Below are 72,089 nucleotides of genomic sequence, written 5' to 3'. Positions count from 1 at the left end.
GCTGCATTCTCCAAATATTGTTCTCTCCTGCACGAGGACCAAAATAATCGATACACTTTTCAGGGTTCATGTCATTTTACACCGAAGTTTGGTTTATATCACAAGAGGGGAGTCCTTCTCAGTAGAGACAGGGACTTACTTCCAAAATGTGACCTCAGATACTAAAATAAATTGTAAAACACCGTGGACACAACTCCTGAGAAAACCACATTGACTGTAATTTCCGTACCCGTCACTCAGTGCGGCTCAGGTCTTTACCAAATACAGCCCCCCCAAGAAATGGGGAATGGCACGGTAGCACAGTGGCTTCATAGCACCAGGGTCCCCGGTTCGATTCCGGGCTTGGGTCACTATCTGTGCAGAGTCTGTACGTTCTCCCCATGTCTGTGTGGGTTTCCACCGGGTGCTCCGGTTTCCTCCCACAAGTCCCGCAAGACGTGCTGTTCGGTGATTTGGACGTGCTGAATTCTCCCTCAGTGTACCCGAACTGTGCCGGAATGTGACGACTAAAGACTTTTCACAGTAACTTAATTGCAATGTTAATGAAAGTCTACTTGTGACAATAATAAAGGTTAGTATTATTGTTATTAAATCAAAGCTGCTGCCCAGTAACCCACAAAACCAAATCACAAACCAGAGGCTGGGTCTCAGGCCGAACAGGGGTCGGGGGCTCAGCCACCAAGGCCTGTCACAGAAGATGAACTCTTGAGCCCACACTAGCCTCAGTCCCTCAGATAATCACTGAGAGAAGCTGCGAAGGGGTGGGGGTTGCGGAGCAGCACACCAAGCCTCAGGGGTAGGTGCACCAGGAATCGGATCAAAATAATCACAAAGGGTGGATCTTCCTCCCGACCATGGGGATGGAGAGGCCTCACCTCCTCTTCAATTGTCGGGTCTCACTCACCCCAAGCGCCCGGCACCAAACTTCCCGGACATCAGCCGACACTCGGACATCTCCACACAAACCAACGGTGAGCTCCGAGCCGCGGACATTTAAGTTTCTGTCTCCACCCCGCTGGCCAACCCGCCATTGCTGACTCACCCTCTCTGCCAGAGCCATCCACATTTTCAAACTTGGCCACTATTTTCAAAGTAAAAGGCAGGTGCTCCTCCCGCGATCAGGACCACCGCAGGAATGGCGATCCCGATCGTTCCTCGACCCTCCCGACCCCCGCCGGCGACCCACCTGCGGGTCACGACCCTGACTTTGAACAAACCATGCCTTATACCATGAGAAGGAAAGTGCAGAAGGAGTTGGAAAGGCTGTAAAGGCTTGGAATCATTGGGTGCGATTTAATGCGCGAAAGACAATGTCCCGTTTTGGGTGCGTATAGCCGGGTCTTTGTCGGCGCCTACAGTGCTGAGAACGACCCAACTACCAAACGGGTGTCTGTCGTTTTTAATTCATGTTTGTTGCCTCGTGGTCATTTAAATCTGGATCTCGGCAGCGAGGGCGCGATCCAAATCATGACGTCTCACTAGATCTCGCGAGGCATATCGAGCATCACAAGTCTCGCGAGAGGTCACTCGGGAGGTTTAACGGCCTCGTCGCGTCACCGAGTCGGACAAGGCCATTCGATCGCGCCCTTTGAATCTATTCAGTCTTCTCATTGGGCAGGTTTTACCTCGGTGGTACTTGAGTAGGAACTCTATTAAAGCTCTAAATTGTCTTCACCCTGAATGGTTGTGTAATCAGCAGATAGCAATTATGGTGCAATGTTATGTGAGTTGACTTTTGCTTACTCACCACACAATCTTACACAACAGTTTGTTTTAATTGCTTAAATTACTCCACATCTCTCCTTATGATTCATAATGGAAAAATGGATAATTTGGTTATTAATTTCATACTTGTTTATGGGATGTTAGGCACGGAATGACTGCTGTGATTGTCAAAACAACATAACTCACGGTTCACTTGTGGACGGCAAGAGATTTTTCAACATGTAAAGCACGAATATAAGATGGAAGTATTATGTCATAATAAAATAAAATAGATTTTTTTACACTGACAGGAAAAAGGAATTGTAATATTTTTCTTTTGGTAATAACAGTGTCATATTTCTCAAATACTGGAAAACAGGCTGGTGAGATTATGGTTGGTATGGCCCAAAAATCATCTTTATGCCAGCATGAATTTACAACAGGATCTTCGGCTGGTGCCCGCCATGGGAAATCGGGAAACCCACTGGACGTCGGCACCAAACCCATTTTCATCCCGCTAATGGGGTGTGGATTAAGGTCTGACCCACCCACACCCAATTCTCCGTGGTGCCAGTGGGAAAACATGACGGTCTGAAACATGACTGGAACAACATGGCCTGCAGATGGCGGCACTCAGCTGAACAATGCCTGGAACGGCCTCCGAAGTACAGGATGGAGGCCACTGGCAACCCTGGACCTCGGAAATCACAGCCGTGGGTGAGGGGGTGCATCTGCAGGGAGCTACATTTAAAAGACCCACTAATGAGCCCGAGCTGGGTGGGCCTCCACCCACTCACCACAGGAATTCGTATTCTATGATGCCCATGGAGAGATCAATCAGCGATCCCCCATGGTCCTCATGAGGGTTATCATGGGCGCCTTTTCGATATGATGCCCAGATAGAATGGCAGACAACTGCCCCTCCACAGGATATGACGCAAAACATCCAGTTGTATAATTAATGAGGTTGTGGCCAAAAGACTTGCCGTGTTTTTCCGCCGGTCTTCACAGTGGGAAACACACTGGGGGGCAATTCTCCGTCCTGCCAGCCCCGTTTTCCGATGCAGCATGTTCCCACCGGATTATTGGCAGTCGGTCAATAGGGTTTCCCATTGTGCCACCCCATGCCATGCGTACACTGCCGGCGAAGCGGAGGAGCCTGCCGACAGAAAATCCCACAGACCATGTTTTCTCCCCTTCCCCAGATAGAAGAATTCTGCCCGGAGAGACTGCAAGGGTCGAAACACCAATAAGAAGGTGTAGAAGAAGTGGTTTTGATATGTTAATGAATAGATGGAACCAGAGGAACTTAAATAAGCACTGACATAAGGCGATAAAAGAAGCAGTTTTGAAGTGGATTATATAATTAAAAGGGAAACATACGCAAGTTGTGAAATTGTAAGTAAGTGAGGCAAAAATTGGGTAAGTTTACTTTTCAAAGCATAGGGGCTATGAAGCAAAAGAAAAGCGTTCAATCAGTTCTGGGAAAAGGAAGCTCCTGAGAGACAGGATAAAACAATAGAGGAGAGACAGATCAAAGGGAAGAAATTTGTCGTATATAAGGGTTATTGTAATTGTGTGCAATGTCTCTTTAAGAAAGGAGTCATGTGGCCTGGGTGACATCATCAGCTACTTCAAGGGCTTTTTCCCTTAGTTTCGTACCAACCCTTGTCCAGTGAAGACCCTTCTAATAAACCTCTGTTGACCTTGCATCCAACCCATGTGCAGCAGCAATCTATTTCTTTTGTACTATTAGTCCAAAGATCCAACAGTTTACAAAAAGGAAACTGGCGACGAGGAATGGATCAGATAAAAAGTATATTTAAAAGAGAAAAAGCCAAAGTTTGACCGTCGATGTAGAAGAGTTGAGCTGCTTTGACAGATCAATCGATCAAGTAGATTAACAGAAGGTCATAAATCGCACCTGTCAACGGAACTGGTAAGGTTTTTGAGGCAAAGTTTCAGAGGAAGGGCCTGTACCGTTTTTAGTCAGAACTCTGAGGAGTTTAGGCTGCAGAACCTGCCACGTGCAGCACAGTAAGACATAGAGGGAGAGCGGGGCAGAGAACCAAAGATTCTTACAGCTTGCAATGCAAGTCAAAGCTGTTACAAGTTGGTAATTCAACTGTATTTCACTAGACTATTAATTTAAGGGAAGTTGGGAGTGCATTCCCATACCGTTAATAACAGCGGGAAATTATAGTACGATGGTCTCATTTGATGAAGACTTTGAGAACTGGAAATCATACTCAGAAAGATTTCATCATTACATTCTAGTCAATAAGATTTTGGAATATATTAAGGTCCCTGCATACTTAAGTACAATTAGAGGCAAAAATTTCAATTTGTTAAGAAGCTTTGTTCAGCCTGAGAAATCCAGAGATAAGATGTATCAAGAATTGGTTAAAATATTAGAAGACCATTATGCACCAAAGCCATTCATTATCGTGGTGAGGTTTTGAATTGGAATCAGTTAGAAGGGGAAAATATTGTGCAGTTTGTCGCAACCCTCAAGTGGCAGGCAGAGCTTTGCGAATTTGGTGACTCATTAGATGACACAATTTGGTGTGTGGTTTGAAAAATTAGGCCATTCAAAGAAGATTATTAACAGAATGAAATCTATGTCTGAAGGCCGCATTAGATATTGCTGTTTCAATGGATCTCGTGGCGAAGGAGATTTCTCAGCTTGAAGCAAGCACGAGGATCTGTAATCTGGCTGCCGCCCAGAAGAAATCTACCCAGCAACAGGTGTGCCATTGCTGTACAAAAACAGACCATTCACAGGTTTATTGCTGGAGCAAGCATAGCCAATATAAAAATTGTGGCAGAATTAGCCACTCAGTAAGGGCTTGCTGGAGTAAAATATCTCCTCCAGAGAAGAACGCTCAAAGGAAGGTGCAGAACTCATTCTAAGGAAGAAACAAAACAAATTCAACAAAAAAATTCACAATGTGGGAAAAAAGAACAACCACTGTGGTCTTCCGGTGACAGCGGGCGGGAGGCAGCCGCGCAATGGAGGGCTCCCGTTCGGAAACGGCATTTTCAGGGCTTTAAGCCCAGTCCCAGGGTCCACGGAGGCGGCAAAAGCAGGGAGAAGGCACAGAGGAGGCACAGTAAAGGAAAATGTCGAGGGTGAGCAAAAAAACAGCCGTAAAAAAAACAGCTGAAGGTCCGTCGGTGAGTGGAAAGGTCACCGTGGGGTCACCAAGGAAAATGGAGGCTGGAGAACCAGAGGAGGCCGTATTGCTTATGGCTGAAGAAATAACTAAGGTAATGGCTGCGGAATTCGAAAGGCAGTTTACAAAATACATGGAGACAATGAGGAAGGAGATGAGGGAGGTTTTGAGTGTGCTGGTGGAGGAAGCGATTTCCCCGGTGACGACGGCGGTGGCGAGCGCAGTGGCTGAGGTGCGGGAGCAAGGGGAGGTGCTGAATGAAGTGGAGGAGACATTATTGCTGCTCGGTGATCAACTCACCTCGATGGGGAAGGAGATGCGGAAGGTGATGGATATTAACAAGGATTTGCGAGGAAAAATGGAAGACCTGGAAAATAGGTCCAGACGACAGAATTTGAGGATTGTGGGGCTGCCCGAAGGAGTTGAAAGGCCGACTGAGTATTTTGCCGCGATGCTGGCGAAATTATTCAGGGAGGGGGAGGATCCCTCCCGATATGAACTGGATCGGGCTCATTGGTCGTGGAGGCCTGTACCAAAGGCGAGTGAGCCGCCAAGGGTAGTGACTCTGTGCTTCCGTAGGTACCGTGTGAAGGAGAAGGTCCTGTGCTGGGCCAAGCAGAAGCGGGTGGTGCAGTGGGCTGGAGTTGGTATACGTGTATACCAGCACTTTACGGTGGAGCTGGCGAGGAAGCGGGCTGCCTTCAACCGGGTGAAGAGGGCACTGTACATTAGCAAGGTGCAGTGCGGCATTGTATATCCAGCGAAGCTGAGGGTGACTTACAAGCTCAAGGACTTTTATTTTGGAACGGCGAAAGCAGCGGAGGAGTTTGCGAAGGCAGAAGGACTGTGGCAGAATTGAGAAATGTCCATATGCCGATGTAACCTCATGACTGTATTTTCTTCTTTTTTGTTTCACTGCGTGCGGGTGTATGGGCTAAAGGAGCCAATGTTGTATATATTTGGACAAGGGAAGTGATGGGACCTTCACTCGGAGTGAGGGCTCTTTGGGGTGTAGGTGGATATGCAGGGTTTGTGTGCTAAAAGCAGATTTCTGTGCTTTCCTAGGGCCGGGCAAGGGGGAAAGGGACCCTGGCGGGGGCCTCCACGCTGGCCGGTTTAAGCCGGCCAGTGAACGGGAGTGAGGTGGGGGAAGGGGCTGCGGCCATCGGAGCCTGGCAAAACAGGACAGGGTCCGAGTGGTCTAGCCGGGGTGGAAAGTTTGGGGGAAGAACCGAGGTTGGGGGGAGGAGTTTTACAAGAGGCAGTGGATGGGAGGAGTTGGAGAAGGGGGGTGGTGTTTACAACTCTTTGGTATCATGTGCGGTACTCTTTCAGAGGTTGGATGGCATTGAGTGTGGGGGGAGTGGACTCTATGGTGACCATGGGCGGTCCTGGACTCCTTTTTTTTCTCTCTCCTTTGTTTTTTGTTTCCACCGTGGGAGGGTTTGTTATATTGGATGCATATATTGACAGGTGGGCCGTTGTTTGGGGTGGTGGGAGGATGGGATCATTGTTATTGTTATGGGGATTGATTTTGGATTTGTTACCGTTTATTGTCTGTGGGTGGGGTGTAAATTTTGAAGGAAAATATGAAAATGGAGAATAAAAACATTTTTTAAAAAACAACCACTATGAAGCTGTAGTACTTCATTCTGATGAATAATTGAATGTATTCTCTGTTCATGGTGGTTCACATTGTTTTTGGGCAGTGCCAAAACTGAATGGACAATTTATCAAAATGGAGGTCGATTCAGGGACTTCCATCTCCCCAATTCCTGAAACCATCTATGAACAGAAACTATCTTTGAAACCAGCAGATGTGATCTTGAGGACCTATACTGAGGAAATAGTGCCTCTGAGAAGTCACCATAGTTAAAGGTGAGCTAAATGGACAAATACCATTCCATGTGGTCTGAGGCCACATTGGCTGGAAAGGATTAAACTGAACTGGAGTGCGTTAATTAGCTTAGCTGATTCAAAGTCAGATGTACAGACCATAATTGAAAAGTACAGCAGTGTATTTGGAGACACACTGAGGTCTATGGAGGGATTACAAGTGTCCCTGAAGATTAAGGATTATAGCCAGCCGAAATGTCTCAAGGCTAGAGCAGTACCCTATGCTATATGTCCATAGGTAAAATCTGAACTACTGAGACTTGTGGAAATAGGAGTCTGTGATGAATGTAGAAATTGTTGTACATTATGTTTTATATTCTGTTGTGTAATGTTATTAAAAATCCTGGTTTAAAATACATACAGTCAGTGTGTCTACTAAAGCTGTAATTAAGTAGTTATAACTGGTAATGTAATTATTCATTCCAACCATTTGGTTAGTTACAGATACAGGGAATCATGTTGTGATTGCTGGAGATTCCCTGGAGAGTAGATAATTTATGAGGGAGTGTATTTAGTCCTAGCTAAGCAGGTCATGGGATTTCGTGGGATACAGATGATGCAATTAATGGGAGGAGCCAGGTATGTCTGTTGTTTTGCATTACAGTCTGTTATAGCATTTTAAGTTGAACATAGTTTTGCCAAATGCTGTTAGGTTCAGCAGACATATATTGGATCTGCTCTTGAAAGGAACTCTCTCCAAAAGTCTCCACACAGCTAAGCCAGTAACCCGTTTTGTTAACTTTATTCATCAGTGGCATTTGAACTGTATTGGGTTGCTTAATTGGAATTAGTGGCAGGTGTAGATAGTAATTCCCCCCCCCCCCCCTTTTGTTTAAGAACCATTTAACTGAGAATTGCAACTCTATTTCTTTGATGTTAATGTGGTCAATTCTGTTGTTAAATTAAAGTTTGTTTTAACATAAAAGGTATCACTCCTGGGATGAAGTATCCTTTCCTTTTACAAATAGAAAGATTGTTTGGGGCCTGGTCCGGAATCCTAACAAGTTTTAGAACCTGTCATTACTAGGGTTAATTAACTACTATGGAAAATTCGTCCAGAATCTGACATCCCCATTGAAACTGTTATATATCTTCTTGTGTGCAAAACAGGCATGGCAGTGGACACCAAAATGTGAAAAAACATGTCAATCTGCAAAAGAAGCACTGAAAAAGTCAGAAGTGTTGGTACATTTCAACCTGAAGTTACCATTACAACTTGACTGTTGCTTCACCGTATGGAGTTGGAGTGGTGATGTCACATATACTACCTTCAGGGGAAGAAGGACCAATAGCTTTTGCATCTCCAACATTAACAAGTGCAGAATCTAACTACATTTAGTTGGAGAAGGAGGCACTAAGCATTATATTTGATGCACAGAAATTTCACTAATACCTGGATGGATGTCACATTTCTGATGGCCCATTGGCCTTTAACAGCTATTTGTGGGCCACACAATGGTATCCCTCCATTAACAGCAAGTAGGTTCCTATGATGGTCTTTAATACTGTCTGCAAATTCCTACAAGATAAAATACCGTAACTTTGAAAATCATGCCAATGCGGATGCACCTGCCTTTACCAGCTGGTCAGATAATATTTTTTATTTTGCACAGATTAAAATTGTTCAAGTTACTCAAGTAGCTCAAGTCCAAAGACATACCAGAAATGATCCTGTGATGGGGAAGGTTCTGGAAATGGTATTAGAGAGGAGATAGCAGGAAACTTTCACTCCTGATCAGTTTATCCAGCATCTGGACTACGCATTCAGTCAGATTCCTGCCCTCGGTGCCCCCCAGCATCCCCACGATACTAAGGTTCTGGCAGCGCAACCTGTTCTCTTGGTCCTCCACCTTTCCCTTGGGCACTCTTTCAGTGCATCATGGAAAACATCTTATAGGGTTTACCAAGGGTGACCATTTACCTCGATGACGTCCTTATCGTCAGCACCTCCGACCAGGAGCATGTGGATAATCTAGCCGAGGTTTGAGCAGGCCGGCATCCGTCTCTGTCAGGAGCAATGCGTATTTTATGCCCCAGAAGCCACTTACTTGAGATAACGGGTAGACAGTTGCGGCCTCCACCCAGGAGAGGAAAAGGTGCGGGTGATCCCACAGGTCCCCATCCCTCACGAGCCAACGGAGTTCCGCTCTTTCCTTGGGCGCGTCAACTATTACTGCAAATTCATACCCAATATGGGCACGTTACTAAACCCACTCCACCAGCTCTAAAAAGAGGCACAAATGGGACTGGGGCCCCTCACACTGGGAGGCATACCAGGTGGACACTGGCCTGCCCATCGACAGCATCCACGCGCCTTTGGTGGCAGCATCTTTACTAGCCGCGCCACTCCCACCTCGACGCTCTACATGGAAACGGCAGTCGCCCAGTGTTGCACGCCTCCTGGGCCGGACTTCCACCGCCAGTCTGCTCCCCAAGCGGACGAGGGATCCTCTACGTCTGTCTGAGGCAATGGAAGTTTCTCCAGGCTTGATCCAGGGGTTTTACGACTCCTCCAGGGGCCAAGCAATATGTTATATCTGATTTCCCTCCTACACTATGGAATATGAACTTCACCGGTGATTGAGGGGGCGGAGCCTACCCCATGACTGGGAGGAACTTCACAGTAAAAAACCTCGGGCTGGGTGCAGGTTGGGGAGGGAGTCCCTTCAGGGCGAGGAGTTGGAGCACTTGTGGTTATAGTGTATAGTCTAAATAAGCCTTGTTCTCACCTAGCCTGCAGTGCGTTTCATGAATTTGCTTCCTTTTCACAGTAACTTCATACTTGTGACAATAATAGGTTATTATTATTATTGTTATTATTACAGGCATCACAAGCGACAGCAGGAGGTCTAGCAGGCCTGCTACTGCATCAAGCACCTCAATGTAAATGTTTATTGGCAGGAATACCCATGTATCTGCTATTCTTGCCCTTCCAGATGGCAGTGGTCTTGGATTTGGAAGGTGGTACCTGAGGATCCTTGGGGGCAGCATTGTGGCATTGTGGTTAGCACTGCTGCCTCACAGCTCCAGGGTCCCAGGTTTAATTCCGGCATTGGGTGACTGTGTGGAGTTTATATTTTCTCCCCGTGTCTGCGTGTGTTTCCTCCGGAGGTGCTCCAGTTCCCTCCCACAGTCCAAAGATGTGCAGGTTAGGTGGATTGGCCATGATAAATTGCCCGTTAGTGAACAAAAAGTTAGGCGGGGTTAGTGGGTTACAGGGATAGGATGGAGATGTGTGCTTAAGTAGAGTGCTCTTTCTAAGGGCCGGTGTGGACTCGATGGGCTGAATGACCTCCTTCTGTAATGTAAGTTCTATTAAAAAAAAATATCTGCAGTACACCTTGTAAATGGTGCACACTGCTGCTAGTGTGTGTCAGTGGTGGAAGGAGTGAATGTTTGTGGAAGGGGTGCCAGTCAAGTGTGCTGCCTTGTCCTGGATGGGGTCAAGCTTCTTGAGTTTGTTGGAGCAGCTCTCATCGAGAGTATTCCATCACACTCCTGATTTGTGCCTCATGGATGGTGGAAAGGCTTTGCGGAATCAGGACATGAGTTGCTTGCCGCAGGAATCCGAGTTTCTGATCTGCTCAGTATTTATATGGCTAGTCCAGTTCAGTTTCTGCTTAATGGCACCAATTTCCTTTCAGTCAATGCATATTGTCTTTAAGATTGCCTCCAAGAGACTTCCGGTGGTGGCCATGGTGTTAATGGTCACACACAGGGCAGCTCCTGCTTAATGCCACAAAAAAGAGCTCTTTTTACCCGATACTGGATGGAATTTTGAGGAAAAGACGTCGGTGAATGTTGGAGGAGTAGTTTCCCCCGGGAGTGGTATGTCTGCTGGTCGGCAGGAAACAGTGAGAGATTTGGCTGAAAAGTTGGAACAGGACTGTGCTGCAACAGTCCTTTAGACATGCAGGTGGGGGAAGGGGTGATGCAAACTGGAAGGCTTCAACTTGAATTGATGGCCTTTATTAAAGCTGAATTCCAGCAGCAGAGGAAAGAAATGCGAGAGGATCGCTCAAAGGCCATCGAAGAAGCGGTGACACCACTGAAGAGCTCTTTGGAATGGGTGGAGAGGTGTCCGGAGGTACAAGGGATTTGGGAGATTGAAGGAGTGATCTCTGACCACAGCAATCGTGTGGTCTGGGGCTGGGGATGTGGTGTTGGAGCCGGGGAAGAGGCGTGCAGGGAGACTTTACAAGGCAGACCCGGGGGGAGAGGAGGGGGACATGGGCTGGTTTCTGAACGAGCTGTAATTCCCCCAGGTGGAGGAAGCAAAGAGGCAGGCATTGGAGGAGTCCTTGGGGCTGAGGGAGGTGCTGGATAGTATCAGCGGTATGAAGTCAGGGAAGGGCCCTGGGCCAGATGGGTACCCAGCAGACTTTTATAAGGAATTTGCGACGGAACTGGCACCACATCTGTTGGGGGCGTTTAATAAAGCACTGGAGAAGAGGAAGTTGCCGAAGACGGTGACTCAGGCAGTAATCACACTAATCCCGAAAAAGGGGAAGGACCTGTTGTCTTCCTTGTGTCTTAATAAAGCTCGTAGCCTCAAAGTTGGAGAAGATGCTTTATTGTGAGTTTGTTCTGTCTTCAGAGCTTAACTTACAGCTACCTCAAATGCTGCTTGTCTGCCTGTGTCTTGCAACCAGTTCTCCCTTCTGTGAAGTGTGCCCTCATTTCCTGTCCCTCTGTATTTATAGCTCTCCCGTGCTCCCTCTAGTGCTTGCTCAGTTGTATTGCATCTACACAGATCTACAATCACCACAGGACCCAGTAGAAAGTGGGTCGTATGGGCCTATATCACTATTGAACACGGATGTGAAAGTATTGGCTAAGTTGTTGGCAGGGAGGATTGAGGACTGTGTCCCGGGGGTGGTTGCAGAAGATCAAACAGGCTTTGTGAAGGGCAGGCAGCTGGGGAATAATATAAGACGGTCGTTAAATGTGGTGATGAATCCATCGGGTATCGGAGGTGGTGGTGTCCATGGATGCGGAGAAGGCATTTGATTGGGTGGAGTGGTGGTGGTTGTTTGAGGTTTTGGGACGGTTTGGGCCAAGATTTATGGCATGAGTGCGGTTGCTGTATGTGGCACCAAGGGCGAGGGTGAGGATGAATTATACGAGCTCACGAAGCTTTGACTTACACAGGGGTACGAGACAGGGGTGCCGTTGTCGCCGCTGCTGTTTGCGCTGGCCAGAGGGCCGTTGGCGATGGCTGTCAGGGGATCGGCGGAGTGGCGGGGGATTATGAGGGGGCAGACGGAGCATTGGTTTTCGCTCTATGCCGATGACCTCTTGCTGCATGTTTCGGATCCGTTGGAGAATCTAGGAAGGATTATGGGCCTGCTGGGAAAGTATGGAGGGTACTCGGGGTACAAACTGAATGTAGGGATAAGCGAACTGTTCCTGGTGAATAAGCTGGGACTGCAGACTAATTTAGGGGGGATGCCATTTACAGTAGCGAGGGATAGGTTTAGGTATTTGGGGATTCAGGTAGTGAGGTAGTGATGGGGCTCCATAAGTGGAACTTAATGAAGCTGGTGGAGGAGGCCAGGGAGGATCTAAAGAGGTGGGATACACTGCACTTAACATTGGCAGGGAGGGTCCAAGTGGTGAAAATGAATATTCTGCCGAGGTTCTTGTTTATCTTTCAGGCTCTCCCGATCTTTATACCAAAGGACTACTTTCGGAAAGTGGACACGTTCATTTCGGACTTTCCATGGACAAGGAAGGTGCCGAGGGTGGGGAGGACCCTCCTACAGAGGCAGAGGCAACAGGGGAGGTTGGTGTCGCCAAACTTGCTTCATTATTATTGGGCGCTGAATGTCGACAAGGGACAGCGATGGTGGGAAGGAGAAGAGGTAGAACGTGTTAGGATTGAGGAGGAATCTTGTAAGGGGTCTAGTTTGGGGGCTATGGTGACGGCAGCATTGCCAATGGCTCCGAGTAGGTATTCAGGGAGCCCGGTGGTGCAGTCCATGGTGAAGATATGGAATCAGCTGAGGAGGCATTTTAGGGTGGAAGGGATGTCGGTGCTAACGCCGCTGTGCGAGAATCATGGGTTTGAGCCGGGGCGGGGGATGGATAGTGTATACAGGAGGTGGAGGGATGTCAGGCTGGTCAAGGTGTGGGATCTGTATTTGGAGGAATGGTTCGCCAGTCTGGAGGAGCTAAGAGAAAGGGTAGAGCTGACGAGGGGGAGTGAGTTCAAGTATCTGCAGGTTAGGGACTTTGCGCGAAAGATCTGGAGGGGGTTCCCTAGGTTGCCGGGATACACTCTGCTGGAGCAACTACTGCTTCCGGATGTGGAAGGGGAGGGAAGAATTTGGGATATATACAAATGGCTGGGGGAGCAGGGAGACGAGCGGGTGGTGAAGATCAAGGAGAAATGGGAAGCGGAGTTGGGAGGGAAGGTCAATTGGGGAGTATGGTGTGAGGCACTGAATAGGGTAAACGGGACCTCCTCTTGTGCAAGGATGAGCCTGATACAGTTTATTATTTTTTTTAAATAATTTTTATTAAGGTTTTCACAAAATATAAACAACAAAACAATATTAACAAAACAACCATGGTAAAAACACAAGAACAACACCCACCCAACTACAAAAGCAACTACTAAAACACACAAAAAAAGCAAGCAACAAAAAGGAAAGAGATAACACCCACCACATCCAACAGACCCATGTACACAATTCTCTCTCCCACCGAACCAAACACCCCCCCCCCCTCCCCCCGGAGCCCAAACTTCCCCTCTAACTCCCCCAGGCTCGCGAACCTCCCCTCCACAAACAGGTCCCTCAACCTCCTAACCCTACCCTGAGCCAGCCCAGAAATCCACTATCCCTGGAACAAATTGGTGGTTCCTCCGTATCGGGGACTCCATCGAGCCCCCCACGTCCCCCCTATGCCGTCTCCATTGCCCCCAAATTCTAAGGGTAGCCGCCACCTCCAGGCTCGTGTCCACACAGGACGCCATCTCCATCCTCTTCCATGCTGCCCTTCCCCGTCCATTACCCACTTACGCACCATCGCTGCGTTGGCAGCCCAATAGTACCCACAGAGGTTGGGCAGCGCCAGCCCCCCCCTATCCCTGCCCCGCTCCAAGAACACCCTTCTCACCCTCGGAGTACCATGCGCCCATACAAGTCCCGTAATACTCCTGTTAACTCTCCTAAAAAAGGCCTTTGTGATAAGGATGGGAAGGCACTGGAACAGGAACAAAAGCTCCTCCCTGCCTGCTTCAGTGGGGGCCTACCAATCCCCTCCTCCTGATCCCCCGGGTGCACCACGAACAGCTCGCTCTTACCCAGGTTGAGCTTATACCCAGAAAAGCCCCGAAATTCGCTGAGAGTCCTCATCACCTCCGGCATTCCCCCCACCGGGCCCGCCACACATAGCAACAGGTTGCCCGCATAAAGCGACACTCGATGCTCCTCCCCACCCCTCCAGCTCCCCGACTCCCTCAACGCTATGGCCAGGGGCCCAACTGCCAAAGCAACGAGCAAGGGGGACAGTCCCCCGGTGCAGCCAAAAGTACTCCAACCTCCTATTCGTGGCTACACTCGCCATCGGGGCCTCATAAAGCAACCTCACCCAACGGACAAACCCCTCCCCAAACCCAAACCTTTCCAACACCTCCCACAGATACCCCCACCTAACCCTATCAAAGGCCCCCTCCCCTCCACCCCCGCATCCAATGCCACCACTATCTCTGCCTCCCCTTCCACAGCCGGCATCATAATGACATTCAGAAGCCTTCGTATGTTGGTATTCAACTGCCTTCCCTTTACAAACCTCGTCTGGTCCTCGTGAATGACCCCCGGCACACAATCCTCCATTCTCGTAGCCAAGATCTTCACCAACAGCTCGCCGTCTACATTTAGCAGCGAGATCGGCCTATATGACCCACACTGCAGAGGGTCCCCACCCCGTCCAAGGACAAAGTAAATCAGCGCCCATGACATAGTTGGGGGCAAAGCCCCCCCCCCTCCCTTACCTCGCTAAAGTCCAAACCAACAGGGGGCCCAGCAGGTCCGCATACATTTTATAGAATTCGGCCGGAACCCCATCCGGCCCCGGCGCCTTCCCCGACTGCATGCTCCCTATCCCTTTAACCAGCTCCTCCAGCTCAATCGGCGCCCCCAGTCCCTCCACCTGCCCCTCCTCCACCTTCGGAAATCGCAGCTTGTCCAAGAAGCGCCCCATTCCCCCCCCCCCCCCCCCCCCCCCCCCTCCACCGGGGGTTCAGACCGGTACAATTCCCCATAAAAGTCCCTAAAGACCCCATTAACGTCTACCCCCCTCCGCACCACCTTCCCATCTCTATCCTTCACTCCCCCAATCTCCCTGGCCGCGTCTCGCTTTCGGAGTTGGCGTGCCAGCATCCTGCTTGCCTTCTCCCCGTATTCATACACCGCTCCCTGTGCTTTCTGATACAGTTTAAGGTGGTGCACAGGGTGCATATGCTCTGGTGAGAATGAGTGGGTTTTTTCAGGGGGTAGCAAATGAGTGTGAGAGGTGTGGGCGGGGGCCAGCGAATCTTGCGCACATGTTTTGGGGTTGTGAAAAATTGGGAAGATTTTGGGCGGGAGTGTTCGTGGTCTTAGCCAGGGTGGTGGAGGAAGAGGTGGACCCGGTTCCTTTGGTGGCGATATTTGGGGTTTCAGAGAAGCCGGAGCCTATGGAGTGAAGGAAGTCCGATGTCATGGCCCTCGTCTCTCTGCAAGGCGGCGAATTTCACTGGAGTGGCAGTCGGCATCACCACCAGGGGTAGCGGCTTGGTTAGGTGACCTGTACAACTCCCTGCGGTTAGAGAATATAAAGTATGAGTTAAGGAGTTCTGCAATGGGGTGTGAGAAAAGGTGGGGGATGTTTGTGACCGTGTTTGAGCAGCTGTTTGTCACAGGGGTGGGGGGAGGGGTGAGGGTGAAAATGGGGAAAGATCTGTACAGACGGTATAGTCGATTGTTGGGAAGTATGTCTCCCGGGGTGTTTATTTGCTGTAACCTTTTTTGATACATGTTTGTAATAAAATGCATTTTAAAAAAAAGACTGCCTCTAAGAGCTGAATGGTATTGTAATATGCCTTAAACGGATTGCAGCATGACATCACAAGGAAGGAAGTATGTCACACAATCCAGTTTTAGTTTCACTTTTGCTTTTAGCAGAGCATACAAATAGCCAGCTCTGCTGCTGATGTGTCATTAAGCTTTATAGCCATGTTCCCATGTGTCTATTTAATAAGCAAACCCACAATATGTTTACACAATCCATTGTGAGGAATTAGTGACTTTTATATCATTAAAAAAACATGGCAAATGGTAGTTGGAGCATAAGCTAGCCACGAACTCTGCTGGCTCCCTGTTAGAGGTGCAGCAAGCCCAGTAGATTGGGTCACGCTGGACTGCATGTTGAAGCCATTCAAATGAGGATGAACACGAATAAGCATGGCGGTCATGATTTGTGTCTCCTGTGCCTGAAAAGGGAACCTAACAAATTTTTAGCCAATTATTACCCCTTTTGTAAACTTTGGGATTCTTCCAACTTTGGCCAAAGGCAATTAGCATGTAATCTTTGCACTTGGGGGAGTGGCATCTGTCTGTATAAGAGTTTCTGGGTTCCATATTAGAGAAAAATATCTCCACCTTTGTGAATTTCTCAGTAGCCTGGTTTAAACAATCTAAAGCATGCCTGGATTTCAAGCACGTTTTGATTAAACAAAATCGGTACAAGCAAATTGATGAATATCCTGTTGGTTTTTGTCCATATGGGAGTATTATGGTCAGTAAATCATTTAGCTGCCTTTCTCTACAGTAAATATTTTCCCTGTCAACATTACTTTTGCTCCATGTGCCAACTGTCAGGTGAAATCGTAGTCAGGAGAACTCGGATATCTGCCAAGTAAACCTGTGCTTACTGCTCCTCTTTGCGCTCTGGTTCCAGTACTTCACTTCGAAAAGTTCCATGTGTTGGAGAACAAAACCAGGTGGGTAGCACGTGTTCTAACCCATGCCTCATGACTGGGACTGCTAAAGCATTTATAAAAGCTCAGGAGGCCTGAGAATGTAAGCTCAACAACATTTTGTTTGCTAACATAAAGGAAAGGCTTCCATACAACTTACAACTCAAAGGTCCCAATCCGGACTACCGGGAGCACCAGTCCCAGACTGGGCCGGTTTTAAAAGGCGAGTTTCTGAGCCCCAGCTACGTCTGTACGTGTCCCACTGGGAGATTGTTTGATCTGTCCCCCTGGGTCTCGTGAAGATTATTACATCCTTCCCCCACCCCCTCCATGTCCGAAGGTTCTCCAGTGTTGGACAATTGAGGGGGTCTCCTTTGCGGTTTCGCCCGTGGCTGTGCTTCCCCCAGCTGTGGGGCCGGGTCAAGGGATGTATATCATGTCAGGCAGTGCCTTTTCCGTGCAGAATGATGAAATGGCAATGTTAGGGGCCTGCCTCCGATTGCACTGTCCTCTGAATGTACTGAGGATTCTGTGTCAATATCCGAGGCCGAGTCATCCGCGTCCTGCTGGTCCAGGCTTAGGCCCCTGCTGGGAAGCACGTCCTGACTAAAGGACAGTAGATAGGGTAAATGAGGCACAGATTCATCCAGTGTGGCTTCCTCTGGGATGGGTTCCCTGCCCTCGAGATGGTCCACATGCTTCTGCACGGTTCGTTCCTGAGCCCTGACCTTGTAGGAAACTGGCAACGTTATCTCGACTATAGTCCCTGGGATCCATTGGGCGCTGTCCCCTGTGGTAAACCACTGTTGCACCTGTATTAGGTGATGTACGGTAGAACCTGTACTACAGGTTCCCCGGTAGTCCCTGCCTGCTGGCTCCGCCCAGAAGGCGGGGTATAAATATGCGTGTCCTTCAGCCAGCAGCCATTTCGCCAGCTGCTGTGGGAGGCCACACATCTTATAGCAATAAAGCCTCAGTTGGATTCAACTATTGTCTTCGTCCAATTGATCGTGCGTCATCCCCGAAATTCTACATGTGAGTAGCATCCCTTGGTTTATAACCTCTTCTGGAGACCCTGCTTCATTTCCACCTTTTGGCAAGATTTGGAAAACTCAGGCATAGACCAGAGGCATCGGCCCATTAATAATTCTGCTGGTACTACCTCGGTTGTGATGTGCGGCATTGTTCGGTAGTTGAATAAACACCATGTCAGCTTTGTTTCCATGGAACCCATGTTCTGTTTCCTCATGCCCTGTTTAAATGTTTGGATTGCCTGCTCAGCCAAACCATTTGAGGACGGAGGGTATTGGGTGGTTCGGACGTGTTTCAACCCACTTGCGTGCATAAATGCCTGGAACTCTTTGCTGGTGAAAGGGGTTCCATTGTCTGTGACAAGAACCTCTGGAATCCCATGGGTGCTAAATGATTGGCGCAATTTTTCCACGGTGATTTGCGACGTGGTGGAAGACATTCAGTGCATATCCACCCACTTTGAGGGCACATCTATAAGGAGCAGAAATATTAATCCCATAAAGGGCCCAATGAAGTCAGCATGTAAGCGCAGCCAGTGGTGTCCTGGCTAATCCCAAGGGTGGAGAGAGCCTGATGGAGGGAGTGACTGGTATTTTTGATAAGCCATACATCGCTGCACCATTCGCTCGATGTCACTGTCGCGTCCTGGCCACCACACATGGCTCCTCGTGAGCATTTTCATCTTGGGAACGTCAAGGTGTGCGCTGTGCAAATCATGTAAGATCGTGCACCGACCTGGCCGCTGCGGCTGAGGACATCCACATGTGTGATCTGTGATCTGGACGGAGGAAACACTTGACAGGAGAGGAGAAAACAGAAGTTCAGGGGAAACAAAAAGTAAAAAAGGGGGAAACAGATGGATAAAGCCAGGGGACGGGGGGAGGGACAGGGAGGGGAGATAATATGGGTAGGGGGGGAGGAGACAGGGAGCAGGTGGAGGGAGAGGAGAGGATGTGAGGGTAGAACGCTGGCTACAATAGGTCGTACATGGTGACAATAAAAAAGAGGAGCCAGGCAGCAGCCCTCTTGAATGGCTCGAGAGCGAGGGCAGGCTCGAGTAAACAGGGCAGGGCCCACAGGGTGAGTATGGCTGACCCACAGATGCGGGGCTGGGATGAGGGGTGGGCAGAGGCCCCCCATCAGGATAGCTACATGGGAACGTGAGAGGCCTCAACAGGCCGGTAAAAAGATCCAGAGTCTTCACCCATCTCAAAAGCCTGAGTGTTTCTGTAGCCTCCCTAGACAAAGAGAGAGGGACTGACTGCAGCTACGTTTGGGAGCGATCTAAATATGAAGAGGAATTAGGGCAGCACGTCCATTTTGATCGCCTGTACCCTTGCCGTGAGCGAGTCCCAACTTTGTAGGTCCCTCCTCCACCAGACTGGAGAGGTTCCACTTGTGGAGTATCAGAGCACCCAGAGCTCTTCACAGGGAAAGGGCCAAAAGCCCTGGACTTCGCCCCTCTGAATGCCCGGCGGAGACTTCTGCTGGGATGGAAGTGGGCCCAGATCCTTGGAGTGGCTCTCAAACCTGGCTGAATTCCTAAAGCTTTAAAAGATAAAATTCTCAATCAGGGGGTCCGAGGAGAGATTCCATGTCACCGTGGAGAAGGTTTACCAATCTCTCTGAGGACCTGTTTATCGCCAGCAACAGGAGGGGAGGGGAGGGAGGGCACAGGAGTAGAGGGAGGCGTGGAGAGATGCTGAGAAAAAGGGGGATACGCACTCGACACAGGGGGGAATGGGGAGGATGGCCCTGGTCGGGTGGGACACAGGCCCTTCTCACATGTAAGAAACTGGCGAAGCAGTAGAGCCAACCCACTCTCGAAAATAAAGTGTTCAACATGACTCTCCCCATCACTATAAATGTAAATACAACATTCTCTCTATGTATAATATTGTAAATAAGGAAACGCAACTGCGGGGCCTAGAGTCTTAGATGTTGTGACAACCTGTAGGTGTTGGCCAAAAACTTCCTACTAGTCACGGGCCACCAATTTTAAAAGAGAAATGTGCGCACTTTCCTGCACTCTGATGATGCATTCTACCTTCCTTTCTCTTCAGCAGCCTGGGGCCTCCAGCGCCCCTGTCTGCATAGGCTCCAGCGCAGTGCAGGAGGAGTGCAGTCCTGCCCCTCAGTATTATGCAGCATGCTTGGGAACGCCCATTGAGACTAAGCATTTAAACATTAGATTTAGATAGAAAATAACAAGTAACTTTTTAAACAAGTGTTTTAAAGGTATGTAGACATTTTTAAAAAGTTTTTTTGCTATTTCTTTTAAACCAGGCATTACTATTGTTTTAATTCTCTTAAAATAAATTTTATTTATGATTAAAGTGATTATTTATAAGTGAACATAGGTTTGGTTATTTGATTTAAATCTGCACTATATTATTATATCATGCTTCAAAATGTTTGTATGTTTTAATTTAGATTATGGTCATCAGATTTTAAAAGTGCCCCAGGGATTTTTGTTGTCACTGTCCTTGTAACATCTGATTATTTTTGATTCATGTTTATAGAATCACTGCAGTGCAGAAGAAACCATTTGGCCCATCAATTCTGCACTGACACTCCGAAAGAATTCCCTATCCAGGCCCACGCTTCGGCCCTATCCCCATTGTAATGATATGTCGACAGACATGTAACTAAAGAGTTAATCACAACACTTAGTTATGGCACTATCACTAGAGGGCACCACCAGATCCACTATATATACTAGCTCCCAGAGGATCTTGGGCTCTTTCCACACAGGAGTAACTAGACAGCAGTAGTGTAGTATAGATAGATCACAGCTTAGATAACACATGCAGTCCGGATACAGTTTATATAGTTATATTTCATTACTTTATTTCTAGAGATATTTCAGTAGAGGGTCAATGTAATTTACTAATGTAATTTATTAGTTTTCTCGTAACTTAATAAATGTGTTTGCTTTGCATCGAAGACTCGTGTATTCTTCAGGATCATCAGCAACCAGTAACGACATATATTACTTCAACCCAGTAATATAGCATGCTACCAGGAATAGTAATATAATATAATACCCACAACCCAACCTAACCTAAAGGCTAATCCAACTAACTTGCACATCTTTGGACTGTGGGAGCAAATCAAAGCATCTGGAGGAAATGGCAGCAGCATGGCAAAATGGTTAGCAGCACTGCGACACAGTGCCAGGGACCCGGGTTCAATTCCGGCCTTGGGTGATTGTGAGGACTTTGTACGTTCTCCCCGTGTGTGCATGGGTTTCCTCTGGGTGCTCTGGTTTCCTCCCAAAGATGTGCAGGTTAGGTGGATAGGCCATGCTAAGTTGCCCCTTATTGGCCAGGGATGTATAGGTTAGGTTCCGGATAAGGCAGGGGAGTGGACCCAGGTAGGGTACTCTTTCAGAGGGTCGGTGCAGATTTGATGGGCTGAATGGCCTCCTTCTGTGCTGTAGGGATTCTATGGTTCTATTCCATGGTTCTAAGAAACACATGCAGACTCCAGGAGAATGTACAAACACTACACAGTCACCCAAGGTCTGAATTGAACATGGATCCCTGGTGTTGTGTGGCAGCAGTGCTACCAGTATGGCACCATGTTACCTGTGTTAATATGTTTCTGCCTTGTTTACTTCAATTATCTTATTCATTTATAATTCACTCAATTAAATGTTGTGTTCTGATGTTTCAGTGAGACATTTGTAGAAACTTGTAAAGTTTAATGTAAAATATTTATTAACAAAAATAATGTTATAAATACAAAACTTTGAAACCAGTTGACATTTAACTTTACGTTTAACTTTATCAGCTGAACAATGACATAAAACTACCTGAATTTTTACAAATTTCTTCCAAAAAAATATATTTTCTCACTTCAACACAACGGTTCCATCTATTTGTAAAGGGGAGGGAGGGAAGAGCAAAGGGAAGAGGGGAGAGAGAGAGAAGGGGAATGGGAGTGAGGGAAGAGGGGAAATGAGAGGGAGGGAAGAGGGGAGGGCAGGAAGAGGGGAGGGAGGGAAGAGGGGAGGGCAGGAAGAGGGGAGGGAGGGGGAGGGTTTTGACAATTGTTAATTGACAAGCTCAACGTCTGAAAAGAGCAGCTGCTGAAGCGCACTGTCCTGGCACACATCTCCTCTGACATCATTTTGGAATGTCCTTTGGCAGTACACTCTTAAGGTTGGATGATTGACTCGCTGCAAACCTGACAGACAGATAGTTCACATTAGCTTACAGGCGGCTTGCATGTATCAACTAAGACATTAAACTTTGTTAAACTATTTGAAATAATCACTGAGGCGTCTAAGAATGAACACTACATCAAGGAGAGTCGTGAACAACTCAGCTTAAAATACATTGCAAAATCCAAATGTACTTTAGCTCTGAATCAGCTAGGAGGACAGGTGTACTAACATTAGTGTCCTTGAGGGAGTCAATAGCATCAGCATCAAGGGCTATAATCATACGAAACCAACTCCGTTGGGCCACCCATATGCTTAGGATGTCACAGCCCCGACTGCCAAAGCAAATCTTCTTCACTCAGCTCAAGGAAGGATCCTGAACAAACGTAGGACAAAAGAAGCTCTTCAAAGATATCTTGTAGGCTTACCTCAAGAAATAGAACGTACATGTCAATGCCGGGGGACCTTTGCTCAGAAAAGACCTACTTTGCACGGTAGCATAGTGATTAGCACAGTTGCTTCACTGCGCCAGGGTCCCAGGTTCGATTCCCTTTTGGGTCACTGTTGTGCGGAGTCTGCATGTTTTTCCCATGTCTGCATGAGTTTCCTCTGGGTGCTCCGGTTTCCTCCCACAACTTCTGAATGACATGCTGTTAGGTGAATTGGACATTCTGAATTCTGTGTACCCAGACAACCTATCCCTTGAAAATCTTGTTTTTCCCTCACTCTCTGCTTCCATGTAGCAACTGGCTAAGGTTGATTGGAAAACTTGTGTGCGGATTGAAAAGAGGGAAATTCCTAGAGCTGCCCCTACTTATTGTTGTGCCAAGTTTTGTCCTGTCTGCGAGTATAGTTTTGTTTTTAAAACTGGCATTTATTTCTCGAATAAAGTAGGCGGGTTACAGCAGCAACAAGAGAAGTGTCTAGTGAACACAGGCACAGGAAACTCAACTGGTTGCCTACTAATTAAAATATCTGCAATACCTACCAATTGCTTGGAGATTTAAAACTGACAACAGCCAAGTCAATATTAAGCATATTGTTAAGGTGCTTTGAAAGTTAAAGTCTCTAAGGAATGATTACATTGCGTAACATTTTGTGTGCGTGCCTCGGTACAGTGTTATGTGTAATTGCGATAAGGATAAAAAGAGAATGTTTTAGGCATTGCTCAACTGATTAATTGCGGATATATTGAGTAAGTATAGAAGGGTCACTTTATATTTGATATAAAATTCTTGAGCTGAATGTGCTTCTGATGCAGAGGTCATGGGGAGATGATTGTATTTCGTAGTGATACCTAGTTCTGCCATATCTCCAACTTACAACACAGTTAAACCTAAAATCCTTATAGTGCAAGGCAAAAAAGTGAATTAGTGATGGGAAAGAGGGTGGAATGAGGGGTGTAGTGATCTGCATATCTGTATGTACACATGTAAAGACTACAACTAAGCAATCACTAGAGGGCAGCACTAGAGATGTATAAATAGACAGACGGAAGCAAGGATCACTCTCTTCACAGGAACAGTAGCTACTGGCCAGACACAGACAGACAGCTCAGCACAGGTGTAGATAATCATAAGTACTTCTTAATCAATTATGTTCATGTGACATCCAGTTTAAGCATTGGAGAGAAAACAAGCTCACAGTTAATTCATCAACGTTACTCAATAAATCATTTGCTCCAGTTGGAAGACTACGAGTGTTATTCAACGTCAAGTTAAGGATCATTCTGGAAGAAACAAGTGAGTAACTGATATTGCAACACATTACTAATAGAAATAGTAATATATATATATTTTAAAATTTAGACCCAATTCATTTTTTCCAATTAAGGGGCAATTTAGCGTGGCCAATCCACCTACTCTGCACATCTTTGGGTTGTGGGGGCGAAACACACGCAGACACGGGGAGAATGTGCAAACTCCACACGGACAGTGACCCAGAGCCGGGATCGAACCTGGGACCTCGGCGCCATGAGGCATCAGGGCTGACCTACTGTGCCACCGTGCTGCCCTAGAAATAGTAATATAATATGATACCAGGCATGACTTCAACAAAGCCTACTAGATAGATTAGATAGAACGAGAAAAAAAAAACAAAGGAAATTTTGTACCGGATATTCGACTTTGGAAGACTTCGCAGCAATCGGAACCCTCGAAGACCAATCGGCTCGATGGACCAAGTTCAAGCTCCACGTCTACTCCAAACTAACGGTAATCTTGGGCGGAATTCTCCGACCCCCCGGGGGTCAGAGAATCGCCCGGAGCCGGCGTTAATCCCACCCCCGCCGTGGCCCGAATTCTCCGCCACCCGGGAATCGGTGGGGGCGGGAATTGCACCGCGCTGGTCGACGGGCCCCCCGCAGCGATTCTCCGGCCCGCGATGGGCCGAAGTCCCACCGCTGACAGGCCGTTCCCGCCGGCGGGAATCAAAGCACGTCTGGTGCCGGCGGGATTGGCGGTGCGGGCCTGGCCCGCGATCGGGGCCCACCGATCGGCGGGCGGGCCTGTGCCGTGGGGCACACTTTTTCATCCGCGGGTCAGCTGTGCATGCGCCGCACGTCATCAGCCGCTGACGCACCGGCGCATGCGCGGACTTCTGCCGGCTGGCAAAGTGCTTTCGGCCCCGCCTGGCAGGGCGCCAAAGGCAGTTCGTGCCGGCCGGCAGAGCGGAAGCCACTCCGGCGCGGGCATAGCCCCTAAAGGTGCGGAGAAATCCGCACCTTTGGTGAGGCCCGACGCCAGAGTGGTTCACGCCACTCCGTCCCGCCGGGACCCCCCACCAGGTACGGGAGAATCCCGGCCCTTAAATCTAATTGGAAACTTTTTAAACAGCAATTCAATATCTTTCTGGAAGCATGTGATTTCAACACCACTTCTTTTTTTTTAATAAATGTTTTTTTATTGGGTTTTTGAACAAGGTATAATTATCATTATGTACACAGAATAAGAAACATATATATATATATATATATATATACACATATCTAGAAGGGAAGGGCACACCCCAACATGAAGTACAATAAAATATGAAATAGAATAACTGGTAGGGTATTGTGTTCACCAGCTCGACAGCAGCAGCTCTGTACACCTGGCAAAATTATTTACACCACGTAAGTAGGCGACTGTTTGCGGGGGGGGGGGGGGGGGGGGGGGGGAGAGGTGGAAGGGGGGGGTGGTGTGTGGAAGGGGGGGGTGCAAATATACATTTGGGTGCCGCAGTGTGCGATACTTGGCTGTGTTTTGTGTTGTTGTCGCCTGCTCTCCCGGACGGATCTCGCTGCCGTCCCGTGCTCGCCTCCGCTTCTGCTGCTCCTCCCGTCCTCCCTCTTTATTTTCCTCGTTCCCAGCTCCTGGAGATGTCATGCACGTTTTGGTATCCCATGCATTCCTTCCGGCTCCCGTTTCCCTGCCCCCCCCATTGGTTCTCCTCTCTTGCCCCCCCCCCCTCCCCCTCCACGGTTCGCCTTTCTTACCTCAGGTTTAGCTGTCTCCACCCCTCCCTCCACCCCCCACCCCGTGGTTCACCTTTCTTTCCTCAAGTTTAGCCGTCCCCCCCCCCCTCCCCCTCCCTCCCTCCCAGTCTATCTCTCCCTTTCATGCCTTGGCTACCTTCCCCTGATTCTTGACTAATTTCCCCTGATTCTTGGCTACCTGGCTATTCTTCCTCTTGTTCGTTGGCCACAAACAGGTCCCGGAACAGTCGCGTGAATGGATCCCACGTTCTGTGGAAGCCGTCATCTGACCCTCGGATGGTGAATTTGATTTTCTCCATTTGGAGAAATTCCGAGAGGTCGGACAGCTAGTCTGCAGTTCTGGGTGGAGCTGCTGACCGCCAGCCAAACAGGATTCTACGGCGGGCGATTAGGGAGGCAAAGGCAAGGGCTCCGCCCTCCTCAACACCACTCCTAAAGCTAGAAAAATAGCTCTGCCGTTATCCTTTGCAGGACAGCAGGCTGTAGAAATATACAACTCTTTCACTTACTCTGAAAGAGAGGACAGAACCAAACTTGATGAAATAATTAGAAAATTTGAAAGCCATTGCAAAATGCAGAAAAATGAAATCTCTGAGACATTCAAGTTCAGCAAACGTTTGCAAAAACATGAAGAATCATTCAACAGCCTTGTCACAGACTTAAAATCACGAGCACAAGCCTGCAACTTTGCCGCTTTAAGGGACTCAATGCTCAGAGACCAAATTGTAAAAGGAATATATGATGAGGGACTCAGAAATGTATTATTAAAATGGAAAGATTTAATGCTGAAAATCGCGATTGAAAAGTGCATATCGCAAGGAGAAAAAAATCAGTACCTTGAGTTTTCACAAAGAAAGAATGCCAAAAAAGTTCTCCACGAGGCTGAGAAAGTTAAAATGGTGCCACACTACATTTTAAACGGCATTCATCCTGTTCGGCGGGGGGGGGGGGGGGGGGGGGGCAGTGTGCACATCCACAAAAAATGCAAACCAGCAAAATTCCATTCTGCGCATGCGCAAGAAGCCAAAGCCACGCATGCACAGTTGAGAAAAGCTACGCTGGTCGAAGATTGCTTTGCGCATGCGCATTTGAAAAAAGATTGCAACCAGTCCGAAGACCGGTTTGCACATGCGCAAGATTACGCGCATGCACAGTTGGAAAAAAAATCACACAACGTCCAATGATTGAAATGCGCATGTGCAATCGACTATTACACATGACGTCATGAGCGTCTTGATGTCAAAAGATTCAGACCACACCCACTTAAAGGGAAAATGCCTGCAAATCACAAACAAGATTCTTAAAGGTACAACCAAATTTTTTTCTCTCAAAAGAAATAACATTGGCTGAACCTGAACTAGCAGTCAAAAACAACTTTTGCAGCACCCTAGAACAGTCTGCAGCATCCAAAGTGAAGAGCACATTAACAAATCCAAAACTAAAGAAGCTGATTTGTTAATTAAAAGTGAAGAGCACAATAACAAATCCGAAACCAAAGAAGATGATTTGTTTATTAAAGAATACTACTCAGACATGGCTGAGTTATTCGGATATGATCATAAAGGCATCAGCAACACGGTTGAAAAGCTCAACATGACTCTACTCATGGTAGATGAATCCAATACCATGATACAATGGCAAATCATTGATACATTGGATGACAGAACCCTGTCAAATAGCCAAGAAGAAAACAACGCCACACGGAGAGTACTGACCGACTCCGTTAAGAGAGCGCTGATTGACTCCACAGAGAAAACACTGCACGACTCCACACAGAGAGCGATGAAAGACTCCACAGAGAGAGAAACGCAAGCCTCCACAGAGAGCTCATTGACAGACTCCAGAATGGAAGCAATTAAAGACCCTAGAGTGACAACCATGCATGAAGAAGACTATGATGGTCTATCCACCTTATTTCAATAACCAGAAGAAAATCTACCCAGCTCATTTAAGCAACAACAATAAGACTATGAAGGCCTATCCACCTTATTTGAGCAACCAGCAGACTATGAAAGTCCACCCAGCTCATTTGAACAACAAAAAGACGACGATGAAGGCCTATCTACCTTATTTGATGAACAACAAGAAGACAATGAATATCTAAACACTGTATGTACGAAAAGTGACACAGTGATCACAATCAGCATACACAATGTGCAAGATCACAGCGAGACTGACAGATCTCAGCTCGTCTGTACAGAAGCACTCAACAATCAAATTAAAACTATTCCTGAGTCCAGTGAGACAGCATCAATTAAAACCTCATCTACTCTAGACAACCTATAAGAAACTGAAATCTTGACGACGTTGACTGTAAAAGAGGAGCACCAAGCGATCAAAAATTAAGCAAATCAAGCTGAAATGGCTCCAGAAGTGGACCACCAAGGAATCAAAGAGGAATCAAATCAACCTCAACTGACTGATGTCACCAAGATCAATGCAACATCAGATCATTCTCATAAACCTCAAGTCGAAACGCTCAATGAACCATCATATACTACAAAGGACACTGGTACCAATAACTAATTACTCAAATTATCCACAAGGAACAGTCATTGAGCACAACAAGAACAACAACAAAAACTACAACAAGAAGCTCAGCAAAAACAACAACAAGCACAACAAAAACAACAACAAGAAGCACAATGAAAACAATAGAACAACAACAAAAACAGCAACAACAACAAGAAGCACAACAAAACCCACAACAAGAACAACATCGAAAACAACAACAAAGACAACAACAGAAACAACAAGCACAACAAAAACAACAAGAACACCAACGAAAACAACAAAGACAGCGACAGAAACACCAAAAACAACAACAATGAAACAACATGGTTCAATTCTGCACATGAAGGACAAAACAATAGCCAGAGTACAACATAATATGGCATGACAACGAATCTCACGAATTCATATTCGCTCCAAAACAAACAAGCACATCAGTTTTCAAGGCAGATGACATAGAGAATCGGTACCGCAAGCACAAAAAAGTCCAGGTCAGACAACAAAGATGATATACAGATTCGATACCGCAAGCACAGGAAAAAGTCCAGGTCAGACACAAAAGTGATTCGACCATTCGAATACCTTATGATGATTTGTTGGTTACTGAAACACAAGAACACAGACGACGTTCACATAGACATTCATGGTGTCTGCACCATGATATATTGGTGTATATTATGGCAATTACTATTAGAAATAGTAATACAATATGGTACCAGGCGTGACTTCAAGAAAGCTTACTAGATAGATTAGATAGAACTAGAAAGAAAAACAAAAAAAAGAGAAAATTCGGACCGGATATCCGACTTTGGAAGACTTCACAGCATTCGGAAGCCGCGCGTGCGCAGTTGAGAAAAATTACGCTGGTCGAAGTTCACTTTGCACATACTCAATAAAGCATTTGCTCCAACTGGAAGACTACGAGTGTTATTCAGCATCGAGTTAAGGATCATTCTGGAAGAAACAAGTGAGTAACTGATGTTGCACAAAGCAATACATTACTATTAGAAATAGTAATATAATAAGGGGCAAATGTAGAACACTGAAAGATCTTTACAGTATCACTCTCACAAAACCAGCAAAGCCACATAAAAGCCTTTAGAGCAGTTGGAGTTTAAGCACAATGTTTTATGTGCTGCTAAATAAAATTGCCTGTACAAATAAACATGGGATAAAGACATGTTGGAGGTCACAATGACTGTTTCTTTGATTTGAGCATAAACAAAATGCTTTTTGAGATCATCCCTGAAAGGTTCTCTTTCCAACTGAGAATTAAAATCACATTAATTTCCCGCTGACCTTGTACTCTCCCAGCAATGAAATTCTTTTTTCCAAGCAAAGTGACTGTTTCTCAGCACTCTGAATTCCTCACAGGTTATCCCGTGGCTTAGATATAGATATAGAACAGTACAGCACAGAACAGGCCCTTCGGCCCTCGATGTTGTGCCGAGCAATGATCACCCTACTCAAACCCACGTATCCACCCTATACCCGTAACCTAACAACCCCCCCTTAACCTTACATTTTTTAGGACACTACGGGCAATTTAGCATGGCCAATCCACCTAACCCACACATCTTTGGACTGTGGGAGGAAACCGGAGCACCCGGAGGAAACCCACGCACACACGGGGAGGACGTGCAGACTCCGCACAGACAGTGACCCAGCCGGGAATCGAACCTGGGACCCTAGAGCTGTGAAGCATTTATGCTAACCACCATGCTACCGTGCGGCTTGCCGTGAAGAGCTTCAAAGCAGTAGGACGCTGTTACTTTGAAGGAGATTCTTTCAACACAGTTAAACATAAAATCCTTTTTCTTTCCTTATCTCTCTTTGACCCCTTCTGTCTACTCTCCATTTAGTTAATCCAAAAGTAATTTTTAAATGTTTACAGCAGAGAGGGGAAGGACTACCCCTCCCATTTCCCGCCCACAGGAGCACAGTGGTTAGCGGCACGGTAGCACAATGGTTACAGGGACAGGTTACAGACACATAGCGCCAGGGACCCGGGTTCAATTCCCAGCTTGGGTCACTGCCTGTGCGGAGTCTGCATGTTCTCTCCGTGTGTGCATGGGTTTCCTCCGGGTGCTCCGGTTTCCTCCCAAAGTCTAAAGATGTGCGGGTTATGTGGATTTGTCATTCTAAATTGCCCCGTAGTATCCAAAAGTTAGATGGAGTTGCTGGGTTAGGGTGGAGTTGTGGGCTTAGCTCGGGTGCCCTTTTAGGGGCCGTGGTAGACTCGATGGGCCACAACAAATTTATTCCTGACCGATTGTTTAAGGTGATTAAATTAAAATAGTCAGTGGGACCCTCTTCTCAGCTGGGGTCCATTGTCCAAAGTTATAAATATCTGAGCAAAGTGTTTAATTTCTGCAAACTTTTAAAATTATACCTTGTATACCCAAGTCCATGTGGTTTAAAAAAAAAAATTTTTTTTATTAAGGTTTTCACAAAATATAAACAGCAAAACAATATCAACTGAACAACCATGGTAAAAACCCAAGAACAACAACCACCCAACTACAAAAGCAACTACTAAAACACAAAAAAAAAGCAAGCAACAAAAAGGAAAGAGATAACACCCGCCACATCCAACAAACCCATATACCAAACCCCCCCCCCCCCCCCGGGTTGCTGCTGCTGCCGGCCTATTTCCCTACCGTTCCGCCAGGAAGTCCAGGAAAGGCTGCCACCGCCTAAAGAACCCCTTTACTGATCCCCTCAGGGCAAATTTCACCTTCTCCAATTTGATGAACCCCGCCATATAATTGATCCAGGCCTCCACGCTTGGGGGCCTCGCATCCTTCCATTGAAGCAAGATCCTCCGCCAGGCTACTAGGGACACAAAGGCCAGAACACTGGCCTCTTTCGCCTCCTGCACTCCCGGCTCCACTGCAACCCCAAAAATTACGAGTCCCCAGCCTGGCTTGACCCTGGATCCCACCACCCTCGACACCATCCTTGCTACCCCCTTCCAAAACTCCCCCAGCGCTGGGCACGCCCAAAACATAAGGACGTGGTTCGCTGGGCTCCCCGAGCACCTAGCACACATGTCTTCATCCCCGAAAAACCTACTCATCCTCGTCCGAGTCATGTGGGCCCTATGTAGTACCTTGAACTGTATGAGGCTAAGCCTCGCACAGGAAGAGGAGGAATTCACTCTCTCCAGGGCATCCGCCACGTCCCCTCCTGAATCTCCTCACTCAGCTCCTCTTCCCATTTACCCTTCAGCTCCTCCACCGAGGCCTCATCTACCTCCTGCATTACGCGGTATACGTCCAAAATCCTCCCTCCTCCAACCCACACCCCCGAGAGCACCCTGTCCCGTACCTCACATGGGGGCAGCAGAGGGAACCCCTCCACCTGCCACCTGGCAAACGCCCTAACCTGCATGTACCTAAACATGTTCCCCGGGGGTAGCCCAAACTTCCCCTCTAACTCCCCCAGGCTCGCGAACCTCCCATCCACAAACAGGTCCCTCAACCTCCTAATACCTACCCTGTGCCAGCTCAGAAATCCGCCATCGTTGCTCCCTGGAACAAACCAGTGGTTCCCCCGTATTGGGGACTCCATCGAGCCCCCCATTTCCCCCCATGCCGTATCCATTGCCCCCAAATTTTGAGTGTAGCCGCCACCACCGGGCTCGTGGTATATCCCGTTGGAGGGAGCGGCAACGGTGCCGTTACCAGCGCCTCCAGGCTCGTGTCCACACAGGACACCATTTCCATCCCCTTTCATGCTGCCCCTTCCCCGTCCATTACCCACTTACGCACCATCAGTCCATGTGGTTAATACGCATTAAAGAACTGTGTTCCTGACACTGACTTCAAGGAAACATATCTTCACACTTGCATCCAGTTTGAAAAATTATCCACCACTATTCTGTTTTATGTCCCTCAGCTAATTATGTATTGATTCAAGTCCTTTAATCCAATTTTCCATTCTGAAAATGAATATTATGTGATGTTTAATCAAATTCCTTTTGAAAGCCCATAATACCCATTAACTGCTCTACTCTCATTAACCTTCTCCGAGAACTAAACTATGTTGGCTAAACATGATTTGCTTTTCACAAAGTTGTGCTGTCTTTCATTTATTAACTTATATTTCTATTACTTTCCTCTTCATTGTTTATTACCTTTCCAAATTTAATATAATCTGCAAACTTTGAAATTATGCTCTGTACACCCATGTCCAAGTCATTAATACATCTATCAAAAAGAGTATTGAACCTAATACAATGTTGTACATTTGCCTCCAGTTTGAAAAACAACTCTGTGCTTTCTGTCCCTTGGCCAATGTTGTATGCATGCTGCCACTGTCCCTTTAATCCCATGAGATTGTTTTTGTTCACAAGTGTATAATGTGGTCGTTTGGCAAACACCTTTTCAAAATCCATATACACAAGATCAGCCACACTATTTTCATCAACCCTTTCAGTTACTCTTTTAAAAAAAACATTTTATTGAGGTATTTTTTGGTTTTACAGCGACAACAAAATAAACAATATACACGAAACTATAAACATAGCGCAAAAGCCGTCTTCCTCCCTCACAGGCCCCACCTTTATTAACCCCCTTACTCTAAGCTAAACTAACCCTCTCCCCCCTTCTGCTGACGATTAATTTTCCGCAAAGAAGTCGACGAATGGTTGCCACCTCCGGGCGAACCCTAACAGTGACCCTCTCAAGGCGAACCTGATTTTCTCCAAATAGAGAAAGCTAGCCATGTCCGATATCCAGGTCTCCGACTTCGGGGGCTTTGAGTCCCTCCAAGCTAATAATATCCATCTCTGGGCTACCAGAGAAGCAAAGACTAGAACGTCTGCCTCTTTCTCCTCCTGGATTCCCGGATCTACCGACATCCCGAAAATCGCCACCTCTGGACTTGGTGCCATCCTTGTTTTTAACACCGTGGCCAAAACATCTGCAAACCCCTGTCAGAATCCCCTAAGCTTTGGACATGTCCAGAGCATGGGGACATGGTTTGCTGGTCCTCCCGCACATTTTGCCCACCTGTCTTCCACCCCAAAGAACCTGCTCATCCAGGCCACTGTCATGTGAGCCCAGTGAATGACTTTGAACTGTATCAGGCTGAGTCTGGCACATGTAGTGGACGCATTGACTCTACTCAACGCGTCCGCCCATAAATCATCCTCTATCCTCCCAACCCCTCTTCCCACTTGCACTTCAGCTCCCCAGTCTGCGTGTCCTCTGACCCCATAAGTTCCTTGTAAATGCCAGAGACCCTCCCCTCTCCCACCCACCCTCTGGAAACTACCCTATCCTGTATCCCGCTTGGTGGTAGGAGCGGGAATGTTGAGACCTACTGCGGAGGAAGTCCCGCACCTGCAGGTACCTGAATTTGTTTCCCCTCGCCATTCCAAATTTCTCATCCGGCTCCCTCAATCTAGGAAAGCTCCCCTCTATAAACATATCCCCCATCCACTCAATCCCTGCTCTCTGCCATATCCGGAACCATCCTTCCCGGGCAAACCGGTGATTATTACAAATTGGAGACCAAACCGATGCTCCCTCTCCCACATTAATCCTCCATTGCCCCCAGATTCTCAGGGCCGCCACCACGAGGCTGGTGGAGTACGTGCCGGCGGGAACGGCAGAGGCGCCGTTATCAATGCCCCTAAGCTGGTGCCCTTACATTAAGCCGCCTCCATACATTCCCATGCCGACCCTCTCCCCACCACCCACTTCCTGATCATGGCTATATTCGCCGCCCAATAGTAGTTATTGAGGTTTGGTAGCGCCATCCCCCCTCACCTGGCTCCACTCAAGCATCCCTCTCCTTACTCGCGGGGTCTTGCCCACCCATACAAAGCCAGTGATCACTTTGTTAACCCGTTTAAAAAAGGACCACGGAATAAAGATGGGGAGACACTGGACCACAAACAGGAATCTCGGGAGGACCGTTATCGTCACCGTCTGCACCCTCCCGGCTAGTGACAGCGGGAAATCGTCCGAAAATCGTCCTTCGTTAGGGCTACTAGTCCGGCCAGATTTAGCTTGTGCAGCCATTCCCATTCCCGCGCCACTTGAATGCCTAGGTACCTAAAGCTTTCCCCTACCACTCTAAACGACAGCAGCCCCAGTCGCCTCTCCTGTCCCCTTGCCTGGACCGCAAACATCTCACTTTTCCCCATATTTAGTTTATACCCCGAAATCCGGCCAAATTCCCCCAGAATCCTCAAGATTTCTTCCATCCCCTCTGCCTGGTCCGATACATGCACCAATTGCCTTCCCTTAACAAACCCCGTCTGGTCCTCCCTAATAACATCCGGAACACAATCCTCAATCCTAGAGGACAAAATGTTGGCCAGCAGTTTGGCATCCACATTCAACAGGGATATCGGCCTGTAGGACCCACACAGCTCCGGGTTCTTGTCCCACTTCAGGATTAGCGAGATCGTGGCCTGTGACATCGTCGGGGGAAGCACCCCTCTCTCCCTTGCCTCATTGAATGTCCTCATCAACAACGACCTCAATATCGCCGAGAACATTTTATAGAACTCCACTGGGTACCCATCCGGCCTTGGGGCTTTACTCGACTGCATGGCCTTCAGACACTCTGCTATCTCTTCCATCCCGATCGGGGCCCCCAGTCCTTCTACCAGCTCCCCGTCACCTTCGGGAAATTCAGCCCCCCTAGGAAGTGCCTCATCCCCTCCGGCCCCGTTGGGGGTTCCGACTCATACAGCCTACTGTAAAAATCCTTAAATGCCTTATTAACCCCTGCTGAGTCTCCAACCTGGTTCCCATTTCCATCCTTTACTTTCCCTATCTCCCTGGCTGCCTCCCCCTTTCTAAGCTGCTGTGCAGCATTCTGCTGGGCTTCTCTCCATGCTCATAAATCGCCCTACTCGCCTTTCTCAGTTGCTCCACCGCCCTCCCTGTGGTTAACAAGCCGAACTCCACCTGTAGCCTCCGCCGTTCCCTTAAAAGCCCTGCCTCTGGAGTCTCCGCATACCTCCTGTCGACCTGTAGTATCCCCTTTACCAGTCGGTCCGTCTCTGCCCTGTCTACCTTCTTCCTGTGGGCCCGTATCGAGATCAGCCCCCCTCTAACCACCGCCTTCAATGCTTCCCAGACCACCGCTGCCGAAATTTCCCCCGTGTAATTGGCTTTCAGGTAGTTCTGAATACATTTCCTCAGCCACCCGCACACCTCTTCGTCAGCTAAAAGACCCATGTCTAACCTCCAGTGCAGGCGCTGGTTACTGTTTTACTAACCTGTAGGTCAACCCAGTGCGGGGCATGGTCTGAGATTGTGATCGCCAAGTACCCAGAGTCCACCACCCCTGCCAGTAAGGCCCTGCTCAGAATAAAGAAATCAATCCGGGAGTACACTTTCTGCACATGTGAGTAGAAGGAGAACTCCTTCACCCTCGGCTGCCCAAATCTCCATGGATCCACCCCCCCCCCCCCCCCCCCCCCCCCCCCCCCCCAATCAGCTCCATGAACCCTTTTAGTTCCTTAGCCATTGCTGGCACCCTGCCTGTTTTCGAGCTTGACTGGTCCCAGCCAGGGTCAATAACTGTGTTGAAGTCCCCTCCCATGACCAGTTTATGCAAATCCAGGTCCGGTATCTTCCCCAGCATCCTCTTTATAAACTCTACATCGTCCCAATTTGGCGCATACACATTTACTAATACCACTTGCACCCCCTCCAGTTTCCCACTGATCATAATGTACCGGCCTCCCGCATCCAAAACTACTCTTCGGGGGGTCTCCCATTCGCGGCTTCCTCGCGAGCGCTCTGTGAGCCCTGTCCACCTCCAAGCATCGGGAGAATTCCCCATCCCCCAGCAGCTTCTCAAACATGCCTGCTATGTATGCCTCAGCGTCCGCTCCTTCGGACCCCTCCGGGAGCCTAACGATTCTCAAGTTCTGCCGGCAGGACCTATTCTGTTGGTCCTCCATCTTCTCCAGGAGCTTCTTCTGCTGGTCTCTCAGCATCTACACCTCCAGCTCCACTGCTGTTTGATGTTCTTCCTGGTCAGCCAGCGCTATGGCCGAATACTCGGCATCCTGCACCTTCGGGATCAATCCCCTGCTCAGGACGAAAAAATATATTCGTGAGTAAACCCTATGTACATGGGAGAAAAAGGAGTACTCCCGCGCCCTCGGCCTCCCAAACCTCCAGCGATCCACCCCTCCCATCTGGTCCATAAACCCCCTCAGCACCTTGGTCGCCGCCGATCTCCTACCCGTCCTTGAACTGGACTGGTCTAGTGGGGGATATAGCACCATGTTAAAGTCTCCCCCCATAATCAGGCCCCCTGCGTCCAGGTCCGGAATGTGGCCCAACATACGCCTCATAACGCCAGCATCATCCCAATTCGGGGCATACATGTTTACCAGCACCACCTTCTCTCCCTGCAGCCTACCCTTCACCATAACAAATCTGCCCTCCTTGTCCGCCACCACCTCAGACACCTCGAACGCCACCCTCTCCCCCACCAGAATCGCCACCCCCCCCCCGGTTCTTCACATCTAATCCTGAGTGGAAAACCTGCCCCACCCACCCCTTCCTCAGACGAACCTGGTCCGCCACCTTCAAGTGGGTCTCCTGGAGCATAGCCACGTCAGCCTTCAGCCCCTTCAAATGAGAAAATACCCGAGCCCGCTTAACCAGTCCATTCAGCCCCCTCACGTTCCAGGTGATCAGCCGGATCAGAGGGCATCCCGCCTCCCTCCCCCGCCGACTAGCCATAGCTCATCGACTGCTCGCCCCAGGCCAGCACACCCCGCCCGACCCGTTCCCCATGACGTTACCGCCTCTCCTCTACCCCACCGTCCCACACCAGCTCCTTCCTGGCCATTCCAGCAGCAACCCGGTATCAACCCGCCCCCATCAACGAGTTCAACATCGTGGCCACATAGGACGGAAGATCCGACCCCTCCAGCCCCTCCGCCAGGCCCAGGATCCTCAAATTCTTTCGCCTCGTGCGAAAGTCCAGCTCCTCCAAACGGTCTTCCCACTTTTTGTGAAGTGCCTCGTGCATCTCCACCTTCCCCACGAGGACCATGGCCTCCTCCTCCTGATCAGCGGCCTTCCGCTGCAACTCCTGAATGGCCGCCCCCTGGGCTTTCTGGGTCTCAAGCAGCTTGTTGGTAGTTGCATTCAGGGAGTCCAGCAACTCAGCCTTCAGCTCCGCAAAACAGCGCAGAAGAGCAGCTTGCTGCTCCTGCGCCCACTTCCACCAATCCTCGGGTGCTCCGCCGGCCGCCATTTTGTCCTCCATCCCCCGCTTTTTCTGGGGAGCTGCTGCAGCCTTTTCCTTTGCCCCATTCCGGGTGCGCACCATAAATTACGGGGAATGTTCCTCGAAACACCTTCCCCCACCGGGATTCGACGAAACAGCGCCATTTGGGGCCCTAAAACAGGCCCAAAAGTCCTTTGATAGCGGGAGCTGCCGAATGTGCGGCTTAGCTCCGCATCACCGCAACCGGAAGTCCTTCTGCACCCTCGCTAAAGCCTCCACATCCTTCTGGTAGTGTGGTGACCAGAATTGAACACTATATTCCAAGTGTGGCCTAACTAAGGTTCTATATAGCTGCAGCATGACTTGCCAATTTTTAAGGGGCTGGTTTAGCTAAGGGGCTGGTTTAGCACACGGCCAAATCGCTGGCTTTGAAAGAAGACCAAGGCAGGCCAGCAGCACAGTTCAATTCCCGTACCAGCCTCCCCGAACAGGTGGCAGAATGTGGCGACTAGGGGCTTTTCACAGTAACTTAATTTGAAGCCTACTTGTGACAATAAGCGATTTTCATTTCATTTTTTTTCATTTTATACTCAATGCCCTGGCCAATGAAGGCAAGCATGCCATATACCTTCTTGACTACCTTCTCCACCTGTGTTGCCCCTTTCAAGGACCTGTGGATCTGTACACCTAGATCTCTCTTACTGTCAATATTCTTGAGGGTTCTACTATTCACTATATATTCCCTATTAGACCTTCCAAAATGCATTACCTCACATTTGTCCGGATTAAACTCCATCTGCCATCTCTCCGCCCAAGTCTCCAAACGATCTAAATCCTGCTGTATCCTCTGACAGTCCTCATTGCTATCCGCAATTCCACCAACCTTTGTGTCGTCCGCAAACTTACTAATCAGACCAGTTACATTTTCCTCCAAATTAATTATTTGTACAACGAACAGCAAAGGTCCCAGCACTGAACCCTGCGGAACACCACTAGTCACAGCCCTCCATTCAAAAAAGCACCCTTCCATTGCTACTCTCTGCCTTCTATGACCTAGCCAGTTCTGTATCCATCTTGCCAGCTCACCCCTGATCCCGTGTGACTTCACCTTTTGTACCAGTCTGCCATGAGGGACCTTGTCAAAGGCCTTACTGAAGTCCGTATAGACAACATCCACTGCCCTACCTGCATCAACCTCTTCGAAAAACTCTATCAAGTTAGTGAGAGACAACCTCCTCTTCACAAAACCATGCTGCCTCTTGCTAATACCTCCACTTGCTTCCAAATGGGAGTAGATCCTGTCTCGAAGAATTCTCGCTAGTAATTTCCCTACCACTGACGTAAAGCTCACCGGCCTGTAGTTCCCTTGCTACCCTTCTCAAACAAAGGAACAACATTGGCTATTCTCCAGTCCTCCGGGACATCACCTGAAGACAGTGAGGATCCAAAGATTTCTGTCAAGGCTCAGCAATTTCCTCTCCCGCCTCCTTCAGTATTCTGGGGTAGATCCCATCAGGCCCTGGGAACTTATCCATCTTAATATGTTTCAAGACACCCAACACCTAATCTTTTTGGATCTCAATGTGACCCAGGCTATCTACCCACCCTTCTCCAGACTCAACATCCACCAATTCTTTCTCTATGGTGAATGCTGATGTAAAATGTTAATTTAGTACCCAGCCCATTTCCTCTGGCTCCACACATAGATTCCCTCCCCTGTCCTTCAGTGGGCCAACCCTTTCCCTGTCTACCCTCTTGCTTTTTATGTACATGAAAAAAGCCTTGGGATTTACCTTAACCCTATTTGCCAATGACGTTTCGTGACCCCGTTTAGCCATCTTTGCTTAAGTTCCTTCCTACTTTCCTTATATTCCACACAGGCTTTGTCTGTTCCCAGCCTTCTAGCCCTGACAAATGCCTCTTTTTCTTTTTGACGAGGCCTATAATATCTCTCGTTATCCAAGGTTCCCGGAATTTGCCATATTTATCCTTCTTCCTCACAGGAACATGCTGGTCCTAAATTCCTTTCAACTGACATTTGAAAGCCTCCCATATGTCAGATGTTGATTTACCCTCAAACATCCGCCCCCAATCTAGGTTCTTCAGTTCCCGCCTAATATTGCTATAATTAGCCTTCCCCCAATTTAGCACATTCACCCTGGGACCACTCTTATCCTTGTCCACCAGCACTTTAAAACTTATGGAATTGTGGGCACTGTTCCCAAAATGCTCCCCTACTGAAAGTTCTACCACCTGGCCGGGCTCATTCCCCAATACCAGGTCCAGTACAGCCCCTTCCCTAGTTGGACTATTTACATATTGTTTTAAGAAGCCCTCCTGGATGCTGGTTACAAACGCTGCCCCGTCCAAGCCCTGAGCACTAAGTGAGTCCCAGCCAATACTTGGGAAGTTAAAGTCTCCCATCACAACAACCCTGTTGCTTTTACTCCTTTCCAAAATCTGTCTACCTATCTGTTCTTCTATTACCCGCTGGCTGTTGGATGGCCTACAGAAAACCCCCAACATTGTGACTGCACCCTTCTTATTCCTGATCTCTACCCATATAGCCTCGCTGCATGAAACTCTCTCAGAGCACAGAATGCTAGACGCTGAGGGGATGTTTGAAAACTTCAAAGAAACACTACGTTGAACCGAAGGAAGACTTCCTGAACTTACAGGTAACCTGTGCGTGGTGACTATTTGCTGGACTTAGCTCATTGACTGACAGTGCATGGGATGTTGATTTGGGACAAGGGTTAATTCCATAACATACTGTCTGTGTGTGTAGCCGTTACTGTGGTTACGTGTATCTTTGTTTTGTATTGTGGTCATTCTTGTGTTTTTCTTTTAAGTTAGTAAACATTTTAAAAATTTGAATGATTACAGCAAAACTGGACCTTTTCTCACTGATTGCATATCTTTCTTCACATTATACTAAATTTAAAAATACACCCATAAGAACTGGCGTTCCAAGTTACCCTTCTGGGATTTGGAATACCTCACATCTAACAAAAGTGGGGTTCTTAACAAAATATGCTTGATTGTACTTTGTCCTTTTCCATAACTTTAATAAACCTGTGATATGACAAAATGCTCCCATTTAAACAGACCCCCCCCCCTTCATTCTGCAGAGCTACAGCACAGTTTCCTTCTTTATTGGGCTGAAGGCATAAAGGAAGTCCTCGTGTATATATTTCAAGAATTCTTTCCCCTCTTTGCCCTTTACTAACCCAGCCCAAATTGGGATATTGGAAGTCCCACATTAATGTCGTGGGATTTGAGGTGGCTAAATTGGAGAACCTCCTTGTGAATCTGCTCTTCAGCCTAGGCCAAAGGGGTCATCCACAGTGCAGAGTGGATGCAGTCCGTGGGGAGTGGGCTCTCTGGCTGCCGTCTAACAACTGACTTCAATGCCTCCCAGATCACCGCTGCTGAAACTTCACCTGTGTCGTTGACTTCCAGGTAGTTCTGAATACATTTCCTCAGCCGCCCCCACACCTCTTCATCAGCTAAAAGTCCCACGTCCAGCCTCCAGTGCGGACGCTGGCTAGTCTCCTGGCTAACCTGTAGGTCAACCCAGTGCGGGGCATGATCTGAGATTGTGATCGCTAAATACCCCGTGTCCACCACCCCCGTCAGTAGAGCCCTCTCAAAATTTAAAAATCAATTCGGGGGTACACTTTATGCACGTGCGAGTAGAAGGAAAACTCCTTCACTCTCGGCTGCCCAAATCTCCATGGGTCCACCCCCCATCTGCTCCATAAACCCCTCTAGCTCCTTTGCCATTGCTGGCACCCTGCCCGTCCTTGAGCTCGGCCGGTCAACCAGGGTCAATAACTGTAGAAGTCCCCTCCCATGACCAACCTATGCGAATCTAGGTCCAGGATCTTCCCCAGCATCCTCTTTATAAATTCCATATCATCCCAATTTGGCGCATACACATTTACTAGTACCACCTGATCCCCTCCAGTTTCCCACTGACCATAATGTACCGGCCACCCGCATCCGCAACTATTCTTTCCACCTCAAACACCATTCGCTTATTAATCAGGATCATGACCCCTCTAGTCTTCAAGTCCAATCCTGAGTGAAAAACCTGTCCGACCCATCCCTTCCTTGATCTGATCTGATCAACTACTCTAAGGTGCGTCTCCTGTAGCATTACCACGTCTGCCTTCAGTCCCCTCAGATGCGTGAACACGGGTGTCCTCTTAACCGTCGCATTTAGTCCTCTTACATTCCAGGTGATCAGCCTAGTTGGGAGGCTCACCGCCACCCCCCCCCCCCCCCCCCCCACCCCTTCACCGATCAGCCATCACCTTTCTTGGGGCAGTCTCCAGCCTGCGCCCCATGCCTCCACCGGCCTGCCCCAAGGCAGCCTCCGCCCCTGACCTACTTTTTGTCCCTCATCAACAGTCCCTCCCCTGTCAGCAGAACATCTTGCCCCCCCCCCCCCCCGCTAGTAACAGCACAATGTAAACCGGCCCCTTCGACAAGCATAACATCTGCTCACCCCCCCCCCCCCCCCCCCCCGCACTGTGCTTCCGTGAGCTAGCCCGCCCAGCTAGCTTGGTGACCCCTGCCCATGGTGCCAGACATTCTCCCACCTATGGTTCCCTCCACCCCCGCTCATATACATACTCAAACAAAAAACCAGTCCCAACACAACTGCCCTAGAAAAAAATGATAAACAAAGAAAAGATCAAACAGAAGATCCAGCATCTGACAAACACACCTCCATCCCCCATCAGTGCAAATGTAAACTTTAACTCACTCAGCTCTGCAACTGGCCCCAAATCAATACAGAAGGCATTACAAATAACATCCGAAAAACAAGAAACTTTTAAAATGTGAGCTGAAGACATTTCCTGCACACATGCTTGCAACTGGCACTGGAAATGTCCCAGGCTTCCCACATAGAGCAGAAGGAACACATCATGCTTTTGGGCTCTCCTGCCATGATTTACTCTTTAAAGTAAACCTTTTGGAAGAGAATTAATATCAATTACTCTAGTGTCCCTTCTTCTCTGGTCCTAATTTCTACAGAATATAGACCGTTTAAATTATAAGCGATAAAAGTAGTAGATACTTAGCCGACTGAATAAATAATAACAATAATATTTATTGTCACAAGTAGGCTTTACATTAACATTGCAATAAAGTTTCTGTGAAAAGCCCCTAGTCACCACATTCCGGCACCTGTTCGGGTACACAGAGGGAGAATTCAGAATGTCCAATTCATCTAAAAGCACGTCTTTCAGGACTTGTGGGAGGAAACCGTAGAACCCGGAGGCAACCCACACAGACGTGGGGCAAACGTGCAGATGCCGCATAGACAGTGACCCAAGCCCGGAAACGGACCTGGGACCCTAGCGCTGTGAAGCAACAGTGCTAACCACTGTGCTACCCTGTACTCACCCATTAAGCTGCTTCCCACTTGCCCTCTCACTTTTGAATCTGAACATCACCTCATGAGATCTATAACTCTTAAGCTAGCACTCTGATTTGTCCCTGAATTCTTGTGTTGTTTTCAATCTCCTCTCACGCACACGTCTAGGTGCTGAATACTATCTGTCTGTTCCCGTGTCCTCCTCTTGCTCTCCTCATTTAATTATTTTTTTCAAATGGATGATGTGGGGAGGGAAGGGCATTAGAGAATGTTAGCTGATGGATAAAAAAGTCCAGAAATGACCACCTTTGCAATCAAACCTTCCTGTCAGCCTCCTCACCACTGCTCTTTCTATTTCAGATTCTGTTAGAAGTGGATGTGAAAGGACCCATGCATCCTAAAAAGCCCGTCATCTTAAAATTTGTGCCACGAGCGAACGCTGTTTCAAAGGAATAAAGCACTTGTTCCATGTTGCACTGTGAAAATATGTAGGATTGCATAAGTCTCAAAGTGAATAAAAATAGGGAACTTCCACCACGTGGGAAATGAAAACCCAGAGAAAAAACATTTAGGATTGGAGGCAACGAGGATAGTGATGAGCATCCCATGTTCCAGCTCTAGTTGATAAGATTGCCTGAATGTTGATGAAATCACTAATATTTCATAGAGATGTTATACTTGCCATATTAATGTGAGCCTACTTGTGACAATAATAAAGATTATTATTATTATAATGATTATTTTATAGGAAAACACATTATCTGAATGTTACTGTAGAAGGAATCACCTAAGTTTTATAAAGATACAGTAATAGTGATTATTCAATAGGAAAACCTATTAACTGAATATTACTGTCAGATCAGTAAAATTTTTAAAAAGATCTATTTTTAAAATCTTGGATATTTTAATGAATCACCTAGTGATTACAGAACTATTTGACTATTGATATTTTCTGAGAAAATGCATCTGTAAACAATTTCTTAAACAAATTGGATCTGTTTACTTCATTTTAAGCAGCTTTTCAGGCGCATCAAAATTCAAATCAATTCAAAATTATTTGAATACAATGTCCTGTTTCAATGATTTATGTCTGAACCAATTAAATTATCCATTTGGATAATGTAAGTTTGAGCGATAGACAACTGATTTCTATGTGCTTTCTCTCTCTCACTCAGTGAAGCTTGACATCTGCCCTCAACTACATTTTATTTCCTTAACATCAGAGCTAATTCTCCCCAAGCAACACCTTTTAGGTTTTAAAAAAAAACACTATAAGCAAAATCCAGTAATAGATACCACACCAGGCAGTAATATATATTTGGGTTGGTTCTGATGTTGGACAAAAAGGTTGTTCAAACAGGCTTTCTTCACATAAATAGCTTGCTGGGGGTTCAAACAACTATTCCTGCTGCGACCAGAGGTCTCAAAACAGCTAACCTTGCATAGATTGAATGGCTTCCGATATACCATTTTCTCATTTGACCTTCCCCTATATACTCTAACCCTTCAGAAGTCAAACTGAATTACCTTCATTCTGTGAGTCCACTCTTTTAGAATGTAATTGGAAAGTTCACACTTGTCTCTTATGCAAACTATGCAAACCCTTGATGTTCTATACCCCATTATTACCAACTTATCTTGGGTAAACATCTGTTTGTAGTCTGGCCAGGCTCACCAACATATCAAAAGCATGAGTCCCATTAACCTAGCCAAACTGTACCTGCCATTGCAGTTTCAATTTTTAAGTAGTTTTAAAACCATATTACCGGTGGAAAACATTCCAAATTACCATGGATTTCCATGATTTTTCATGGTATCATGTTTTTTCCTGACAGTTGGCAGTATCCTCTTCAGTAATGAAGACCAAAGCACTTATTCAATACCTCAGCCTCCACTCTCCTTCACAAGCAGATTTCCTTTCTGTTCTTTAACTGACCCATCCTTCTTTTGAGCAGTCTTTTACTATTTGTAAAAGACTTCTAGTTTCGCTTCGATGTTAGTCACTCATGTTATGGGCCAGGGTTTAGCGAACTCCAAAGTATATCATGGAGATCACCTGACCCACGACTTTTACTAGATTGTGGTATGGGGAGCACATGGCCCACTCTACAGGTGTGGTGCAGCAGAAATGTAAAAGTAATTTTTAAAGCAAAACAATGTTTATTCTATGAACTCAGTTAAGCTTTTTAAAACATACAGTGAACATCTTAGCACCCATCAATTCAAATACACCAGACCCCCCCCCCCAAAGAATATAACACTCCACGTAATCCTTAAACTTTCCTTTTACCATCCATAAGACAAAAGTCATTTTTACAGAAGCACATCAGGTTTAAATTCTCCACTGAAAGCAATTATCACTCTGAATTCACCAAATGATCTAGAGATAGTCTTTAGATGGCAGAGAGGTCAAAATTCCACCACTTTGGCTAGCTTCAGCTCCAACACTAAAACGAAATCAAAAAACACAGACATACCCAAGCATTTCCTCAAAGCGAAACTAAAAAGCAGAGCCAGAGCTCAGCTCCACCCACACTCTGACATCAGTGCAGCCACTTGAGCAGACAGACATTTTGTTAAAGTGACATTTCCATGACACCTCCCCCCAAGAAAAAAAAACCCATCAACTTCAAGATGGTTTCATTTATCACCTTTTCACTTTCCTTTAAGAAATGCAGACAGTAAATATACATTTTCGTTTAAAAAAACAACACACACAATCAGGCATAGTAACATAGTCCATTTCAGTTCAACTTCCTCCAACTGGAATCCTTCTCGATTGACAGTCTCTTTGGACAAGAAGGTCTCTGCACGATCCATCTATTTCTCTGTGCCTTGGCATGTCTCTTTAAGGTCAGATATGTTAGTTCAATCTAATCACAGAATCCCTTGTAATTCTCCAACACAGGAGCATTGGTTATCACAGCTTTCAGGCAGTCAAATGCCTGTTGAAAGTCTGCTGTTCACTGAAATTTTCGACGTTTCTTCAGCAAGCTCATCAGTAGAGCAACCACGCTGCAAAAGTTTGGCCCAAATGTTCGATTAAAGCCACTCATGCCAAGAAATCGCATTATTTCCCTTTGTGTCGAGGGTATCGGAAACTCCCCAATAACTTTTATTTTCACATCCCGTGGGACCATTCGACCCTGTCTGATTGTATGGCCAAGGAAAGTGACTTGGGCTTTTCCAAATTCACTTTTGGCTAGGTTTATCACCAAACCCGCCTCCTGAAGTCAATCAAATAGCTCCATCAGATATTTCAAATGTTCTGTCCATGTCAAATTACCAGATCGTCGATGTATACCGCACAATTAGGTAATCCTGAAACGACTTTGTTAGTTAACCGTTGAAATGCGGCTGGGGCGTTTTTCATGCCAAATGGCATAACTTTGAATCGGTATATGCCATCTGGAGTTACAAATGCTGAAATCTCCTTCGCCCTTTCGGATAAAGGTACCTGCCAGTAACCTCTGAGTAAATCCAATTTGGAAATACAAGCTGATTGTCCCACTTTCTCAATGCAATCGTCCAAACGTGGGATAGTATAAGAATCTGTTCTTGCAACGGCATTAACCTTTCTATAGTCCACACATAACCGTTAGGTACCATCAGGTTTTGGTACTATCACTCTGGGTGAGCTCCATTGCCTGCAACCCACTTCAATTATGCCATTTTTAAGCATACTTTCAATCTCTTTGTTAACCTGTGCCAATTTTAAAGGGTTAAGTCTACATGAATGTTGTTTAATTGGAACAGCATTTCACACATCTACATCATGTATAACCATTTTAGTGCTTCCCAACTTATCTCCACAAACTTGCTGATGTGATATCAATAACTCTTTCAGGTCAGTCCGTTTTTTCTCTGGAAGGTAACTCAACAATTTTAAGAACATCCTCATTTTCCAATTTAATTTGAGGTATGTTAAATTCACAGTCATCTAGATTTTGTTCATCACTTTGAGTTAAAATCATTAAAACCTCCTCCATTTGTTCTCCTTCCCTTTCAAAGTACCTTTTAAGCATTTCACATGACACACTTGGTGAGTTTTCCTTCTATCTGGTGTTTTTACCACATAATTCACCTCACTTAATTTCCTTTCAATCTGATAAGGTCCACAAAACCTTGCTTTTAAAGGTTCACCTACTACTGGCAACAATACGAAAACTTTATCTCCACAGACAAAATTACAAACTTTGGATTTCTTAGCTGCTACCCGTTTCATCACATGTTGTGCAACTTTTAAATGCTGTCTAGCCAATTCCCCTGCTCTATTTAATCGTTCCCTAAAGTTTGACACGTAATCCAATAATGTAAGTTCCGATTTCTCACTCAACAATTTTTCCTTCATCAATTTAAGTGGTCCTCTTACCTCATGACCAAAAATTAGTTCAAAAGGACTGAATTTGGTTGACTCATTAGGTGCATCCCTAATTGCAAACAGTACGAATGGAATTCCTTTATCCCAATCCTCTGGATAATCTTGACAATAAGCCCTCAACATTGTCTTTAATGTCTGATGCCACCTTTCTAATGCTTCCTGTGATTCTGGATGGTACGCAGTTGATTTAAATTGTTTTATTCCTAAGCTATCCATGACTTCTTTGAATAATTTTGAGGTAAAATTTGATCCTTGATCTGATTGTATTTCTGTGGGTAGTCCATATCTAGTAAAGAATTTAAGTAACTCCTCCACAATCTTTTTAGTTGTAATATTAAGTACTGGAATGGCCTCTGGAAACCGAGTAGACACATCCATTATAGTCAAAAGATATCGATTCCCACTTTTGTTTTAGGAAGCGGTCCCATGCAATCAATTAGGACCCTTGTAAAAGGTTCCTCAAATGCTGGAATGGGTATTAAGGGTGTTGGCTTTATCACTGCTTGAGGTTTGCCTATCACTTGACATGTGTGACATGATTGATAACATTTAACTCCATCTTTATGTAGTCCAGACCAACAAAAATGTTTATGAACCTTACAATTGTCATAAGCTTCAGTTTGCTGTCTCATTTTGGCCTGCATTTCTTTATGTGCGCAGGAAGATTCAGCTTTGGATTCTTTGCCATCCACCCTCCCAAGTAATGTAACTCCTTGTGATGTGAACGGTTTCTGTTCTGAACGCTATGTGCAGTTCAACTACTGTTTTGCCTTCAATTTTTTGATTCCAATCCACTGGGGTCGGAGCGCTTCCAACTTCTCCAGTTAATTATTTATGCTTGATTGTACTTTGTCCTTTTCCATAACTTTCATAAACCTGATGATGCGGCAAAATGCTCTACCTTTGAGACATACCCCACTTCATTCCCCAGAGCCCCAGCATAACTTCCTTCCTTATTGGGCCAGGGCATAAAGGAAGTCTTCTTTTATATATTTTTCCTCTTTGGCCTTTACTGTGCCAATCCATATTAGGATAATGGAAGTCCCACATTAATCAATAATCACTAGTCTTGCATCTTTCTGTAATCTGCCTGTATGGTTGCTCCTCTATGTCCTCCTATTATTTGGTGGCCATAGCATACATTCAGAAGCATAGCACTGTATTGTTTCTGAATTATAACCAGAGACATGGGGCAAGATTCTCTGGCCTCCCTGCAGTGTGTTTCTTGATGGTGAGAGGCAGCCCACATTGGCAGAAGGATCTCTGGCTCTGTCGCTGTCAATGGAATTTCTCATCAAATCCACACCATGCCGGCAGAAACCCACGACGGGATGCACCGGTGGTGGAACTGGAAGATCCCACCAGTGTGAACAGCCGGAAGATCTTGCCCGTTACCTTTGGCCGCTCAGCCACATCAGCCCCATCCAATGCCATAACAGTTTATTTGATCAATACCAGCATCCCCTCTACATTTCCTTCTCTACCTTTCCTGAATAATCTGCTGCCAGGAAATTCCAAGTTCTCAGTCCCCTCTTACTTTAAGCCAGGTCTCTGTTCTTACCACCACATCACAGTCTGATGTGGAACCTTGTATCTGTCACTCATCTACCTCATTCATCAGGATTTACGTGTGTGCAATCCAAATCCATCTGTTGTCCAGAAAAACAGCCACTCTGGAACCTGTCAGGTTCAAGTAAGTAAAACACTTTCATTTGAGCATGCCCGGGAGAACCCCCAAGTCTTCCAGGGGAAAGTTAGAATTCTTACTTCCAAGTATGACTGCTGGACCATTTGTTAATGACTGCACAATCTTGTTGAATTGCTACTAATAGCTAGACGATCTTGTTAAGAGTCGTTAATGGCTGGGTTATTTTAATATATCCTTGGCCTACTGAGTTTATTTGACCGATACAAGTGAAAAAACACATAAAAGCAGATATTACATGATCTTTTGGCTTGAACCCCTCCACCCTGTCTAGAATTGAATTCCCTTTAGTGTTTAAACAGGCTGTGGACAGTTCCAGAATGTCAAGTATCCCATCAAGAAGGTTGGTGGCAAGAAGATTGCAGGGGGTAACCTTTTGACAAAGCCAGAAAGTTTGTCGAAACTCAGCAGGAAGGGAGGAGCTGGACCCGGTCTTGTCTAGGGCTGCTCATCACGGTGGAAACTCTGACTGAGGTGATGGCACAGGAATTTGAAAACAGTTTGCGAAGCATTTTGAAGAGCATGGCAGGGTGATGCTGGAAACCCTTATGACGTAGCATAAGCTGCTTCCTTGATGTGCACTCTGACAAAGGAAGGTTCAGACTTGGAGATAGCTTTAACATGTTTATTAAACTATTAACAATTCTCCGACTTGGATTCGACTCTCCCGTTACTCCTGCTATAGCTACTCAGACTGACGAACCAGTCTGCTGCAATCCACGTGGTGGGTGTGATGTTCAATCAACTCTGTGTCTATACTCACTGAGTGTCTCCACTGGAAAGAGGAAGATCATGTGTGCTGTGTCCTTTTTATATGGGTTGGTGTAATGTCCTCCTGTGGTGGTGTGACCTCTGTGTGTATCGTGAATGCCCATTTTGTGTCCTATCTTACTGACCTATTGGTTGAATGTCTGTGTGTCAGGTCTCTGGTGCTCCCTCTAGTGTCTAGCTAGTCTACGTGTATTTACATTAACCTCTTGTGTATTTACAGTGATGCAGATCACCACACTTAGCCCGATCCAGAAGAAGCTGGAGAAAACCTCGGAGGCGGTGAAAGAACATGGAGAGGTGCTGAATGGTGTGGAGGCGGCCTTGTTGCAGCATGGGGATTGAATCACCTCGTTGGAAGCTGAGATGTTGCTCGTGGAGGAGAGGAACAAGATTCTGAGGGCAAAGGTGGATGACTTGGAGAACAGATTGAGGAGACAGAACCTCAGAATCGTGGGGTTGCCGGAGGGGGTGGAGGGCCCGAAGCCGACTGAGTACTTTTCTCAGATATTTGCCAAGCTTTTGGAGGGGGGGGGGTTGTCCTCTTCCAGAGTTGGACAGGGCCCACCGAGTACTCAGGCGGAAGCCTCAGGCGAATAAGCCATCGTGGGCGGTGATTATTGGATTCCATAGCTTCCAGGATAAGGAATGGTTTCTACAATGGACCAAAGTGAATCGGGGCTCATAATGAGAAGGAAGCATTATCAGGGATATACCAAGGTGTTGGAGCATAGTTGGCGAACAGGCATGTGACTTTTAAGAAGGCAAAGTCAATGCTATTCAGAAGTGGAGTCAGGTTTTGAGTGGTACACCCGGCGAGGCTGAGAGTGACTTTTTGATCGAAGGGTCATTTTTTTCAATACTTCGGAAGAGGCGGAAGCTTTTGTTCAAGGACCACTCACATGGACTTGATTAAATGGATTGGATTAGCACTTTAATGGGAACGATTGGGAGGGGTTTGTTTGAGAGGTGTTCCAGTTTGCGGCTGTTGGATATTTGGGATTGAGGGGGTTGCAGTTGTTGGTGGGTAGTGATCAGCACAATGGAATGGGGAATATATGGTCAATTGAGCAAGTTTACGTAGGTTTTGATTGCTCATCCATTGCCAGAGGTGTTATTTTTCTTTGCTCTTTGAGCATATATCCTGGATGGGGGGGTTACCTTTGCTAGCTGTAAAGTTTCAGCTGGGGAATGGGAATGGGGGGGGGGGGGGGGGGGGGGGGGGGAGTTGTTTTTCTCCAAAACTTTTTTCAGGGTTCTGGGTGGAGGGAGATCTCTCTGGGATTAAAGGCTTGGAAGTGTGTCTTCCTAAGGATGGGGTTGATGGCTTTCTAGGGTACATCTTGGCCTTAGGCCGGGCGGAGGCGGCAACCTTTATCTTTGGGAATTGGTCACAGTCAGTGGGTCGGCGGGTGGAGGGGGGTGGTCGAGAGTTGATAATTTTTTTTTCTTCAAAGGATGGGATTTGTAAATGGCATTTTGTTTGTATGGATTTGTTTAGTTTGTGTTTTATAAAATGAAAAGTTTAATAAAAATATATTTTAAAAAATTAATATATATTGTGTATATGTTTTAATACCAATCCTAACTGTCCCACTTCACCATCCTACCTGCTTTGCATTTGCCTTCTGTCTGATCCCTTCCATTTCTGAACTATGCTATACCTTAGTGCTATTTGCTGCCCTCAGTTCTCTGCACTCCTGGGTTCTCCTCTCGAACATGTCAGCCTGGTGCCCATCCCTATATACTCAAGACTGTTAATTTGTTAATTCTTGTTTCAAAAGGGTATTATTTTTAGGAACATTTTATAAGAAGTAAATGAATTGTGTTTTTTTTAAATTACTCTTTATGGGCACCATTCACTATTCAACTCATTCAACGGGCTCAGTCCAAAGATGTGCAGGTTAGGTGGATTGGCCATGATAAATTGTCATTAGTGTCCAAAATTGCCCTTAGTGTTGGGTGGGGTTACTGGGTTATGGGGATAGGGTGGAGGTGTTGACCTTGGTAGGGTGCTCTTTCCAAGAGCCGGTGCAGACTCGATGGGCCGAATGGCCTCCTTCTGCACTGTAATTTATATGATATATAATTATATGATATGTGACCTGCTCTAGATCCTGGCTTATCTGCCAACATCCCGAATAAATACTTCAACCTCGGAGCCACAATAACAACTTAAAAACAAATAATTCCCTTGGTAATGTTCCTTATCTACTGCTAATAGTTATTAAATAAACAATCTCCAAATTAATTCATCCAGTCCTACTCATTTAATTATTTTTCCCATGTGTAATCCTTTTCACACTCTGCATTGATGAGGTAGCCTCGAAATATTAAATTAAAATGACTCATTCATTCATTATCACTTTGAGCCAATTTACGAACAATTAAATAAATGATACAATTACCTTCTAGTTATAGATTACATTTTACACATTTAATTCCACTCCTCACTTCATTGTTTTTATCACTCTATCTTAAATCTGTAAATATAAAATCAAATTAAGCTCTGTCCGTACCAACCAATGTGAAGATAATTTACCCAGTAACATTTCCTGACTAAGCTTCCAGTAACATAATAAGTTATTCAATATCTCCAAGCCACAGATGATTTAATTAAGTCCTCAGGCTTGATTATATGTTTGATGAACATCTTCAAACTCTTTTGACAATATGTTTGAGCATTTTTCTGTATCAACGAGGGTAGAAGAAAAACTAGACAGCAAGCCAAAGGAAAAAGATATTTGGAGGGTCATGAAAAGAGATGGTCATAAAAGGAGAAAATGTCGAGGGGCCGTAGTATTGGATGGAAATCACTTTCCCCTCAACCTGCGCAAAGCCACTGGCACCTGTGTGAACATAGCAACAGATGGAGGCCTTTCAGCCCCTCAAGCCTGCTCTACCATTCAATGAGATCACGGCTGATCTATGACGTAACTCCATCTACCTGTCCCTTAATGCCTTTGCTGACTAAAAATTTATTTAGAAACATAGAAAATAGAAGCAGGAGGAGGCCATTCGGCCCTTCGAGCCTGCTCTGCCATTTATTATGATCATGGCTACTCATCAAATTCAATACCCTGATCCCGCCTTCCCCCCATATCCCTTGATCCCAATCCCCAGATTTAGCCCCAAGAGCTATATCTAATTCCTTCTTGAATTTACACAACATTTTGGCCTCAACTACTTTCTGTGGCAGCGAATTCCACAGATTCACCCACTCTCTGGGTGAAGAGATTTCCCCTCACCTCAGTCCGAAAAGGTTTACTCCTTATTCTCAAACTATGACCCCTAGTTCTGGACTCCCCGCCATCGGGAACATTCTTTCTGAATCTATCCTGTCTAATCCTGTCAGAATTTTGTAAGTTTTGTATGAGATCCCCTCTCCCTCTTCTAAACTCCAATGAATTTAATCCTAACCGATTTAGTCTCTCCTCATATGACAGTCCCACCATCCCAGGTGTATCTCAAATTTAAATACAACAACTGATCTAGCATCAATTGCCATTTGTGGCAGACAGCTCCAAACTTCTGCCACCCTTTGTGTGTCGAAGTGCTTGCTAACATCTCTCCTGAATGGTCTGGCCCTCATTTTTAAACTATGCCCACTAGTTTTAGAAATTCCAACCAGTGGAAACAGTTTATTTTTATCTACCCTGTTACTATCTTGAAGGCTTCGATCAGACCACTCCTTAACCTTCTAAATTTCAGAGAAAACAAGCCTAATTTGTATAATCTATCCCCCTACAAGCTTCAGGCCGCAGCCCCCCATCACTTAAGTATCAGAGGCCACGCCCCCCCACACCATGCACTTGCCAGCATGCACCCCTTCCCCCCCACCATACATAAGAGGAAGTCCCTCTCCCCCAATGAAGAAGGGTAAACCTCCCGGTATGGACGTACTGACCCCTGGCAATATCTACCTCATAACTCTCCTCAGTGCCCCAGGGGGCAGTGCCAGGAAGCAATGTCCGCCGTTGTCTGTCAATTATCAGACACTTCCACCAGTTTATTAGTAAACAGTTTTACTCAGGTGCCCTTATTTGCGAGATAAACAAAGGTATTTTCACAATTCAACCTAAAGTGCAAAAAAAGAGGTAGCATTGCAAATTAGTCTCCATATTATCTGCCCAAGATTCTAATACTAGCCGGACTAACCATGCAGATGAACTTGATCAAGCTGCAGTCCAATCCTCTGAGTCTCTCGCTCCTCAGGGCCTTCGCCTGCGAAGGTGGTTCTCGCGCGCCTCTCCGTCCATTTCTGGTTTGCTACTGAGTCTTGTCCATAGTCTCCTTGTCATGTCTTCGCTGGGGACGATCTCTGGGTGTCCCTTCTTATCCCACTATTCGTTCCCTTCCAGAAGTTTCTCCGGCCTTCGGCCAATGAGGTCCCTGGATGGGGGATACAACACCCAATGAAGTTGCCGATTCTGCAGGACACCAGAAACTCCCCCCAGGTGTCCATCCTCAGGTGCATTGTTCACACATAACCTTAGCCCATGTGGTGAATGTGTAACCACTATAATTCACACTGTACATTACTGTGTCCCTCTGGGCTCCATCTGTGAGCCGTTGTGCGGCTCTGCCCACAGGGGGAGATGAGGAGCATGTACAGGTCTCCGCCCTTGGCCCCCCCCCCTTCAGGAATTATAAGTGCTGCGGTCCTGCGAGTCCGCCTTCAGTTCAGCACAGTCGCAGGCAGGCTCAGTTGTAAGCCGATTAAAGCCACAGTTTACTCCAACTCGTGTCTCTGAGTGAATTGATGGTTGCATCAATTTAATCGACTTAAAAAAAACTACTATGGAATCAGCCCTCAAACCTGACCGACTGGAACTCGATCCACAGGCTGCAGTGGCAAAATAATTTTTCTTGCATTGGCTTCGGTGCTTCAAGGCTTACCTGGCTGCGTCGACTACCTCCTCTGATACAGATAAACAGAAACTAAGTCTTCTCCACGCGGGTGAGCCATCATATTTCTACTCAACTTGATGAAACTGACTCTTGTACTGAGGCCCTCGCGATACTCGATCGCCTGTACGTGCGGCCCGTGAATGAAGTCTACGTGCGACACATCTTCACAACTCGCCGCCAGCGCCCTGGGGAGTCGCTAGAAGACTATCTTCCCGACCTTAAAGTCCTAGCACGCGACTGTAACTTCCAGGCCGTGACAGCCTCCCAGCACATGAAACTCGCCTTCCGAGACGTGTATGTTGCAGGGGTCCGATCCAATTATGTGTGGCAGCGCCTTCTCGAGAAAGGACCTGGAGGACACAGTAAAACTTCCAAAGCCTAACTGCATTCCCGGCTGAACACGCGACCCCATCGTGGACCCCCGACCAAAGGCTGCCCCAGGCCTGCACCGCGCGGCCACCCGCCCACCACGGAGGACTATCGGCCATTTTTGCGGCCAGCCCCAACACCCCCGACAGCAATGCCCGGCCCGCAACGCAACCTGCAGCAACCGCGGGTGAAAAGGGCACTTCGCTAAGGTCTGCCTGGCAAAATCTAAAAACTCGAACCCTAACCCGAACACTCGCTCCTCCGACTCCCAGGCCTGCAGACCCCGCAATGTGGCAGCGTGTCTCCGCACAACATATGCGACTCACGGGGGCCGCCATCTTGGCAATCCTCCCCCACACGGCCGGCCATGTGCGATCCATGGGGGCCGCCATCTTGGACACCATTTTCCTCGCCGTTCGCCACATGTGACCCATAGGGGCAGCCACCTTGGACGCCATCTCCCTCGCCGCCCGCCACGTGCGATCAACGGGGGCCGCCATCTTGGCCATCATCCACTACGCTACTCGAAGATTACGACCTTCGCGGACAGTCATCACAGGGCCGCTCCAGCACTGCCGACCACGCCGCCGACTACCTGCAGCTCAGTGCAGTCACCTTGGACCACTCGCGGCCAAAGCACCTCAAGAGCTCCATGATGTCCATCCGGATCAACGGATACGAGACACCGTGCCTGTTCGACTCCGGGAGCACTGAGAACTTCGTTCACCCAGATCTGGTAAGGTGCTGCTCGCTCCCGGTATTCCCCACACAGCAAACAATCTCCCTCGCCTCGGGTCGCACTCAGTTCAAATACAGGGGCGCACTACTGTGACTCTGACAATACAGGGCGCTGACTACAGCAATTTCCAATTGTACGTGCTCCCAGACCTCTGCGACCCCCTCCTCCTAGGACTGGATTTCCAGTGCAACACTCATCTTTGGCGGACCCCTTCCCCCACTCACTATATGTAGTCTAGCAACCCTGAAAATCGATCCCCCTCCATTCTTCACAAATCTCACCGCCAACTGCAAACTTGTGGCCACTAGCAGCAGGAGGTATAGCCTGCAGGACAGGGTGTTTATCAGGTCCGAAGTCCGGTGTCTTTTGCGTGAAGGAGTCATAGAGGCCAGTAACAGCCCTTGGAGAGCTCAGGTGATGGTCGTCAAAATTGGGGAAAAGCTCCGGACGGTGGTTGACTACAGCCAAACCATTAACCGGTTCACACACCTTGATGCGTACCCCCTCCCCCGGATTGCAGACATGGTAAATCAGATCGGCTAGTATCGCATACTCTCCATGGTGGATCTGAAGTCTGCATACCACCAGCTCCCAATCCGCCCAGAAGACCGCCACTACACGGTGTTCGAGGCAGACGGCTGCCTTTTCCATTTCCTCCGGGTTCCCTTTGGCATCACAAACGGGGTATTGGTGTTCCAATGAGCAATGGACCGATTGGTGGACAAGTACGGGCTGCGGCCACGTTTCCATACTTAGATAACGTCACCATCTGCGGCCATGCCTAGCAGGGCCACAACGCCAACCTCCACCGATTTCTCCAAACCGCCCAAAAACTCAATCTCACCTATAATAAGGAGAAATGCAGCAAATGGAGGAGGAGTTTAAAAGGTGGGATATGCTGCCGCTCTCCCTGGCAGGTAGGATGCAGTAGGTGAAGATGACGGTGCTCCCGAGGTTCTTTTTTATATTCCAGTGCCTCCCCATCCAGATCTCTGAGGCCTTTTTTAAGCGTGTCAGCAGGAGCGTTATGGGGTTTGTATGGGCGAAGAAGACCCCGAGGGTGAGAAGGGTGTTTCTGGAGCGGAGCAGGGACAGAGGGGGGTTGCTTTGGCCTAATCTCTGCAGGTACTACTGGGCTGCCAACGTGGCGATGATACACAAGTGGGTAATGGAGGGGGAGGGGGCGGCATGGAAGAGGCTGGAGATGGCTTCCTGTGTGGACACGAGCCTGAGAGCGCTGGTGACAGCGCCGCTGCCGCTCCCTCCGACAAGGTACACCACGAGTCCGGTGGTGGCGGCGTCCCTCAAAATTTGGGGGCAATGGAAACGCCACAGGGGGGTGGTAGAGGCTTCGGTGTGGTCCCCGATACGGGGGAACCACCAGTTTGCCCCGGGGAGAATGGATGGAGGGTTCCTGAGTTGGCACAGGGCAGGTATTAGAAGGGTGGGGGACCTGTTTATAGACGGGACCTTCGCGAGCCTTGGGGCGTTGGAGGAAAAATTCAGGCTCCCCCTGGAAATGCCTTCAGGTACATGCAGGTAAGGGCATTCATAAGACGGCAGGTGAGGGCATTCCCGCTGTTGCCAGCACGCAGGATCCAGGATAGGGTGCTCTCGGGGGCATGGGTTAGAGAGGGCAAGGACTCGGCGATCTACCAGGAGATGCAGGAGGAGGAGGAGGCCTCGGTGGAGGAGCTAAAAGGTAAATGGGAGGAGGAGCTTGGGGAGAAGATAGACGAGGGTACGTGGGCGGACGCCCTGGGTAGGGTAAATTCTTCCTCCTCTTGCGCCAGGCTTATCCTGATACAATTTAAGGTTCTGCACAGGCCGCACATGACTGGGGCAAGGCTGAGTCGGTTTTTTGGGGACAAATGTGTGAGGTGTTCAGGGAGCCCGGCAAACCACGCCCACATGTTCTGGGCGTGCCCAGCGCTGGATGAGTTCTGGAGGGGCGTTGCGAGGACGGTGTCGAAGGTGGTGAACACCCGGGTTTAGCCGAGCTGGGGGCTTGCAATATTTGGGGTATCGGACGAGCCGGGAGTGCAGGAGGCGAAAGAGGCCGGTATACTGGCCTGTGCGTCCCTGGTAGCCCGGCGGAGGATTCTGTTGCAGTGGAAGGATGCGAGGCTCCCAAGTGTGGAAGCCTGGATCAGCAACATGGCAAGGTTTATTAAATTAGAGAGGGTAAAATTTGCCTTAAGAGGATCTGTGCAAGGGTTCTTCAGGCGGTGGCAACCGTTCCTAGACTTTCTAGCGGAGCTTTCGGAGATGGTCAGCAGCAGCAGCAACCCAGGGTTGGAGGGGGGGAGGGGGGGGGGTGTTTACTATTGTACTTATCGCTTATTGTTTAATGGGAGGCATGTAGTCTGGGGGAATGTGTGATATAGCTATAATCTGTTTATGTATGTGTTTTTTGTTGTTTCTCTAATTTTGTAAGGGGGGGTTTGTTTGTTGTTGAAAATATGTGAAAAATTTTGAATAAAAATTATTTTAAAAAAAGGAAAATTGCGGGGATGTAGGACTGCGCCAATATAAAGGCGTCATGCACGCTTCCTGGGTACTGGGTGCACACGTGCATTATTCTCATTCCCTGGTCGCACACCACCTGGACGTTCATTGAATATGTGCCCTTCCTGTTTAGGAAGACGTCCCTATCCCGCGTTGGTGATCACAGGTTTATGTGCACCCCATCCACGACGCCCTGTACCATCGGGATGCCGGCCACTGAGGCGAATTGCGATGCCCTGGCAGCCTGGTGCGCATGGTCCTCCAGGAAATTGATGTATCTTGCCGCAACTTCATAAAGGCCATCGGTGACTGCCCGGATGCACCGGTGCACCGAGGCCTGACAGATACCGCAAAGATCCCCGTTCGGCGACTCGAAGGAGCCGGTCGCGAAGAAATTCAGGGCGACAGTCACCTTCATCCTCACTGGGAGAGCATGTCCTCCCCCAGTTCCACGTGGTTCCAGGTGCGCCATCAGGTGGCATATATGACTTAATCGGAGTCTCCTCCTGCATGCCACCTCCGTTAGGTCCTTAAGGAAACGCGGTCAGTGTACACACGGTGACGCATGGGATGGCTCCGCTGTCTTGCACGACCACCTGCTCTTGCTCATCCCCTGGTGACCGATCAGCATCGGTTTCGTCGCTCTCTTCCTGGGCGACGACGTGGAGGTGATCCGCACCCTCCGCCTCCTCTTGTACTTGTCGGGCGTGATGGCCTGCAGCAGCAGCGGCTGGCATGGGGCCTCTGAAGCACCATCTCTGAGCCAACTTCCTCGGCCGTGACGGATAGCCATCTGCATGGCTGTCGCTGCGGCGGCGAACATCGATGGCTGCTGCAAAAACATCCATCAACTTGAAGGGGGTTTGGGAGGGAGAGGCAACAAAATTTGTTAGGAGGGCACTTTGGCACATAGGCAGCCAGGGCCCTTTCAATGAATGGGTGCCCAGGCAGCCTGGCCACTGTTCATTCAGGCTCCCACCGTGCCACCTGCCCACAGTATCTGTATCCCGCACTGTTCAACCCGTCCCTCCTCATCGCAATGTCAGCAGACACAGCCCTTCACCATGCCCTCAATTTGGAAGGGTGTCTTCGCCACCGTCCTGCCACAGCACGCCAGCTGGGGGACATGGTCCTGCGGGCAACGTGGAGGGCGCACCCCCCCAACCCGGCAGGATGGCGGCATCATTTGCCCCGCCCCCTTGTTCCCCCCTCTCAATCCCCCACCCCCTTCTCCTACCCCATCCCCCCTTCCCTGTACCCCTTTACATAACCCATCCTCCTTAGCCCTGACGTCGCCCATCCCAGACCCCCCTTCCACCCCCCAACCACATCACCCTTCACCACTCCCCCCATCCACGTCCACCCTTCCCCACTCCCCCCTCCTCCCCAACCATGTCCACCCTTCCCCACTCTCACCCCCCATCCATGCCCACTCTTCCCCACTCCCCCCCCCATGCCACCCCAACAACCCCCAGCCTATCCCCCCCCCCCATGGGGGATCGCGGCAAACGCTTCATACAGCACTCCCCCTCCCACCCCCCGCCTGCCATCACCGGCCGTGGATGCTACTTCCTGGTTGCTGGGATGGGCCTGCCTACTCACCTTCCTCATCCGCTTCATCAGCCAGCACAACTGGCTGACGAATTGATAGCGAGGGGCTGGGAGAATCGGCTCGGCGGATACTCCGGCATGCGCGGCGTCGACTCCGATGAAGCCGTTCTCGCCGGTTGGGAGGATGGCGGAACGCCGTCGGACCGGCGTCACGCGAAAAACTGACAAGACCATCGATTCTCCCAGACGGCGCAGCTTGGGACAATCGTCCCCCAGGATTTACAAAATTCTACCCATTTGGGCCATTTCCTGTTTAGGTAGCTCCAAAGAGTTTCTTGCCATTTGACAAGGTTTGCCATTTCAAATTCTCTCTCTTGCTCTCCCTAGGGTTTACTCAGATTTGTGTGGGAATCAACCGGGGTAGGGGTGCAGCTTTCACTAAATTCCCTCCCACAGACTTTATCCAACTCCCTCGACTCTCCTGGTTCTGACTCTGTATAGATTTGCATTTCTCTCTGAAAGCTGGCCAGGTTTGTGGTTAAATGTTAAGATTGAGAGAAGGTTCCATTGGTTCGATATATCTCTGCTGTTTACAATGTATGTGATGGAACCATCAATTCACCAGACACATGTTTCCGATGTGAATCTAGGCTTTAATCGACTTACTTCAGAGCCAGCCTGTTACCTGTCGATGAACTCGTAGTGACCCAGGCTGACTCTGGACACGGGTACTTATACAGTTGCACTAGGGGGAGGAGTTGTCGGCGGAACCAAGGGTGGAGCCCAGTACAAGTTCCTAAGTATTCCCAGCGCTACTCCCCCTAGTGGTAGGACAGCGCTACTGCGCTTACAACAACAGTGTGAATTAACATATATATTAACATATATTACATTCACCACAGTATGTTAAGTAGTTAGCCAGAGAGCAATCTGTGTCCAGAACAGCTTGTAACAAACAGAGAATCTGCCAGCAGACTGGACAAGGGACAGCGGTGCTTTTGAGTTGTAGTCGGCTGTGCAAGAGATGTGATGCCCAAGCTCAGGCTGGTGAAATCCAAATTCATGAGGTATTAAAGACTGCCAGAACTGCTGAGTAAAGCGAGTGAAAGAGGTTAGCAATGGGGATACTCCAGGGAGAGTGAGATTTGGGGGAATCTAAGTGTCAGACTGGAAAATTGAGGGATGCCTAGAGTGAATTGCTGGGAGCTGCGACACTTTGGTTTGGTTCCACAAAACAAAATTAATGTTTGGAATTAAAATTGGAATGGAAATGTTCTGTTTGGAATATTGGTTTAAAGCACGAATGTGTTTTGGTGATAGATAGCGGGGGAGATTTGTTGACCACCCCTCCGCATGTTTATCAACAGCAGAGGAGGCCCAACAGTGGGATCTACCAGTCCCACTGCTATCAATAGGATTTCCCATTGGCAGCACCCCTCGCCGCCGGGAAACCCGTGCGGCGCAGTGGGGTCGGAATTTCCCAGTAATCCCACCCTGCTTGTTTGTTTTGATGTTCGTCACAGTCAGTTCTGTTTTTTAACCGTTCAATTTCGCGTCATGTTTTTTTCAGTTAGCAGCTGGGAACGCAAATTTCTTTTTTTTTAAAAGTTGACCATCTTTTTCAGGATCTTGGGGGCTGAATGTTTACATCTACCATCTAACAGCCAATTCGAGTGACTTTATAAGAGCTGCATTAAAACACATTGCGAATGTACTGGAATTTAAAAACTTCTATGGCCACAAATAGGGGCTGTTTAGCACACTGGGCTAAATCGCTGGCTTTGCAAGCAGACCAAGGCAGGCCAGCAGCACGGTTTGATTCCCGTACCAGCCTCCCCAAACAGGCGCCGGAATGTGGTGACTAGGGGCTTTCCACAGTAACTTCATTGAAGCCTACTCGTGACAATAAGTGATTTTCATTTTCATTTACTGATGCTCTGTCCAGTGTGCTAGTTTCACAGTGTGATAGTCCCTCACTGGAGATCTTTGTGCACAGATATTCTGGAGCTTGCAAGAGAAACCATCACTGTAATAGTTAAACTGAGACGTTACAGAACAAAGATTAACATTCCGTGCATGGCAGCAACACAAAACAAGGCATTGCTTTTGCAAAAAATAAAATCGGTGTTCCCTCATGTGAACTCAGTCTAAACACAATCTTCCCCATAACAAATTAATTCCTTATCCAAACAGGGAAAACAGGAAATCCTGGAAACCAAGGGGCTGTGCAAAGCATAATGTTGGTGATTGGTGCCTCAGAACGGGCAGTGACCACCGAGGACGAATGGTCGCTGGGTTCACTGCGTTGCATTATTAGAGTTCTATCAAAATATACCTGCGACCTTCTGATAATTTATTAAAGAAAGTCTTTCTCTCCCTTAGCTACACCTGTCACCTCACAAAACCTACCCCAAGAACATTCTAAACGGTTAACTTGTCTGAATGTTTGGACTGCCAGCAAAACAAGTGGCCAGATGTAAATTAACTCTAACTCACATTCTGCTCTTGTGCCCCAGTTACACCCAGTGTGGGAAGACAGCGCAAAGAGCAACATTCTGCCTGTGATCAAAAGAGTTTATTGCTGCACAGAAATATTCTCAGGAATTTCTGTGGCTGTTGATGAAACCCAACAATTCCCCCTGCAAATGAATCCTGAGAAAACGGATCTGTGATGACCTTTAACCTTTTCAGTTTGCTTCAGTCCTTATCCAGCTTCGAGCCTGTGCCCAACTATATTCAGTGTGAAAATGGCTGAAAGTTCAAGAGTAAATACATTCTTGGCTCCTATTTAGCATTGCAAAATTGTTTGCAGTTTATTGGATGACCGTTCAGTGGGTCGTCCAGAGTAAAGGCATTTGCACACATGAAGTCCATTCTTCTAACCCATCCCCTGATATTTTGCTATCAGAACCAAAAGCATTCCTTCCAGGAAAGGACATTGATCCTGACAATTTGCCCGACTGTCTGATCAACTGCAGTAAAACCACATGTTCTGCTAAACGGAGCTTAAACAGAGGAAATCAGAGTTTCTATTAAAAGCACCATCCCTAGGAAGTCTATCCAACAGCTGATGTTTCTCCCATGCAAAAGAGTGTCCACTGAGATTGTTGTTCTCTTCAACCAGAAATAAACTCTATTCTTTAGTGAAAGTTCTGGCTGGGTCAGGACATTGGCTGATTAATACGAGTGCATTAGCCAAGTCCTCAGAAAGTCTTTGTTGAGCACAAGAACAGGAACAGCAACGAGGTCACGAAAACAAAGTTACTGCAGATGCTGAGTCAAAAAAGCAGAAAATGATGGAATCGCACAATAATTTCTAATCTGTGGAGACCTCCAGCAGGCTATTTTTTTCAGATGATTGCTTCTTAGAAACTGAAAAATAAGAGATGTCCAGGCTTATTAACGTAATTAGGAAAAGGGAAGGGGAGGAAGTATATATTGAAAATATCAGACAAACCCAGGAGATTACATCCTGAGTGGAATTATATCTGAGCCAGATAATGGTTAGGAACATTAAGCCATTAAAAGTGTCAAAGGGCACGTTTTCACCTCACTCCTGAGCACTTGGATGACATCTGGGTCCCCTCGTCCGAATTTGTTTGAAATACTTGTGTTTCAGTGTTAAAGGTGGGTGTGAACCTGACGGTCAACAGTCTGTTCTTTCCAATGAAGCTGGGATTTTCTTCAGGTTTACAATATTTTGCCTTTTTCTAATGTATTATCGCATTCTATTTGGATTCCAAGATTTCAAAACAAATTCAACAACAGTCTCACTATTTGAAGTCTTTTTTCCCCCAGTGAGCCACAGGACGATTTCATAATGGTGGCACAGTGGTTAGCACTGCTGCCTCACAGCACCAAGGTCCCGGGTTCAATTCCAGCCTTGGGTGACTGTCTGTGTGGAGTTTGCACTTTCTCCCCTTGTCTGCGTGGGTTTCCTCCGGGTACTCCGGTTTCCTACCACAGTCCAAAGATGTGTGTGTTAGATGGGTTGTCCATGCTAAATTATACATCTGTGTATAGGGATGTGCAGGTGAAGTTATGGGGTTACGGGGATAGCAGGGAGTGGGAGTGCTCGAAGGGTCGGTGCAGGCCCGATGGGCTGAATGGCGTTCTTCTGCACTGTAGGGATTCATATGACACTGATTTCCCAAGAACGACCCTAAATGTAATTTCAGTACAATGTAGCCAAAACATGATATTGAACTCAGTGATTTTAAATTCATTCCAAGTTTGTTAGACATACAATGTTGCTCAAAAAGTTGTTAAATAAATATACATAGTTTGAGAAATCCTTCACAGATATATTTTTCCATAGAACACATTTAGGGCGCAACTTCCCAAATGTGAACAGAGACCCATAATGAGCATGTTTATCCGGGTGTTTCCCATCGCTCGGAGCGCCGAGAAAGCCCATGCTATCGAACGGGACTGGGTTCCTATTTGAGTAGATTCAGGGCCTCAGGGGGAACTCCTCAGGCTCTACTTAGTCCCATTTTCTGCACTGAGGAGGTCCGCTCGTCGGAATTCATCAGTACAGAAGGCAAACGGGACGTCATTTGCAAATGGCTTCTTGATCCCTCAACCCGAAACCGCCCCCCCCCCCCCCCCCACCTGCACCCGCGCAGGACACCCCCAGGCCCGATCCCTGTTGTGGGAAAAATGCCACCTTTGCACTGGCAGTGCTATCTGGGTGCTTTAGCATGCTAGGCAGGCATGCAGATGGCACAGCCAGGGTGCCAGAGTGGCAGGCTAGTCACGCCTTGTGTAGATCGTGGGAGCGTACATTAAAATGAGACTAGCTGTCTCGCTCTAATATGAAGATTTGATTAAAAAGTGAACTGCCACTTCCGGTGGTGGCTATGAGGGAGTAGGTCACACATTTGGTGGCTCCTGTTTCGGTCGGACATTTGGACCTTTTCCCCTGACCTTTTTGCGCTTTTGAGCGCGGAACTGGAAAGCAATAGAGCTCAGGCACAGGACTCATACAGAATTGTATGGACCTAAGAAGCGGGAGGGACCGTAAACAGCAGAAGAAGTGGTTGAGTAAGGGCACAGTGGAGGCTGTGAGAGAGACCAGCATGGCTGGTGTTCAGAGCAATGGAGCAGCTGCTACAGACTATACAGGAGGGCTTTTTGGCTTTGAAGTATGACAACTTGGAGCCGCTTCAGAAGTCGATTGATCGGATGGGAAAAGGCTGGATGATCAGGCTGAGAAGCTCCAGCAGTTGGAGAAGTCAGTGGAGGAGCAGGCTGTCTTTCAAACGGTGATGGATGTGGAGATTCGGAGGCTGAAGGACCAGCAAAAAGTGCTTCTGGAAAGGCTGGAGGACCTGAACAACAGATCTCGCCGGCCGAACATGACAATCGTGGGCCTCCTGGAGGGGGCAGAGGGGCTATACGCTGCCGCATATGTGGGGGATATGTTTCAGAAGTTGCTGGGGAACGAGGTGTTCCCACGCCCGTCGGTGGTGGACAGGGCACACAGAGTGCAGGTGATGCAGCCGCGACAAGGGGGTCCCCCATGAGCGATGGTGGTACGCTTTCACAGGTTCCTGGACAAGGAACGGGTGCTGCAATGGGCAAAGAGCACACAGAGCTGTATTTGGGACAATACCACCCTGCGTGCTTACCAAGATTTGAGAGCGGAGGTGGTCAGGAGGAGGGGAGGCTACAGGCAGTTGAAGGAGATACTGCATAAAAACAAGGTGAAATTCGGGCTGCTTTTTCTGGCGTGACTGTGGGTTACGTATAAGGGTCAGCACCACTATTTCGAGGAACCCGAAGAGGCGATGGACTTCGTTAAGAATCAAGGGCTGGCCCTGAGCTGAGGACGTTTGGACTCGTGTTAGAGCTTTTAAGTATATGTGGTGTCTCTCCCGTTTTGGGATGTATCATTATTTTCTTGTTTTTGCGTGCTTTTTCTGAATGTTTCCTGTTTGGGCTCTTTGCTTGGTTGGAGTTTGGCTGTGGGGGAGGGGGGGGGGGGGAATTAATAAAGAAAACAGTTAAAAGGGTTGGGTTAAAATGGATGCTTCAGGGGAACTTTGTGCAATCTTTTTTTTCTGTGTCTGTATGGCTAGGACTGAAGAGTGCCTGTTATTTCTTTTCTCTTTTTTTTCTTGTTTAACTTGAATTGTGCTATTGTGGGGGTTGTTTATGACTTGTATAGAATGTTTGCTTAAGTAGGGCTGATCTGGGGAAGTGGTGTGGAGGGGTCGGGCTGACTGGGAACAATGGGTGGGAGATGGGCTGGCGCCGAGGCTGGGAGCCCCAGGCTAGCTGAGTGCAACTAGTCAACGGGAGCCGAGGTGGGGGGGGGGGTGTCCATATAGTTAGATTAGAGCAGGGGTTAGGTGATAGGATGGTGTTGCTGGGGGGGGGGGAGAATTGTTCTGCTGACGGGGATGGAAACTGGGAATGGTAACAGTGAGGAGGACATGGGTGAAGCCGGCCAGGCGGCGGGCCAGAGGAAGCGCGACACATGGCTGGGGGGCTGGCCAAGGAAAGGGGATGGCTGATCGGCAAAGGGGGGGGGGGGCAAAGTGCCCCCCAACCAGGCTGATCACCTGGAATGTTAGAGGGTTAAACGGGCCAGTGAAGAGTGCGCGTGTGTTTGCGCATCTGCGGGTTCTGAAGGCAGACATAGTCTTGTTGCAGGAGACGCACCTGAAAGTGGCAGACCAGGTTAGGTTAAGGAAGGGCTGGGTCAGTCAGGTCTTTCATTTGGGGCTTGATTCTAAGACGAGGGGGGTTGCAATCCTGATTAATAAAAGGGTACAATTTGAGGCGGAGGGCACAGTCGTGGATGGGGGTGGCAGGTTCGTTATGGTGAGGGGTAAGCTCGAAGGGGTGAGAGTAGTCCTGGTCAGTGTGTATGCCCCTAATTGGGACGATGTGGATTTTATGAGGAGGATGCTAGGGAAGATCCCCGATTTGGACTCACGGAAGTTGATCATGGGCAGGGACTTTAATACAGTCCTGGACCGGTCATGCTCAAGAACGGGCAAGTTGCCAGCGTTGGCAAAGGAACTGAGAGGGTTCATGGAGCAAATGGGGGGAGCAGATCCGTGGAGATTTAGCCGGCTGACGGCGAGGGAGTTCTCGTATTACTCCCATGTCACAAGGTGTATTCCCGAATTGACTACTTTGTTGTGAGTAGGGACCTGCTGGCCGGAATGGTGGGGGCAGAATATTCAGCAAGTGCCATATCGGACCATGCTCCGCACTGGGTAGACCTACAGTTTTGTAAGGACAGCTTTCAGTGCCAACCATGGAGGCTGGAAGTTGGACTACTCGCGGACGAGGCGGTGTGTTAGAGGCTGAGGAAATGCATGCAGAATTACCTGCAGCTGAATGATACTGGAGAAATCTCGGCAGTGGTGCTCTGGGAGGCACTGAAGGCAGTGGTGAGAGGGGAACTGATTTCAATCCGGGCGTACAGGGACAGGACAAAGAGGGCAGAGACGGACCGACTGATTAAGGAAATTCTACGGACGGACAGGAGTTACACGGAATCCCCGAGGCCAGAGTTACTCAGGAAACGACAGAGGCTGCAGGCCGGGTTTCGGGTACAGGCAAAGGCTGTAGAGCAGCTTAGAAAGGTAAAAGGCCCGATTTATGAGCATGGGGAGGAGGCCAGTAGAATGCTTGCGCAGCAACTGAGGAAGAGGGAAACGGTTAGGGAAATATGGAGGGTAGTGGATGGGGAAGGTAATCTAGTGGGTGATCCAGCAGGGCTGAACAAGGTCTTTGGGGACTTTTGTAGGAAGTTGTACACTTCGGAACCACCCGGGGGACCGGGGGGAATGAGGCGATTCCTGGACAGACTGACCTTCCCAAGAGTGGGGAATGGGTTGGTGGACGGACTGGGGGCCCTGGTCAGGATCGAAGAGGTATTTGGGGGGCCTGAAGGTCATGCAGTCGGGTAAACCCCGGGGCCGGATGGGTATCCAGTGGAGTTTTACAAAAATTTGCCAAGATAGTGGGGCCAGTGCTGGTCAGGGTCTTTAACGAGGCAAGAGACAGAGGGAGTTTACCCCTGACAATGTCGCAGGCCACCATCTCGCTTATTCTGAAACAGGATAAGGACCCGGAGGCCTGTGGGTCATACAGGCCGATCTCTTTGATCAACATAGACGCCAAGTTACTGGATCAGAATTGAGGACTGTGATACCGGATATAATTGTGGAGTTCCAAACAGGGTTTAAAAAGGGGAGGCAGCTGGTGGCCAACATAACAAGGCTGCTCAACGTGATTATGATGCCCCTGGAGAGTAGGGAGGTAGAGATAGTGGTAGCCATGGATGCTGAAAAGGTTTTTGACCGGGTTGAGTGGGGTTATCTGTGGGAGGTACTAGGACAGTTCGGGTTGGGGCGGGGTTCATCGACTGGGTTAGGCTATTGTATCAGGCCCCGGAGGCGAGTGTAAGGATGAACAGGACGACATCGGACTACTTTAGACTGCACCATGGGACAAGACAGGGCTGCCCTCTCTCCCCACTGCTGTTTGCGCTGGCCATAGAGCCGCTAGCAATTGCACTGAGAGCTTCTAGGGGCTGGAAAGGGCTGGTCCGGGGGGAGTGGAACATAGAGTCTCGTTATACGCGGATGATCTGCTGTTATATGTATCGGACCCAATGGTGGCGATGGACGGTATTATGGCAACCCTGAAGGAATTTGGCCGGTTATCCGGATACAAACCGAACATGGATAAGAGCGAGTTGTTTGTAATTCAGGCGAGGGGGCAGGAGAGTAGGCTGAAGGGGTTGCCGTTCAGGCTAGCGGGGGAGAGTTGCCGATATTTGGGGATTCAGGTGGCACGGGACTGGGGCAGGATACATAAACTCAACCTGTCCCGATTGGTGGAACGAGTGAGGGAGGAGGCCCGGAGGTGGGATGCGTTCCCGCTGTCATTGGCGGGGAGGGTGCAGACTGTTAAGATGATGATTCTCCCACGGTTCTTGTTTGTTTTTCAGTGTCTCCCCATCTTTATCCCGCGGTCCTTTAAGAGGCTGAATAAAATTATTCTGGAATTTGTTATGGGCAGGGAAGTCCCCGCGGGTGAAGAGGGTGATGCTTGAAAGGAGCAGAGGAGAAGGAGGGCTGGTGTTGCCAAACTTTAGCAACTATTACTGGGCGGCCAACATAGCGATAATAAGGAAATGTATGGTGAGTGCGGGATCGGTTTGGGAGCGGATTGAGGCTGCTTCGTGCAGGGGCACTAGCTTAGCAGCCCTGGTCATGGCGCCTCTGCCGCTTCCGCCGGCACAGTACTCCACCAGCCCTATAGTGGTGGCGGCTCTTCAGATCTGGGGCCAGTGGAGGAGGCATGTAGGGGAGGTCAGAGCATCGGTGTGGACCCCAATCTGCGGCAACCACCGATTTGCCCCGGGGAACATGGACAGGGGGTATCGACTGTGGAGGAGGGCGGGGATTGTGAGGATGGGGGATCTGTTCCTGGAAGGGAGCTTTCTGAGCATGAGGGCGCTGGAGGAGAAGTTTGGGCTGGCGAGAGGGAACGACTTTAGATACTTGCAGGTGAGGGATTTTGTACGCAGACTGGTGCCGTCCTTCCCATGTCTCCCGCCGATGGGGAGGCAGGGCAGGGTAGTTTCTGGGGGAGAGGGTAGAGTTTCAGACGTCTACAAAGAGCTAATGAGAGCTGAGGATACGCAGACCGAGGACCTGAAGCTTAAGTGGGAGGAGGAGCTCGGAGGGGGGAGGGGGGGGGGGGAGGGGGCTGGAGGACGGTATTTGGGCAGAAGCCCTGAGCAGAGTAAACACGACCGCAACACACGCCAGGCTAAGCCTGATCCAGTTTAAGGTTGTGCACTGGGCCCACATGACGGTGGCCCGGATGAGCAGATTCTTCGGGCTGGAGGACAAGTGTGCTAGATGCACCGGAGGGCCGGCTAACCATGTACACATGTTCTGGTCGTGCCCTAAACTCAGGGGGTATTGGCAGTGATTCGCAGATGTCATGTCCCGGGTATTGAAAACTGGGGTGGTAATGAGCCCGGACATGGCAATCTTTGGGGTTTCGGAGGACCCGGGAGTCCAGGAAGAGAGAGAGGCCGACGTTCTGGCCTTTGCTTCCCTGGTAGCCCGGCGACGAATACTGTTAGCATGGAGGGACTCAAAGCCCCCGAGGGCTGAGGTATGGCTATCGGACATGGCGAGCTTTCTTGGCCTAGAGAAAGTCAAGTTCGCCTTGAGAGGTTCGCTACTAGAGTTCGCCCGAAGGTGGCAGCAGGGCCGGCTCAAGGCACCGGCAACTCGGGCAGTCGCCCGGGGCGCCATGTGCTAGGGGGCACCAGAGACTCGGGTCCCGTGCATGCGCAGTTGGGCCGGTGCCAACCAGCGCATGCGCGGTGGCCGCCCTCCCCCGCGGTCCGCCCCCTCGGTCCGCTCCCCCCCCCCCCCCCCCCTCGGTCCCCCCCCCCTCTCGGGTCTGCCCCCCCCCTCGGGTCCGCCCCCCCCTCTCGGGTCCGCCCCCCCCCCTCTCGGGTCCGCCCCGCCCCCCTCTCGGGTCCGCCCCCCCCCTCTTGGGTCCGCCCCCCCCTCTCGGGTCCGCCCCGCCCCCCTCTCGGGTCCGCCCCCCCCTCTCGGGTCCGCCCCCCCCTCTCGGGTCCGCCCCCCCCCCCTCGGGTCCGCCCCCCCCCCCCCCCCCCCCCCCCCCCCCCCAAGGGCGCCGAAGTTCAGCTTGCCCGGGGCGCCAGCAACCCTAGGGCCGGCGCTGGGTGGCAGCCGTTTATTGACTTCTTCGCAGAGGAGTAAGCGTCAGCAGGGGGGGGTGGGGGGGAGTGCGGGAGGGGGCAAGGGTAGAGTAGAGTAGAGTAGGGGGATATTGAGGCAGATCCGTGCGTGAACAGAGCCGTGGTTTGCACAATGTTTAATTTGTAATTTGTGTCTTGACTTTTTTTTGTACTGTACAATGTCACTTTTTCTATATGCCTAAAATACTTCAATAAAATTGTTTGTTAAAAAAAAGTGAACTGCCCACAATGGGTGGGATTCACATCGCGATGCCTTGTGGGATCATATTAGATCTTGCGAGGAGTGACGGGCTGGGTAGATCCCGGAAGAGGGATCGTCGTCATCTCCTGGCCGCATTGTGCCGCCTTTCGGTGTATCGTGGCCGGTTGATTCTGCTCTCAGTATTTCAAATAATAGACAGCCCACAGCTATAGAATCCCTACAGTGCAGAAGGAGGCGGGTCTGCACCGATCCTCTGAAAGAGCACCCTACCTCAGACCACATTCCTGTCCTATCCCCATCACCCCACCTAACTTTGGACATTAAGGGGCAACTTAGAATGGCCAATCCGCCTAATTTGCACATCATTGGACTTGTGGGAGGAAACCGGAGCACCCGGAGGAAACCCACCCAGACACGGGGAGAACGTACAAACCTGCACGGGCAGTCACCCGAGGCCTAAATCAAACTTGGTCCCCTGGTGCTGTGGGGCAGAAGTGCTAACCACTGTGCCACCATGTCGCCCCGATAAAACTATAAATTTTGTTAAACGAATTTATAATCAGATGATTCATTTCAATTTTTATGGTTACATTTTTTTGCCATATTCTACTGATTTGATAGTAATATTCAATTGACAGATGTTTTCCTATTTAATAATCAGTCTCCCAATATCTCTGTACAACACTAATTACTTAATCACCATTCAGACAGTTTTAATAGCAGGAGGTAGACCATGGATTATTATTAATGATCCTTATTGTTTACTCTGATCATATATATTCTTGCTGAATTATGCAAGTTTCCATATATTTCCATTTGATAAGTAGCGTACAGTTTGAGATGTACATAATCCTACACACTCATAGCTCCACATGGACCAGGTGCTTTATTCCCTTGACTCAGTATTAACTCGTGGCACAAATTCAGGATTATGGGTTTTTTAGGCTGCATGATTTCAGTCACATCCAGTTCCAGTGGGATCTGAAACAGAAAGAACAATAGTAATACGAGGCCAACAGGATGGTTTTATTACAGCAAGAGATGATTCTGTTCCGTCCCATTATTACTTCCCCTCAGTATTCACTCAACAAACAAAACAATTAAATGCTCACTGGTGTCTCCTCGCATGGTACCAGGGTCAAGTGTTGCAAGAGTGAAGCCAGTGCCATCTTTATTGAAAGTTGTGCAAATCTCATCCCGATGCAGTTCCGAGGGCCCATGCCAAATGGCAGAAAGATACAAGGATCCCGAGGCTCCCTATTCTCTTTACTGAACCTAGGGATATTAACAAAGACAAAAGGAATGGAATAAATTGTTGCTGAATTAGCTCAGACATAGTTTAAGTTTATCAGAGTGGATGGAGTATGCAACAGTTTAAAACTGTAACTCTGATTTTGTCCCAGCAATTCCTTCACTGACTGAAATTTCTTGAGTTGCTGCTACACAGCCACTGGGTGCCAGTTTTGATGTGAGTCCAGATTGTGGAGTGTTGCCAGACTAATCAGCTGTAGAGAACAGCAGCACAGTCAGGGTTGATTCAAATCTATTCAAGATGGTAATCGGGGTGCTTTACATGTCAGTGAACTCCAAATTTAAAATGAGCTTAAAGAGTGTCTGTCTAAAAATGACAATAAACCCAATTGT

At 48.1% G+C, this 72,089-nt stretch overlaps 1 protein-coding gene and 1 long non-coding RNA gene across 3 annotated transcripts in view; one reads left to right on the top strand and one right to left on the bottom strand.

The window, feature by feature from the left end:
- The first annotated feature begins 16,649 nt into the window (after positions 1-16,649).
- On the top strand, positions 16,650-43,523 carry LOC119978729. Of its 2 annotated transcripts, none has more exons than XR_005463556.1 (3): positions 16,650-16,764; positions 39,713-39,823; positions 42,895-43,523. It is a non-coding gene; the product is annotated as an uncharacterized LOC119978729 (long non-coding RNA). The 2 variants fall into 2 exon arrangements; XR_005463555.1 differs by lacking the exon at positions 16,650-16,764 and adding an exon at positions 28,218-28,893.
- Positions 43,524-60,218: 16,695 nt separating this feature from the next.
- LOC119978636 (cytochrome P450 3A8-like) overlaps positions 60,219-72,089 on the bottom strand; it is a 96,115-nt gene continuing 84,244 nt past the window's right edge. Inside the window, exons 13-15 of the mRNA XM_038820421.1 lie at positions 71,558-71,720; positions 71,306-71,426; positions 60,219-62,838 (exon numbers count right to left, since the gene is read on the bottom strand). Of these exons, the coding sequence (XP_038676349.1) occupies positions 62,783-62,838; positions 71,306-71,426; positions 71,558-71,720 (340 nt within the window). The 3' untranslated portion in view covers positions 60,219-62,782. The remainder of the gene's footprint in view (positions 62,839-71,305; positions 71,427-71,557; positions 71,721-72,089) is intronic.

The sequence above is a fragment of the Scyliorhinus canicula genome, chromosome 15, assembly GCF_902713615.1.
Source record: "Scyliorhinus canicula chromosome 15, sScyCan1.1, whole genome shotgun sequence".
NCBI lineage: Eukaryota > Metazoa > Chordata > Chondrichthyes > Carcharhiniformes > Scyliorhinidae > Scyliorhinus > Scyliorhinus canicula.
The sequence above is the reverse complement of the archived record's forward strand: the minus strand, read 5'-3'. Positions and strand labels throughout refer to the sequence as shown.